We start from the raw sequence: 72,089 nt of genomic DNA, 5'->3' as shown, positions 1-72,089 counted from the left end.
TTCATTCTTGAATATTTTTTAAATACCATTACAGCTAACTAATAAAATTTTCATTATTTATTTTAATACATGAAAATTATTTTATAGTTTAATGTGTTTTTCCAGAAGAAAGGAAATAATTTTTTTTATTGAAGTATAGGTGGTTTACAATGTTATATTGTTTCAAGCATACAGACAAATGATTCAATTACACATATATCTATATGTTCTCAGATGCTCAGTCATGCCTGATACTTTGTGACCCCATGGACTATAGCCCATCAGGTTCCTCCCTTCATAGGATTTCCCAGGAAAAGTTGGTTGCCATTTCCTCCTACAGGATATCTTCCCAAACCAGGGATTGATCCCATCTTTTATGCCTCCTGCATTGGCAGGCAGATAATTTACCACTAGTGCCACCTGGGAAGCCCTATCTATCTATCCATACACACACATGCACACACACACACATATGTATATATTCTTTTTCAAATTCTTTGACACTATAGGCTATTACAAGATACTGAATATAGTTCCCTATACTATATAGCAGATTTTCATTGGCTATATATTTAATACATGGTCCTGGTTTAGTCGCTAAGATGTGTCCTACTTTTGCAACTCCATGGACTGTAGTCTGCCAGGCTCCTCTGTCTATGGGATTCTCCAGACAGGAATGAATACTGGAGTGGGTTGCCATTTCCTTCTCCTGGGGATCTTCCCAACCCAGGAATTGAACCCAGGTCTCCTGCATTGCAAACAGATTCTTTACTGGCTGAGCTACGAGGGAAGCTCATATGTTAAATGCTATATATTTAATATATAGCAGTGTGTATATGTTAATCCCTAACTCCTAATTTATCCCTCCACTCTGCCTTAATACTTTGCTAACAATACAATTGTTTTCTATGTCTGTGAGTCTCTTGTTTTGTTTTTTTAGATTCCACATACAAGAGATATCTTTCTCTGAATGACTTATTTCACTTAGTGTGATAATCTCTAGGTCAATCTATGCTGCTGTAAATGACATTATTTTATATTTTTATTGTCATATAATATACACTACATCTTCTTTATCCATGCAGCTGTCAATTCATATTTAAGTTGCTTCCATGTCTTGGTTATTGTAAAGTGAAATTATGTAATCTAAAATAAAGATAACTGCCAAAAATGTAATATTTTAAGAATATATGCTAATATGTTTTTATTGAATTAATCTCATTTTTCTCTTTTCTTAAATTTTGGCCAATATAAACAGAACAGGGAAACAATAACCTATGTAAACATGTCATTATTATGTATTTACAGAAAAACAATACAAAAAATATATGATGCAAAATGTTTAGAGACATAATAATTTTGGAACAAACTAAATTTAAAAACCTATATTTCCCTACTGAATTGACCATAAACATACCATAGAAAACTTCTGCAGAAGTTATCAGAACTCTATCATCAACCTTGGCTTGTGGCCATCTTGGGTTCTTAGAGACTTAACCTACATTATCTAAGTCTCAATGGACATTTCAGATTCTAACTGAAAAAAAAAAAAACAACAAAAGGATTAAATTGAATCTCCAGTTAAAGAAGGTCTAGAATCAAATCGTTGTTACTCCTGAGTTTTAATGGAGATATTTTAAATGTCAATTGTATATTTGTTTAGAAATTTTTCACAGAAGCTTACTCAGAAAATGACTGTTTATATGAAGAAGTTTGTACTTCTTTCAGCTAATCAAGCCAGTAAGTTTTGAAAGCATTGATACCATAAAAGGTACTAAACTTAATTATTTTTGTTTCTACTCACCACAGAAGAGGCTTAAGAGAATCTATTCAGAATTAACTACTTCTCGTCATGCTAAACAAGGAAAATTCAGGTAACTGAATTAGCCAGGGAACTAAAAAAAAAAAAAAATCTTTTATTGACTGAAGTTAAATTAATATATATAAATAATTTATACTAAAATGTGTATCCTTAAAAATTAAGAGAAAAAATATATTGACTACTGAAATGCTTCTTCACTTTTCTTTAAAGGTGTGAAGTTTTTTTAAACCAGAAACTTTTTATTATACAGTTATAATGCAATTGATGTCATTTGAAAGATTGTGAAATATTAGTAAAATATAGCAAAATTGATAAAGATACCTGCTGATATTGCCTATGAACTACTGTTCTGGATTTATGGTGACTTAAATTGGATTTATGGGCTTACCCTCACCTAAACTATGTTGTGAAGTATAGTTGAAAATAACTATGATATTCTATATAATAAAATACACAATACATTTTATATTAATTAAAACTGCATTTCACATATGAGAAGGTATATTTGGCCATTACTGAAATAAGATATATATATATATATAAAACAAAGCGAGAAAGTTGATAAACAAAATTCATTAACGAAGTGAAGAAAGATTCATTGCATCTACTCTGTACAGGGGAAGTATTGGAACCAAGAAGAGAATGCTTTAAAACAGTATACTGTTTTGTGCAGTCACATCTGTTTGTTTGTGACCTCATGGACTGTAGCCTGCCGGGCTCTTCTGTCCATGGGGATTCTCCAGTCAAGACCACTGGAGTGGGTTGCCTAACCCTCCTCCAGGGGATCCTTCCAACCCAGGGATCGAACTAGGTCTCCTGCATTGCAGGCAGATTCTTTACCATCTGAGCCACCAGGATACCCCTTAAAATAATATAAGTAACATGAAATATAATCCCTAGGAGTAGAGATGCTTTCATGCAAGCACATTGTATAATCACATATAAACTGATTCTATTGTATTAATGCTTTATGGCAGCGTTGATTGCTGTTTGGATTGAAATCAGGTTTTCAGGTAATCAGTTTAGGAAATGAGTGATGTAAGAGTTGTTTAAGAAACAGAAAATTTAAATGGAGCTTAAAGTCAAGTGAGTGACTGCACTGTTTAAAATACTGTTCAGCAAATATTGTAGAGCATGAAATGCACAACAAAATAGTTTTGGACCTGAGTGGTAAATACACTTTCTGAAAGGGAAATGAGATGAGGGTTTTGGAAGAGATAGGGCCTAATCCTATTGCAACATGCTTTGAATGTGCTCAAGTGATACTTGAAGAACAAACTTAACACTTAAGGACTGAAATTCTAAATAAAGATTATAGAGGACAGTCTTTTTTATTTCTACTTATTATAACTGTATATATGTACATATATGAAGAGTGATTGCAAGACATTCATTAAAAAATGGAATACACAATGAAGGTTAAGAAATAATGCCTAATGTTACTCATCTATGAACATATATGGATCATTTATATCTATGCATTCTATACATATATATATACAATTTAAATGATAAACCCTAGAAATAATCCAGGTAACTAACACTATATTTAGTTATAATTGTCAAATTTTTTATTCTTAGACATAAACTACGTATTAAATGTCTTATGCTTTTAACTTTTGTGTTTTATTCATTTTCTATTTCTTGTACATATCATTAAAATCCTAGTGAAAAAATAGTAACATCTGAATAAGCAAATGCAGTGGTTTTGTGAGAACCAGATGCATTGTAGTATACAGAAATAACTTGAAAGTTATGTAATCATGCAATTGTAGCATATGACAAGTGAGGTGAATATAAATGATCATGGCAAAGATATTAAGAAGCATTCTAAAATTTACAGCCACAGTTCAGAGATATCTTTTATTTTAATTAACTGATGTTATACTTTTCTCAAGTATAGCCTGTAATATCCTATGTTTTATTGTATGTGTTCTACATAAAAGATATAGTTTCAGATAGTTAAATATTTTAAGCTTACATTTCTTATAAATAGATGAACTAAAACTTTACCTAGTTGTAAACCTAAATTCTCTGGTGTGCTTGCACAATAAAGCAGAATGAACACATTCTTACTGCAAAACAAAATTTGAAGAACATATTCTTTTAATTAGCTTTTGTCTTTGAAAATGTTTGTTAATTAGCTTATAACCTAATAATTTTGATTCAGCATTTTAAAGTTTCACTGAATAATAAGTAGAAACATGCAAACATATAAGGACAAAATTTTAGATCTCTTTATATGATAAAGAATATCATTTTCTAACTGTATGCTTTCAAAAGTTGAAAATACATTTTCTTGAATATTAAATACCACCGTTCAAATTCTTAAGTCAGTTAACTAATTTAAGTTGTGATGTTCTCTTTGTCTCTTTTGCTACTGAACAAACACTTGAAGGAAAGTCGAATCTCATGAAGGTCTCCATATAAGAAAACTGCGTATAAATATGCTTATCTAGACTCCAAAGGGCTTCTCTTGTAACTCAGTCAGTAAAGAATCTGCTTGTAATGCAGGAGAGAACCGGGTTCAACCCCTGGGTCAGGAAGATCCTCTGGAGAAGGAATGGCAACTTGGCCAGTATTCTTGCCTGGAGAATCCCATGGACAGAGGAGTCTTGCGGGCTACAGTCTATGAGGTAGCAAGAGTCAGACATAACTTAGTGACTAACTTAACTAGTACCAAACTCCAAAGGACACTCTTTCCAGTTATATGTTTCTGATCCTGTGAAAGCCATTTTACAATGGTACAGGTTCTCAATAACTGATGGTAATCAAAGTAATTCTTATTATAACCATTTAGATTGATGTATGATTCATCAGTTTTTAGGAACTACAGTTGTCTTCCACAGCTAATGCATACAAATACTCCCTATAAAATCAACCCGGTAATCTGGTTTACTGGTTTTCTAGCTCTAAACATGATAAGTAAGGAAAGTCAGTTTGGGGAAAGGCCAGCATCTTAGTTTATTTTATAAATCTTGAGAAGAGAGGGAGAAATCTAAATTTCTGTGAAACCTGGTAGAGAATGTCTTTGTGTTTTAAAGCAATGGTTCCCAACATTTTTGACACCAGGCACTGGTTTCGAGAAAGACATTTTTTCCACGGACCAGGGCCTGATGGTTTTGGAATGATTCAAGTGCATTACATGTATTGTGCACTCTCTTTCTAATCTAATGCTGCTGCTTATCTGACAGGAGATACTGATCCACAGCCCAGAGGCTGGGGACCCTAGCTTTCAAGAGTTTTGAAAGTCTAATCTGAAATGTCTTATAACATATCCAATAAAAGTAATTAAATAGGCTTGTTAGATAAGTCCACACTCTTGATGCACCTCTGTAAAAAAGCACATCAGCTTTATGTTGTAATCAAGAATGATATTTCATTGAGAAGTTTTGATCAAGAGCAAGGAGATTGTAAGATATAAAAATTGGTGCTTTGGTGGAAAATTCTGTGTTATATAGACTCTAGAGGACTCTCTTCCATGTTTTCCAATTTGATCACTATTTCACTGTACAGTCTTGGATAACTCACTTTATATTTTTGTGATTGAGACTTCTCATTTTTTTAAAAAAATAAAAGTATAGTTTTAAAAACTGTATGCTTAATAAAGTGCATGAATCACTAAAAGGACACTTTTTTTCAGTATTTCATTTCCAATTATAAATATAAACATAGGGGGAAAATGGTTTGTGACAGAGTTGATGTACAATAACTTTAAGAAATGGTCATATCTAATTCACTTTGAAACTTGTGCATCATTTGAATGGTTTTACTTGTCACACAGAATATGTATATCTATTATCTGAATTACAGTGAAAATAATAGGAATATCCATTTGCAAATGAAATCTCTAGGCTTCTAGGTAAAGAGTATTTTATATTGGAAGAAAAATATGAATTGGATTTTATTTAGAAGTTTTAATGTGTCAAGTTGTTGTGGGATCACGTGAAAATAACTTAAAGCTGATATGTATGAGAAAATAAAATATATATGAACATGAGTAAACTAAAACTTTGTGTTTCAAGACAGTTATCACATATACTCTTGATCTTCTAACATGTATATAGAATTTCTATTTCAATGACAGCAATTTTTTTTCTTTCCTTTAATTTTTTGTGTTTGTAAATAAAAAGCAGTCAGGCCTTATTTCATACTTATTATCTCAAAATATATAAAATTTGAGGGATAAAATAGATAGGGATGTACTTCAGTTCAGTCCTTCATTTGTCTGACTCTGTGACCCAATGGACTGGATGTTCTTAGTTTGGTAGATAGATAAATGAATAGATATATAGATAGATGATAGATAGATAGATTGGAGTAAGAAATGGCAAACCATTCCAGTATTCTTGTCTGGAAAATTTAATGGACTGAGAAGTCTGGCAGGCTATAGTACATGGTGCCACAAAGAGTCAAACATGACTGAGCGACAGATAGATAGATGACAGATGTATCTGAGAATCCAGCCTTACCAAATATGCATTTAAGGTAAAATCACCTCAGATCTCTGAATCTCAATTTTGTCATTTATATAATGTCAGTGATAGTGTGTCAAGGTAAAGAGATAGTGGTCAAGATTAAATACAATTTAATTCTAGAACATATCGTGAGACATTTCAGGTGCCAACGGGCGCAGATGGTCAATAAAAATTAAAATGTTTATCTTATTTTCCATGTAGGATGTGACCCAGATTCAAGGGTCACATGTACCTTTACCATGAAACCATAGCCATTTGTTTTTCCTTCTTGGCTCTTTTCTCTTAAGTATGATGTCATTAATGCTGATGCCTAGGTTGCAATTTTTTAGGGAATTGTTTTAAATCAAAGATATTCAAACTACTTTTTAGGTAGAAATAAGTTTTTTATTGTTCTTTCAGTGCATGCAAACAAAAATAAAAGGCAAAAAAAATGAGATATATGTATTTCAGTTCAGTCGCTCAGTCATGTCCGACACTTTGCAACCCAGTGGACAGAAGCACACCAGATTTCCTTGTCTATCACCAAGTCCTGGTTCTTGGCTCAGACTCATCTCCATCGAGTCGGTGATTCCATTCAACCATCTCATCCTCTGTCATACCCTTCTCCTCCTGCCCTCAATCTTTCCCAGCGTCAGGGTCTTTTCCAATGAATTAGTTCTTCACATCAGGTGGCCAAAGTATTGGAATTTCAACTTCAGCATCATTGGAAGGACTGATATTGAAGTTGAAACTCCAATACCGTCCACCTGATGAGAGGAAGTGACCCATTGGAAAAGACCCTCATGCTCAGAAAGATTGATATATGATAAAGATTGATATTGGCATATGATATATGGATTTATTTTTACCTAAAAATCATTGCTTTCTTTGTTTTAGACCTTCTAGTATTCAAGGGTAATATTCAACAATTGACATTGTTTTCTTGGCAGATGCAGGTTATTTTAAGTAATATCACATGACAGAATAGTAGAACAGTACAATATTAATTAGAAAAAAAAAGGTCCATTAGCAGTCATGATAAATGGAATTATATATCAGATACAATGTGCTATTCCATGCTTCTTTTTTTGCTTATATTTTCACATTTAAGAAGTGATGATATTAACTCCCTCACAGAACTTTGTTATGGACAGCCCTATATAAAATTCATAATAGGAATTATCATAATTTCATTGCTAATGTCAAATATTATATTTTAACTTGTCAATATTACCAATATAAATTGTATACCATGAAATCAGTCTAATATGCTGTGTCATTCTGAACAAAAATGACTTTTGTAAAAAAAAAATTCTCCCTTTTAAAATAATTTTTTGCAAAGTTGTCAGAAGTCAGAAGCCACAAATTTGACATCAATTTCTATACATATGTTCAGGACCTTACCATAAATTGTGCACAATATATTTAGAGTTTCAAATTTGAAATAATTCAGTTATATTTAAATTCTATTTCTAGAATTTTTACGATGGTGAATATACATAGTATAAAAGTCACTAATCCATTTTTAAGTGTTTAGGTCAATGGTATCAAGTACATTGACATTATTGTGCAACCATTACCCACAACAACACAGAACATTTTTATCTTACCCAATCAAAACTCTGTGTCCATTAAATACTCACTGCATTCCTCCCACATCCCAGTCCCTTGCAACCAGCATTCCACTTTCATCTGTATGACTTTGCTGACTTTGGATAATTCATATATGTGGAACCATGTGTATAGCTTGTCATGACTGGCTTATTTTACTTTGTTTAATATCTGTCAGCTTCACTTTGTTGTGGCGTAGAGCAGAATTCCCTTCTTTTAAAAACTATATATATATATATATACACACACACACACACACACACATACATATATGTATATGTATATACATATATATTAAATATATTCAGAATGATATTTATATATATAATCCATATTCTATATATTCATTAAATGTGTCAGTGGACATTTGGGTTGCTTCTACCTGTTAGCTATTGTGAATAAAGCTGCTTGGAGCATGGGTGTACAGATATCTATTCTAGATTTTGCTTTCATTCATTTTGGACGTATACTTAGAATTTGAATTATTGGATCATATGGTGATTACATGGTTATATTTTTTGATACACTGCAACAACATTTTCTACATGGCTGCAAACTTGCTATTTTTAGTATTTTTTAATACTAGCCATCACCTAAAGGTGAGAAATGGTATCTTACTGGTTTTTATTTGAATTACTCAATAATTATTAATGTTGAGTTTATTTTCCTGTAGTTATTTATCTACTTTTCCCCAGTAGCATATTGGATAACTGTCAAGACCACCTCGACAAGCAGGGTTTCCAAAAACGCGATATGGTGAGAGAATGAGAAATGAGACACAAAAATTCAGAGAAAAACGAGGATCAGGGGACCAACACCACTCCAAAGTGAAGGTGCCGAAACTGAATCCAAGCCAGCTTTATTTTACTTTCAGCCTTGAATGAAAGAATATGTGGGGAGTTCAACTCATGTGGCCTTCAGGGCCAAAGAACAAAATGATCATTAACCATTGAGTAATTAGGAAACAGTAATCAATAACAAATCAGTAACTAAGACTAATATTCTTATCTATAGATTTTCAACCAGATACATAAAACATGTGACTTTGAGATGCCAGTTGAGAAACAGTCTGGGGTCAGTTTTCCAACCCCAGGATCATATCTTGTTTTCAAGACTATGAACTGTTCCCTTTGGACTTGTTCCAAGAGTCTGATGCTTTATAGCATCCAGTTTATCAATAATTATAAATTTCTTTTGTGGCCCTTGTCAGGGCCTGTTTTTCTTTTATTCTTCCTGTCTCCTACAGAGAACTACCAACCTGGGGGATTCATCTTTCAATGTTATATCTTTTTGCCTTTTCTTACTGCTTATGGGGTTCTCAAGACATAAGTTCTGAAGTGGGTTCCCATTCCCTTCACCTGCTCAACATAGCTGATGATATGCCTCGTGCCTTGGTAGTCCACTGCTAGTCCATGTTGAGCATTAAAACTTTCACCGGTCATGGGGTGTCAGTCAATGTGCAGCCAGGGGTTGAGAAGAAGGCCCTGTTGGAGTGTCTGAGAAGTGGATCTGGTGATGGAATTCCATCTGAGCTATTTCAAATTATAACAAATAATGCTGGTAAAGTGCTATACTCATTATGCCAGCAAATTTGGAAAAGTCAGCAGTGGCCATAGGACTAGAAAGTCAGTTTTCATTCCCATCCCAAAGAAAGGCAATGGTAAAGAATGTTCACATTATCATACAATTGCATTCATTTCACATGCCAGCAAGATTATGCTCAGAATCCTTCAAGCTAGGCTTCAGCGATACATGAACTGACAAATTCCAGATGTACAAGCTGGATTTAGAAAAGGCAGAGGAACCAGAGATCAAAGTGCCAACATCTCCTGGATCATAGAAAAAGCAAGGAAATTTCAAAAAGACATCTACTTCTGCTTCATTGACTGTGCTAAAGCCTTTGACTTTATAGATCACAAAAAAACTGTGAAATATTCTTAATGAGATGGGAATACCAGGACACATTACTTTCCCCCTGAGAAAACTGTATTCAGGACAAGAAGCAACAGTTAGAATTGAACATGGAAAAGTGTGTGCTAAGTCTCTTCAGTTGTGTCTGACTCTTTGCAACCCTATGGACTGTGGCCCACCAGGCCCCTCTCTCCAAGGAATTCTCCAAGCAAGAATACTGGAGTGGGTTGCCATTTTCTTCTCCAGGACATGGAAAAATAGACTAGTTCAAAATTGGGAAAGGAGTACATCAGGCTGTATATTGTCACCCTGCTTATTTAACTTACATGCAGAGTATATCATGCAAAATGTCAGGCTGGCTGAAACACAAGCTGGAATCAAGATTTCTGGGAGAAATGTCAATAACCTCAGATACACAGATGACACCATCCTAATGGCAGAAAACAAAGAGGAACTAAAGAGCCTCTTGAGGAAAGTGAAAGAAGAAAGTGAAAAAGCTGGCTAAAACTCAGTATTCAAAAAACAAAGATCATGGCAATCAGTCCCAGCCCTTCATGGCAAATAGATGGGGAAAATATGGAAACAGTATTAGATTTCATTTTCTTCGGCTCCAAAATCAGTAAGGATGGTGACTGAAGCCATAAAATTAAAAGACTCTTGCTCCTTAGAAAACTAGTTATGACAAACCTAGACAGTGTATTAAAAAGCAGAGACATTACTTTGCCAACAAAGGTCCATATAGTCAAGGCTGTGGTTTGTCCAGCAGTCATGTATGGATGTGAGAGTCAGACTATAAAGAAAACTGAGAGTCAAAGAATTGATGTCTTTGAATTGTGGTACTGAGGAAGACCCTTGTGAGTCCCTTGGACTGCAAGAAGATCAAACCTGCCAATCCTAAAAGAAATCAGTCCTGAATATTCATTTTAAGGACTGGTGCTGAAGCTGAAACTCCAATACCTGGTGCGAAGAACAGACTCAGTGGAAAAGATCCTGATGCTGGGAAAGATTGAGGGCAAGAGGAGAAGGGGGCTACAGAGAGAAGGGGGCAAATGGTTAGATAATATCACCGACTCAGTGGACATTAGTTTGAACAAGTTCTGGGAGATAGTGAAGGACAGGAAATCCTGGCATGCTGTAGTTCTGGGGTCGCAAATAGTTGGATATGACTCAGTGATTGAACAACAATAACAAATATTTTCCTGTGTATGCTGGCCATTTGTATATCTTCTTTGAAGATATATTTATTCAAATGTGTTCAACATTCTAAAATTAGTTCCTCTGTTGCTCTTTTTGAGTTGTAGTTCTTTAAAAATTCCTTATATCATTCTATTACATGATATACATTTTGCAAATATTTTCCATTTTCTGGGTTGCTTATTCACTCTACTGATAAAAGTTCTTCCCTGCACTGAAGTTTTCAATTCTGACAAATTTCAAGATACATTTCCATTTCTGTTGCACACGCTTTTGGTGTTATATCCAAGAATGAACAGATAAATCCAATATCATAAAATTTTTCCCTTATGTTTTCTTCTGGATATTTATAGTTTTAGCTCTATATTTAGATCTGTTACTCATTTAGGTTAATTTTTTTAAATACTGTAATCTATTTTATATGCATATATATGCATATGCAATTTCATTATATGAATATGGATATCAAGTTTACTTAGCAATATTTACAGAAAAGACACCTAACTGAAGGTTTAAGACTCTTGTCAAAAATCATTTCATCACATACTTGAAGGGTTTCCCTTTTTTTTTTTTTCTGGAGTCTGTTTAATTTTGTTGGGTTCTGTTTGCCTTTATGACAACACTACACAGTTTTGATATTGTAGCATTCTACTAAATTTTGAATCACAAAGCATGAGTCCTCCAATTCTTTTTTTTAACTTTTTATTTTATATTTGAATATAGTTGATTAACAATGTTATTTTCAGGTGTACAAAGCAATTCAGTTATGCATATACATGTATCGCAAAGAGTCGGACATGACTAAGTGACTGAACTGACTGACTGATACATGTATCTATTCTCCTTCAAGGTATTTTCCCAGTTAGGTTGCTTAGAATATTGAGCAGAGTTACCTGTGCTATACAGTGAAAAAGCAAAAGTGTTGTCACTCGGTCATGTCTGACTGTTTGCAATCCCATGGACCGTAACCTATCAGGCTCCCCTGTCCATGAAATTTCCCAGGCAAGAATCCTGGAAATTCCTACTGGAATTTCCTGGAATTCTGGAGTTTCCTACTCCAAGGGATCTTTCCAAGCCAGGGATTGAACTCATGTCTTTTGCATCTCCTATTGTCAGGCAGACTTTTTACTACTAACGCTACCTCGGAGAGATTGTCAGTTCTTATCCGTACTTCTCCTTATACCTTAAGCTTCTCTCAACTGAAGACTTTCCTTCCCTTCCCAAGAAACATCCCAGTTCCTGTTGACTTTTTTCTGCCAATGAGCTCTATGTATTCACCTTCAACAGCAGTGGTGAAGAGTCTTGCATTTGCTATGCCTTCCATGCCCGGCTGGACAGAAGTAAGCAGGACTGACCCTGCCTCTCTATTGCTTATAAGATTGAACTGACTTAGATCTTCAGCTCCCCTCAGTGGCTCCTGGCTGGATATATGCCTCTTCCTACAGAGGGGAAGGCTTTGCCCTTGATAAAGTCTTTTGTTTTTTACTTTTTAAAAAAGTATTTTTAATTGGAGGACAATTGCTTTATTTTTTAGTTTCTGATGCATGCTGCTTTCTGCCATACAATGATCTGAATCAGTATACATATGTATACTGATTATACATCAGTATACATATTATTTATTCCCTCTATCTTGAGCCTCTCTCCCACCCTCCCCCCATCCCACCTCTGTAGGTTGTCACAGAGGACAGGACTGAACTCCCTGCATTATAAAGCAGCTTCCCACTAGCTATCTACTTTACAAGGGTAGTGTATATATGGGCTTCTCAAGCGGTGCTAGTTTGAAGGAATCTGCCTGCCAGTGCAAGAGACATAAAAGACACAGGTTTGATCCCTGTATTGGCAAGATTCTCTGGAGGAGGGCACGGCAACCCATTTCAGTATCCTTGCCCAGAGAATCCCATGGACAGAGAACCCAGGGTCTCATAGAGTCAGACATGACTGAAGTGACTTAACATGCATGCATATAGTGTATATATGTCAATGCTACTCTCTCAACTCATTTCACTGTCTCCTTCCGCCTTTAATGTCTGGAAAAATTTGGTTCTAGATTAATATTTACAGCTAAGGATTAGAGACTCTGTAGAATTTGTTGACTTAAAATACCTCTGGAGATTTCCTCCTCCCACCTCCATGAGAAGACTCTCAATTTATTCTTTCTGTTTAAGTAACTGACCATTCCTCTTCCCAAATTCTTCTTTCAAAAGGATCTAAAGAAAAAAAAAAAAAAAAGGATCTAAAGGATCTGTCGTGGGTGTTCATTGGAAGGACTGATGCTGAAGCTGAAACTCCAATACTTTGGCCACCTAATGCGAAGAGTTGACTCATTGGAAAAGACCCTGATGCTGGGAGGAATTGGGGGCAGGAGGAGAAGGGAGCAACAGAGGATGAGATGGCTGGATGGCATCACTGACTCGATGAACATGAATTTGTGTAAACTCAGGGAGTTGGTGATGGACAGGGAGGCCTGGTGATGGACCCCATTCATGGGGTCGCAAAGAGTCCGACACGACTGAGCGATTGAACTGAACTGAACTGAACTGATGCACATGCATACATACCTACATCTTCTGCCCGCCCCAACCCTCCCACTGCTTTTGCCTTCAGTGTTTCTCAGTGTCAAGGTGGTTGTAGTAAATCAGTTCTCATCAGGTGACTATAGTATTGGATTTTCAGCTTCAGCAACAATCATTCTAATGAATATTCAGAATTGATTTCCTTTAGGATTGACTGGACTTTACTCAGAATTAATTTTGAATCATGGAAACTAATAATCATCCACAAATCTAACCAATGATTCAGATATACATGTTTTTTGGTTACGTGGAAACAATCAAAGATGACCAATGAGCCAATACACATTGAGCTTGAGCTGATTTAAGTCACTGTATCACAGACAGATTTTGCTGCATTTCTAGATTCTGTATGATTAAGAAAACCCTTAATTGAACATTGTGCTTTTCACTTTAGGCCTCTCTAACTGCAGGTTTGTTTGTTTGCTTGTTATTTTCTCAAAGAGTTGGTGATCAAGGACTGACAAACCCATTCACCAATGTTGGGATATTTTATTTTTGAACATTTAGTTTAGAATAAATGCCCCCCCTCCCCAAAATCCCTACCAGGCTTTGAATATCAGCTATGATCAGTTTAGACTAGCCAATGGCCTCTAATTTTAATAATCTGTTTATAAACACTTCTGATTATTCTCCTTGGATTTAATAAATTTTCCAATTATAGCCTTCATTTTGGCCTTTGATTTGGATTTTTGCCTATAGCCTCATGTGGTTCCATTTCTAAAGGTAACCAGGAAAGTTTTAGTGAAAATTTTAGTTCATTCCATTTCTAACCCATGGGCATCCTAAAAACAATTTCATCATAAGCACACAGAGTGGAGGCATTCATGCTATTAGTAGATTTTGAATCTGTGCACTCAAAAAGAAAGTGATTTTGTAAGTCAGGGTGCAGTGAAATGCAAGAGAAACTGTCTCTTATGTCTAGCACTGTGAACCAATTTGCATTCTCCAGGACTTTGGTCAATATGGGGCATGGATTAGAGGCTGTTTGGTAAACTGTGACCACTGCTCATTAACTACCTCAGGTCTTAGATAAGCTTATTATCTCAATTTTATTTTTTATAGTCAGAATGGAGATTTTACACAAAGTTTGGCAAGGTTGAAACAGCTCATATTTTAAGAACTTGATAATTAAAGATCAGATGCATTCTTAGGGAGAGGATAGTGAAAAAGTTGGCTTAACAGAAAGTTAAAACTCAACATTCAGAAAACTAAGATCATGGCATCTGGTCCCATCACTTCATGGCAAACATATGGGGAAACAATGAGAGACTTTATTTTGGGGGGCTCCAAAATCACTTCAGATGGTGACTACAGCCATGAAATTAAAAGGCACTTGCTCCTTGGAAGAAAAGCTATGACCAACCTAGACAGCATATTAAAAAGCAGAGACATTACTTTGCCAAGAGAGATTTTTCAAGTAGTCATGTATGGATGTGAGAGTTGGACTGTAAGGAAAGATAAGTGCCGAAGAATTGATGCTTCTGAACGGTGTTTTTGGAGAAGTCTCTTGAGACTCCCTTGGACTACATGGAGATCTGACCAGTCAATCCTAAAGGAAATCAGTCCTGAATATCCATCGGAAGGATTGATGCTGAAGTCGAAACTCCAATACTTTGGCCATCTGATTCAAAGAACTGACTCATTTGAAAAGACCCTGATCCTGGGAAAGATTGAAGGCAGGAGGAGAAGGGGACAAAAGAGGATGAGAAGGTTGGATGACATCCCGACTCGAGTTTGAGCAAGCTCTGGGAGTTGGTGATGGACAGGGAAGCCTGGTGTGCTGCAGTCCATGGGGTCACAAAGAGTCAGACACGACTGATTGACTGAACTGAACTGACCGAATCCTTGGACCTCGGGTCTCAAACAGTCATTTTTCCCCCATGAGTAATCAGCATTAGTCTTGGGGGACTGTGCTGGGCCTTTGTTGCTGAGCAGGCTTTCTCTAGTTGCAAAGACCAGGGACTACTCTCTAGTTGTGGCATGTGGGCTTCTCATTGTAGTGGCTTCTCTTGTTACATGGAGCTTGGGCTGTAAGGTGTTCGGGCTTCAATATTCGTGACATGTGGCCTCAGTAGTTGTGGTGCACAGGCTTGGTTGCCCCTCAGCATGTGGGATAGTCCCAGACCAATGATCGAACCCAGGTCTCCCTCAACAGCAGGTGGATTCTTAACCACTGAGTCACCAGGGAAGCCCCAGCAATCAGGTTTTAATGAGATCTGAACCAGTGGCACATTAGTAGCTCTGCCAGGGATCTCAGTTTTCCAGAGAATAGGACTCATTTGAGAAACAATATGGGTTATAATGGAAACCTCCCCTGGCTTAAGACTGAGAAAGGCCCCCGTGGTCCAGAATGATGTTTTTCTTGGCGGATGCCTTCTTTATGAAGATATCCAAATCAGGGTATTGGCTGAAGTTTAGTAAGCAAATCCCTTCTGAAACAAGGCTGTGGGACATTCCAGTGTGAGCAGGAACTGAAATGCATAGATAAAATTCTCCAGCAAGCAGCTGAGAGTGTAAATGAACAGCTTGGTTTTTGGCCATCCATTAATCCCTATTATCATACATGATTGGGAGAACATGATCCAGGGAAATCAGTCAGTACACAATAGGTAACCCATGTATCTAATGAGAAAAAATTTTACTATCTGCTACATCAAGGATTACCCAAGTCTCCTCTAGGGAAATGACATTTGTTTTGGGGGAGCCATGGATGGTGCCAGGTCCCATCAGTCTTCAATCTTCATCAGTCTGGGAGCCCTGAATCCTCTTTGGGACCAAGAGCAGTCTGATTCCAATGTTCCTTGTGGTGCCCTGAGGACAAAAGAACAAGATGAGCATGAAGGGTCTCAGAATATAGAAAGAGAGAAAAGCAGACTCTCATTGCCCTGCCTGCCATGCTATAACCATTGTGGAATTTTTGAGCACTCCTCAGAAGCATAGTCTGTCCCCCTCCAACCCCATATAAGGAAAGGTATTTGTCCCACTCTTCTCCTACTTCATATAGGGAATGTGTATGTGTTTCATATAGGGAATGAATATGGAACTCATCCAATCAGCAAATGACTCACAAGACCCCTTACCCCATTCCTTTGTCCCCTGATTATAAAAGCAGATCAATGACCCACGTTCAGGGTTGGCTCTCCCTGATTGTCAGGAAGCTGACCTACTTTACTGGCAGTGCTTTCACCTCTACCCCTTGCACAAATCCTGCTCCATTAAACTTTATTCTCCTTTCATTTTGGCTCACATCTGGAAATTCTTTTCCAATCGATGCAGGGGCCGTGACAGCCCTCTAATTTGCATATCAAGGGGGACAGAGTCCTAGTGGACTTTTCTCATACAGAGGGCATTCAGTAGCCCTCCCAGTTGCATTTAAAACAAATCCCCAACAGTGTAAGAGGGTTCCCTTTTCTCCACACCCTCTCCAGCATTTATTGCTTGTAGACTTTTGGATAGCAGCCATCCTGACTGGCGTGTAGTGGTACCTCATTGTGGTTTTGATTTGCATTTCTCTGATAATGAGTGATGTTGAGCATCTTTTCATGTGTTTTTTAGCCATCCGTATGTCTTCCTTGGAGAAATGTCTGTTTAGTTCTTTGGCCCATTTTTTGATTGGGTCATTTATTTTTCTGGAGTTGAGCTGGAGGAGTTGCTTGTATATTTTTGAAATTAATCCTTTGTCTGTTACTTCATTTGCTATTATTTTCTCCCAATCTGAGGGCTGTCTTTTCACCTTGCTTATAGTTTCCTTTGTTGTACAAAAGCTTTTAAGTTTCATTAGGTCCCATTTGTTTATTTTTGCTTTTGTTTCTAAAATTCTGGGATGTGGGTCATAGAGGATCCTGCTGTGATTTATGTCGGAGAGTGTTTTGCCTATGTTCTCCTCTAGGAGTTTTATAGTTTCTGGTCTTACATTTAGATCTTTAATCCACTGTTGGTGGGAATGCAAACTAGTACAGCCGCTATGGAAAACAGTGTGGAGATTTCTTAAAAAACTGGAAATAGAACTGCCATATGACCCAGCAATACCACTTCTAGGCATATACACCAAGGAAACCAGATCTGAAAGAGACATGTGCACCCCAATGTTCATCGCAGTACTGTTTATAATTGCCAGGACATGGAAGCAACCTAGATGCCCATCAGCAGATGAATGGATGAGGAAGCTGTGGTACATATACACCATGGAATATTACTCAGCCGTTAAAAAGAATTCATTTGAATCAGTTCTAATGAGATGGGTGAAACTGGAGCCCATTATACAGAGCGAAGTAAGCCAGAAAGATAAAGACCATTACAGTATACTAACACATATATATGGAATTTAGAAAGATGGTAACGATAACCCTATATGCAAAAAAAGAAAAAGAGACTCAGATGTATAGAACAGACTTGTGGACTCTATGGGAGAACCCGGGGGTGGGATGTTTCAAGAGAACAGCATCGAAACATGTATATCTAGGGTGAAACAGATCACCAGCCCAGGTTGGATGCATGAGCCAAGTGCTCAGGCCTGGTGCACTGGGAGGACCCAGAGGGATCGGGTGGAGAGGGAGGTGGGAGGGGGGACCGGGATGGGGAATACATGTAAATCCATGGCTAATTCAATGTATGACAAAAACCACTGCAATGCTGTAAAGTAATTAGCCTCCAACTAATAAAAATAAATGGAAAAAAAAATAAAACAAATCCCCTCTCGATTGGGTGATGCCTCTGATCCATATTTTCTAGATCTGCCCCTGCATAAGCTTTTGCAAGGGAAACTAACACTGAGGTGGTACTGGGGCTAGGGCTACCATAACTGTGTTTCTAGTTGTTGTTCTTGAATCTTAAAAATATAAGAAGAGAATGTGCTTCCAGAAAGTTAAGTGAGTAGACCTCCTAAAGGACTTTCACAGAAATAAGTCCTGACAGCAATTTTACAGGTAGTTTAATTGACTGGATCCATGATAGCCCCTGATTCTGGGGTAGGAAATTTGGCCAAAAAAAAAAAAAAAGTATTCAATTAAGCAGAAAAAAATAAAAAAGGGGGATTGCAGCCAACCAGCCATAAGAAAAGGTCTGCTCAACTAAGACAATGGTGAGGTCTCCATCTCTGTGTGGTGAGCCTGGGAAACCACTTGGATTAGTCAAGGAGAAGAACAAAAGCCAGTGGGAATGAAAGTGATCTGAGTCTTAAGCCTCCATCCTTAAGAGAAAGGGAGGAGGAGAAGGAGACCTAGACCCTGAGTTAACTAAGCAGATTATCTTTTAGTGTTCTCTGAGAAAGAAAAAAGAGAAACAAATAGAGTTGAAGGATAAAACTGGAACACAAGGCAACACAGTAATGATAATACAATGCAAAGTGACCTTCAGGATTGGCCCTTGTGATTTTTAGCTTAGTATTGTTGAATCAGGCATCCAACAGGGTTAAAGTCACCTACTTGTGCTGTATTAGTCACTCAGTCACGTCCGACTCGTTATGACCCCATGGACTTATGACCCACCAGGCTCAGGTTAATAGCAGTTTGACCTGAAGGGAGCCAAATGAGGCTTACCTTTTCACAGAAGTAAAATCAAGGCACCATTCGACCTGCTTGCAAAGCTGGCAAGGAGGCTCAAGGATGAATGCAGTCTAAGAAGTCAGAAGGGAACTAGAAAAGGAGGACATAAGAGAAGTTCAGCATGAAGATCTCCAGGAAAAGACAAGAAATTATACAGCCATGATGCTTCCAAGACTAGAGATTTGAAAGCTCTTAAGAAAGGTGCCCTCTGTGGGAGAAGGTGAGGGTGGGATGATCTGAGAGAATAGCATTGAAACATGTATATTATTAGTTGTGAAACAGATCTCCAGTCCAGGTTTGATGCATGAGACAAGTGCTTAGGGCAGGTGCACTAGGATGACCCAGAGGGATGGGATGGGGAGGGAGGTGGGAGGGGGGTTCAGGATGGGGAACACATGTAAATCCATGGCTGATTCATATCAATGTATGGCAAAAACCACTACAATATTGCAAAGTAATTAACCTCCAACTAATATAAATAAATGAAAAAAAAAAGAAAGAAAGGTGCTTGATCATGACTTCTGCACAGGGGTTAAATAAAGCATATGACCCTCTCAAGGGAAGTGCTCATCTGTGACTTCTGTTCAGAACTGCAATGAGGTTGTGAACCCCAAGAGGCACCAGGAGAGGGCCAGGTCACTAATCTTATTGGGTACTCCTATAGTCCCCTCTTTGGGGCTTCCTGATGTGGTTCCAGTATCCTAGAACAAGGCTGAGACTAAGATAAAGTAGGGTTTGGAAATCAGGCTTGAGGAGCCATGGACAGAAAACTCATACAATCAGGTTGACAGTTACCTGCTTCACAGTCTAAATTTGGTGGTCCTGAGTGGTCATCTCAGTAGATCTTCCAGAGTCAAAAGAGATAGAGCAGTAGAGGATAATAAGAAAGATCGAGGCAAGAAAGGCCTGGGGCTTGGCATGTTCTTTCATAACCAGAGAGCTGGATTCTGCCAAATTCCCTCAGGGGCTACATGAATCTACACTGTTCAGGATGAATGTGTCCCAGCCCAATAGGCAGATCCAAATTATGCTCTTTGAGGTCCCTCTGTGTTAGCCAGAAAGTGTTGCAGGAGAAGGGCGAGCAAGATAATGATCCTTTCCCAGGTCTTGGGCAAGTTCCTGGAATGGGCCACCAAGTGAAAATCCTTGGCTTTGCAGAGGAAAGAAATCAAGAGTGAGCCAAAGTAAAGTGGGATAATTTGTATTTAGAGAGATATACCTAGGCAGAATGTAGACAATTTCAGAAAGTGAGAGCTGCCCTAGGATTAGGGCAGTTTTTAATGGGTTGGGGAACTTCATACACTAACAAGTGAGAGGATTGTTCCAACTATTTGGGGAAAGGGGTAGGGATGTCTAGTTTTGTCACAGTTTGACCTTTTATGGTCAGCCTTAGAACTGTCATGATGCCCTGTGGATGGTCAGTTAGCATGCTAATGTATGACAGTGTTCATATACTGAAGGTCAGGGTCTACTAGATGTCAAATTTCCTGCCATCTTAAACCTATTAAAAAAAAGTCCTACCAGTTTTTGTCATTTACTGTTTTGATCAATGGCTGTCATTTTTCTAAAGGTTGTGCCCAGCTGCTTGCCCTCCTGTCTCAAAGACTTGGGCTCTTTCAGAGAGTTTTCAGTTTTGCTGGGTCTCTTGTCATGTATACAGAGAGTATAGATGTTAGTAAACTTCTTTTTTTTTTTTTTCCTGTTAACCTTTTATTATAGAGGATAGCTGAGCCAAAAACTAGATGGGAAGAGAAAAAAAATGTTTTTTCTTTACTGCAATTTACCAATAATTCAGGGTATGCTGCTTCTATCTTTCAGTTCAGTTCAGTTCAGTCACTCTGTTATGTCCTACTCTTTGTGACCCTATGGACTGCAGCACGCCAGGGTTCCCTGTCCATCGCCAACTCCCGGTGCTGCTCAAACTCATGTCCATCGAATCGTGATGCCATCCAACTGTCTCATCCTCGGTCGTCCCCTTCTCCTCCTGCCTTCAATCTTTTCCAGCTTCTATCTTGCTTCTCAGCAAAGTCCAGGGATATGATGTGATTCCCCTAGGCCATAGAGCATCAGGTCCAACAATAGATACATATCTCTTGATTCTATTGTTTACCACCTGACATGTGGAAGTGTCTGGAATAGACATTCGTGCTCAGTTCCAAACTTCCTTAGAGTATTTTCAATAATAACAACTGACAAAACAGCAGATATTACCATCATTTTCTGGTTTTCATGATGCCATTCATTTTCTATTAACTCATTCTGCATTTATTAGAGCATGTAGTACATGTGCTTGCTTAGGTTTCTATAAATAAGCTTTCTTTGTTTAATGCTCTGTTTTGCCATTAATGCTCTGTTGTTGCCATGTGAAATTCTATCTGAACATGTGTGTGAGCAGACGTACTATACTGGGTAGCAGCCACAGCAAAGAGTTCTGGTTCAGTAGCAGGACTGGTTTATGCCAGCTTAGGCAGCAGTACATGTGTGTGTGCTTGGAACTCAGTGATGCCCAACTTTTTGTGACCCCATGAACTATAGCCTGCCAGGCTCCTCTGCCCATATTATTTTCAGGCAAGAATAATGGATTGGGTTGCCAGTGCTTCCTCCAGAGAATTGAACCCACATCTCCTGCCTTGCAGGCAGATTCTTTACACGCTTAATCATCCACAGTAGCAGGATCTGTTTATGTCAGTTCAGGTGGTAGTATGTGAAGCAAATGGCCTGGCCTACCATAATGTGTGCACATACATCTGTGTTCATATCTTCACAGGACACCAAGGGATGGGCTACCTTGAAATCTGGGTACAGATTGCTGGTGGTGATAAGGGCAGCTGCAGATGCAACTACAATGTTACATGCGGTCACTGACTAGAAGAGAAAAGAAGGAGCTTTGCCTGGAAGAAACAACGACCAATGGTGGAGGTAGGGACCAAATTAAACTTCCATCCTAAAGCCCAACAGTTTGTATGTACAAAATTATTCACTACATCACTTCATCACTAGAGTGCCAGGACAAATGTTAAGAGCTCAGGCAGTCAACTTTTTCAGTAAATAAACAAAATAATAGTGTAAAAATTGTCATTGAAATAAAACACATCAAGAAATTGTAAGCATTCATGAAACTGTACAGAAAGTAAGTTGTTTTTCTTTAAACTGTTTCAACATTACAAATCAAATATCCACAGTTCTAGAAATAGAAATGACATTTTAAGATTTTAAAATTAATATGAAAGATCATTCATGGAAAACAATAATTTCTTTATGTAAAATTATAGGAAACAATCATTAGCAAATTTTAACTCAATTTACCTTCTAATTGGATATATGGTGGTAAAATTAAAGAAAAGGCATTTGAAACCTCATGATACTTCTGGTTTCCTATACACAGTCTACAAATTATGAGAAATTTGACAGAAATAATTGATGACACAGACTGAATCTATATTTAAAATTAAATTCAGATTTACATGAAACTGATTTGTGTGAATTGATGAAGTAAACTTGACTTATAAGAGAACTTTTTAGGAAAAGAAACTCTCCTTTTGAATTATTAGTTCCACATGTGCTAAAAGTTACACTTTGGCATAATTTATCAATAATTCAATCCAAGGTTTTCATAACTTACAAATGCTCCTAATAGCTTCAGTAATATTAGCAGAAAGATTCATTTCAAAATTAAAAGTAATCAGTAATTAACTGCAAAATTTGTACTTGTTATCTCTGACTAAAAAAATTTCACCTACATTAAAAAAATAAATTTTCTAAAAGTATAAATTTTTATAAATTCATAGAAATGTGAGTTTGGGCATGGCCAATAATAACATATGAAAATAGTGATTACTTTTTATTATGCATAAAATTGTGACACAATATATTGTTTGCAATTTGTATTATATTTCATATTTAGCAAAATAATGTTGAAGAAAAAACTTTATTTGAGAAAGGATAATGGCAACTTTTTCCTCTTTTTAATAAGACACTTCAAATTTTTTATCCTTTCAGTTAAGCATAAAGTAATGTTTTTATCACTGTACAGTGGTGAATGGATTTATGCTCAAGTCTTGGTATGCATGGAAAAAGGCTTTGTCTACATTTTCACAGAGCAGAGTCTCTGAGCTACTCTTCTCAATGCCTCCATTACTTCCTTGTTTCTCAGGCTGTAGATAAGAGGGTTGAGCATTGGGGTCAAGACTGTGTAGAAAACAGCCAGAGCCTTGTCCTCTGTTGGAGATCGAAGAGATCTTGGACGTAGATATGTATAAACAAAGGGTGCATAGTAGAAAGTCACCACAGTGAGGTGGGTGCTGCATGTTGAATAGGCCTTCTTCTTCCCTTCTGCTGAGTTCATGCGATAGACAGTAAAGAGAACACGGCCATAGGAACAAGCAATAACAATAAAAGGCAACACAAGAAATAGGGTGGTACTCACAAACACTGTGTACTCATAGACCCAGGTGTCAATGCAGGCCAGAGTCAACATGGCTGGGACATCACAGAAGAAATGATTGATGGCCCTGGATCTGCAATAAGGGATATGGAGGGCATATGTGGTGTGGGCACAGGAGTTGATAGAGCCCATTATCCAAGATCCTATTATCATCAGCACACACACTCTTCTGCTGATTCTTATGGGATAGTGAAGAGGAAAGCATATGGCCACATAGCGATCATAAGCCATAGATGTCAAAAGCAATGCTTCTGCAACTGCTAAAGTCAAAAAGAAGAAGCTCTGAATCCCACATCCAATGAAGGAGATAGACTTGTTTCCAAACAGAAAATTGGAGGCCATTTTGGGGACAATGGTGGAGATGTAATTTAGGTCAATGAAGGAGAGCTGACTAAGAAGGAAATACATTGGTGTGTGGAGATGGGTGTCCAGAAAGATGAGAAGGATCATTGACAGGTTGCCAAATAATGCCATTAAGAAAATAAGAACAATGAAAATAAAAAGAAACAGGCCAATTATTGAAGGGGAGAACAATCCAATTAAGATGAAATCATTTGATGTCCAATTATAGGTTTCCATGAATCATTGATATGTTTTTTTTCCCTAAAGACAGACATAACAGTAAGTTATTCTTAAATGACTAATTTAGTTCAGTCATAAAAATTCAAGACTGAATTTTTATCTATTTTGCAAAAGATAAATTTAAATTTTAAGCCAGAGATTGAAAGTTTAAGATGCAAACATTTTTTGCCAAAGTTTTCCCAGAAATCTTTGAATTTACTTCTAAAAAATTATTAAGAAATCATTAAGATAAGTATTTTTACTGCCTACATGAACTCAAGTATCATCAAAATCAGATATCATAATTGAAATATATTCATAGGACATTAATGCAAATGCATACATTATATAAATTCTGTAAATAAATATTTATTACCCTTAATGAATTATTTATCTTTCATAGTCAAACCCAAAAGCTTACCTCTAAAACTATATCAGTGTATCAGCTGATGATAGGAAGCTATTTTATTTGAAGCCAATTAATATCATTTGGCTCATTCATTGTGAAATCTAGGATGAATCCTTATTGTTAAGTACTGTTTACACAATCATTCTCTTCTTCCTCCTCAACATTCTGAATACTATAGATAACGTAGACCCTTTACCTGAATATCTATAAAATGTGCCCCTTGTAGCTTTTGTGAATTTACTCAATGTCTCCCATTAGCATAAATTTTATTTTTTAATCATTATTTGATAAATATTGCTTACATTGCTTTGCTGTATTCTTTTCATTTTTTACCATTTTTTGTACTTAAAATTATTTTCAATTCTAGATGAGTGTGTTCAGTTAAGTACATATATTTATAATCTCCTCCTTCTTAAAAACCTATCATGATGATTAAGAAATAGACATGTGCTAAACTAAAAGGGAACAGGGAAACATATGGCACAATGAGAGATGAAATATTCTAAGTTCTTTTGAAAGAAGAACTTTGAATAGAGAAGTGGTCAATCATTTAATGGAAAACAGAAAATAACATTCTGAAAGTATTCTCATAAATGAATATTGGAAAAAGCATTCTCAGTGATATTATAATTCTACACTGCATGTTGTGTTTTACTCGTAAATATTATTCTAGAGCCAATTTTTTCCAGACTTTTAAAGGAACTGCTAAACATGAAAGAGAAAGTTGAATATAGGCACATACACATACACATACTGAAACACACACAATCATATACAAATATAAAGTGAGTTAAATAGTTGAAAAAATGAAAAAGAGAACACTTTAAAAAATGACTTATCTCTTCAAAGAAGTATAAGATATTATTAAATCACATATCATTAGATATGTGAAAGAGACAGGTAAGAGAGTCCTTTGCAAATTAAGAAAAAAAGATAATCAATAAAAATATTAAAGGGAAGTTTCAAACACAAAATGGAAAAAATCCTATAGAATTAATATTTAAAATAGCAAACAGAATCCAACAACATATTAAAAAAATCATTCATCATGACCAAGTGGGCTTTATCCCAGGAATGCAAGGATTCTTTAATATCCGCAAATCAATCAATGTAATACACCACATTAACAAATTGAAAGATAAAAACCATATGATTATCTCAATAGATGCAGAAAAAGCCTTTGACAAAATTCAACATCCATTTATGATTAAAACTCTCCAGAAAGCAGGAATAGAAGGAACATACCTCAACATAATAAAAGCTATATATGACAAACCCACAGCAAGCATCACCCTCAATGGTGAAAAATTGAAAGCATTTCCCCTGAAATCAGGAACAAGACAAGGGTGCCCACTCTCACCACTACTATTCAACATAGTTTTGGAAGTGTTGGCCACAGTAATCAGGGCAGAAAAAGAAGTAAAAGGAATCCAGATAGGAAAAGAAGAAGTGAAACTCTCGCTGTTTGCAGATGACATGATCCTCTACATAGAAAACCCTAAAGACTCTACCAGAAAATTACTAGAGCTAATCAAAGAATACAGTCAAATTGCAGGATATAAAATTAACACACAGAAATCTCTTGCATTCCTATACACTAACAATGAGAAAACAGAAAGAGAAATTAAGGAAACAATACCATTCACCATTGCAACAAAAAGAATAAAATACTTAGGAGTATATCTACCTAAAGAAACAAAAGACCTATACATAGAAAACTATAAAACACTGATGAAAGAAATCAAAGAGGACACAAGCAGATGGAGAAATATACCGTGTTCATGGATTGGAAGAATCAATATTGTCAAAATGGCTATACTACCCAAAGTAATCTATAGATTCAATGCAATCCCTATCAAACTACCAACAGTATTTTTCACAGAACTAGAACAAATAATTTCACAATTTGTATGGAAATACAAAAAACCTCGAATAGCCAAAGTAATCCTGAGAAAGAAGAACGGAACTGGAGGAATCAATCTGCCTGACTTCAGACTCTACTACAAAGCCACAGTCATCAAGACAGTATGGTACTGGCACAAAGACAGAAATATAGATCAATGGAACAGAATAGAAAGCCCAGAGATAAATCCACGAACCTATGGTCACCTTATCTTCGACAAAGGAGGCAAGGATATACAATGGAAAAAAGATAACCTCTTTAACAAGTGGTGCTGGGAAAACTGGTCAACCACCTGTAAAAGAATGAAACTAGAACACTTTCTAACACCATACACAAAAATAAACTCAAAATGGATTAAAGATCTAAATGTAAGACCAGAAACTATCAAACTCCTAGAGGAGAACATAGGCAAAACACTCTCCGACATAAATCACAGCAGGATCCTCTATGACCCACATCCCAGAATTTCAGAAATAAAAGCAAAAATAAACAAATGGGACCTAATGAAACTTAAAAGCTTTTGCACAACAAAGGAAACTATAAGCAAGGTGAAAAGACAGCCCTCAGATTGGGAGAAAATAATAGCAAACGAAGCAACAGACAAAGGATTAATCTCAAAAATATACAAGCAACTCCTCCAGCTCAACTCCAGAAAAATAAATGACCCAATCAAAAAATGGGCCAAAGAACTCAACAGACATTTCTCCAAGGAAGACATACAGATGGCTAACAAACACATGAAAAGATGCTCAACATCACTCATTATCAGAGAAATGCAAATCAAAACCACAATGAGGTACCATTATACGCCAGTCAGGATGGCTGCTATCCAAAAGTCTACAAGCAACAAATGCTGGAGAGGGTGTGGAGAAAAGGGAACCCTCTTACACTGTTGGTGGGAATGCAAATTAGTACAGCCACTATGGAAAACAGTGTGGAGATTTCTTAAAAAGCTGGAAATAGAACTGCCGTATGACCCAGCAATCCCACTTCTGGGCATACACACCAAGGAAACCAGATCTGAAAGAGACACATGCACCCCAATGTTCATCACAGCACTGTTTATAATAGCCAGGACATGGAAGCAACCCAGATGCCCATCAGCAGACGAATGGATGAGGAAGCTGTGGTACATATACACCATGGAATATTACTCAGCCATTAAAAAGAATTCATTTGAATCAGTTCTAATGAGATGGATGAAACTGGAGCCCATTATACAGAGCCAAGTAAGCCAGAAAGATAAAGACCATTACAGTATACTAACACATATATATGGACTTTAGAAAGATGGTAACGATAACCCTATATGCAAAACAGAAAAAGAGACTCAGATGTATGGAACAGACTTGTGGACTCTGGGAGAAGGCGAGGGTGGGATGTTTCAGGAGAACAGCATTGAAACATGTATATTATCTAGGGTGAAACAGATCACCAGCCTTGGTTGGGTGCATGAGACAAGTGCTCGGGCCTGGTGCACTGGGAAGACCCAGAGGGATCGGGTGGAGAGGGAGGTGGGAGGGGGGACTGGGATGGGGAGTACATGTAAATCCATGGCTAATTCATATCAATGTATAACAAAAACTACTGTAATGATGTAAAGTAATTAGCCTCCAACTAATAAAAATTAAAAAAATAAAAAAATAAAATAAAATAAAATAAAATAAAATAGAACAGCAACAAACATCTAATTATGTTGCCATATTGAAGGGACAGGAGAATTAGAGAAGCAATATAAGGAAACCAACATATATGTATAGTCATTCCTAGAAATGCATATAAAAAATAATAAAGAGTTAATATCATCAAAGAAAAATACTTTCAGTATTGATATACATGAGTCACTATATTGAAATATCATGAATAGAAAACAGAAAAATAAATGAGAAATACTATATTGCAAAATAACTTTTTTAGGACTTTAAATGTCTTCTTGAATATGTTTTCTGAATATTCTCAACATTGCCTATAAATACATAGCTCTAAAAATGTCTTGATAGTAAAAATACCAATAAAGAGAAGAATTGTATACAGAGAAATATACACTAAAATATGATTTTAAAAGAATTTATATTCTTCTATTATAGCAATCTATAGTGGAAGCTTAAATAATGTTGTCAACCTAGTCACTGCAGATGCAAAGTCAGATATAACTATGTTGAAATGATGGTAACACACACAAAAGAGGTGGAGATGGTGGTATATAGAGAGAAATGTCTTTGTTCACAGTAGCCAGGGAGAAGAGTTGAGGTGGTATTGGTATTTAGTAAGTATTAAATATAAGCATATTGGTGAAAAATGTATTGCTAAATAGAGGGAAATGTGCTAAAATATTTTAAAATATATGCCTTAGTAATCAGGAGGAGTGGGTGATGAAACCATTGGCTCATTCTGTTGGCCACTAAGATCATGTTCTTCTTTACTTAAATAAAATACTAAAGTGGTATAAACTAATGTCACAATTAAAAATTTAACTCACAACTAACTCTATAATCAATGATGGAAGACTAAAATCTTTCTTTCAGATCAAGAACAAGACAAGAAAGTCCTTTTTTGTCATTTCTGATTAATATAATACTGAAAGTACTTAAAAGAACCTCTAAGCAAGTAAAACAAACAAATCAAAATCCAAGCTATAAAGACAATAGTGAAATCATCATGGTTGAAAATATACATTATCTCATGTGTAGAAAATGAAGATCCATTAGGACTAATAACTCAGCAATGTTGCAGGATACTAAATCAGTGCATCTCTGTACACTAATAATGTATATTATGTATATACCAAAAAGAATTTAAGAAAACAATTACATTAACAGTATGATACAATTGAATAAAATTATTAGAAATAAACTTAACAAGGAAGGCAGAAAACTTGCTCACTGAAAATCACAAAACACTGCTTAAAGAAACTGAAGCAAAGACAAATAAATGGAAAAGTGCTCTGTGCCTTTGGGTTGGAAAACTGAATATTGTTAAAATGCTGATACTACTATAAGCAAAGAACAGATGCAATAAAATATCTATCATAATCCCAAAAGGAAGTTGAAGAAATAGAAGAAATACATTCTAAAATTCATTAAAAAATTCAAATACATGGGCTAGCCCAAGCAATCTTATAAAATTTGGAAAATTCACTCTTTCTGAACAAAACTTACCACAAAGCTATAAAAACAAAGACTATAGTATTGATATAAAGAAAAACAAAACCAAAATTTTAGAGATATCAGGAAAAAGACTTCACATATGTGATCGAATGACTTTTTTGACACTTCTCATTCATACCTACAATTGGGATGTTCTTTCAATAATATTGCTAGGAAAACTTCAGATCCATATGTATATATTAAAATTGGTCCATTATCTTAACAGCATACACAGCAATTAGTTTAAATGAATGAAATAGCTAACTATAGAGCTAAAACTGTAAATTCTTAGAAGGAAACATGAAAGTTTCATAACATTGGATTTAGCTATTTATTCTTAGTCGTAACACTGAAAGCATGTGTAACAATAAAAATATAGATGTATTCCATAAAAAGCTTCTGTGAATCAAAGAACTTTGTCAGAAGGGTGAATAAGCAACACATAAAATGGAAAATATCTGCAAAATGTATACCAGATAATGAATTGATACAAAGAGTATGTAAAGAACTACAACTCAACAACAACAGAAAAATGTTTAAATGGTGGACACATTTGAATAAACATTTCTTCAAAGATATACAAATGGCCAATAAACAGAGGAAAAGATACTCAATACCAAAAATTTTAGGGAAATTAAAGTCAAAGTTACAATAAGATACCAACCTACTGCATGGGGAATAGTAGGAAAAAAAAAAAACAGAAAATAACAAATTTTGGCAAAGATGTGAAGAAATTAGAACACATGCAGTGTTGGAGGAAACACAAAATGGTGTAACCACTGAGGAAAATGCTATTGCAATTTCTAAAAAAAAAAAAAAAAATAGAATCACCATATGACAAGATAATTCCACCTCCAAGTATATTTCCAAAATAAATGAAAGTGAAATCTAGAACAGATATCCATATACCCATGCTTTTTGTCACTTTATTCACAATAGCTAAATGGTGGAAGCAACATAAATGTCCATTTACAGATTAATTACTAAACTTAATATATACATATCTATATGTGTGTGTATATATATATATATATATGTATACATATATTTTGTGTTAAAATGGATGGAAATGCTGCTACATGTGACCATGTGGCTGAAGCTAGCAGATATTAAGTCAAGTAAAGTAAGACAGTCATGACAACCCATACACATGATTCCACATATATGAGTTTCCCAGGGTAGTCAAACATATAGAGATGAAAGTGGAATGGTTGTTGCTAAAGACTGGCACACGAGAGGAGTGAAGAGTTAGTCTTTAATGAGTACAGAGTTTCAGTTGAGTAAGATAACAATGTCCTGTGTGATGTGGGTAATGTTTGTGCAATAATGTTAATATACTTATCATTGACCTGTACTCTTAAATATGGATAAAATGGTAAAAAATTATGGTAAGCATATTTACCACACAAAAAAATCAAAAATATAATTCAAATATAGTTGAAATTATGTAATATTTTAAGTTCCAAATACAGTGTTCAAACCTATGGCAGGTTTATGGACATATACAGAAGAATCAACCTTTGAATACTGTTTGGTCTCTGACAGCTTTGCAAAAGAAAAAGTGGGAGAAATGTTTCTTCATAAATGCCACTTATGTTCAGAAACATATAGGATATGAACTTGATCCCATAGTATATTTTAAATAAGTAACTTAATTAAGAGTAAGTTAAAATATAATATTTGAAATTAACAATGGAGGTGTGATCATTCCCATCACATGTATTTTGAACTTCCCTGATGGGTTAGATGATAAAAAATCTGCCAGCAATGCAAGAAACCTGTGTTCAATCCCTGGGTCAGGAAGATTCCCTGGAGAAGGAAATGGCAACTCACTCCAGTATTCTTGCCTAGAGAATTCCATGGATAGAGGAGTCTTGCAGACCACAGTTCATGGTGTTGCAAAGAGCTGGACATGCTGAGCTGCTAACACATACATTGCATGCATTTTCTATCGAGTAGTTAATATTATTACATTCTGAAGGTGAAAAAATAAACAAGGGAAGCGATGAATGACACATCATATCTGATGTTTTATCCCATGTGTTGTGACTGACCCTGGAGCAATGTTTTAGTTACTCATGTGTGAGTATTCTAACATTCTGTCATGCAGTGTTACGTAAAAGACCTCTGCATTCATCAGGGAAGCAATTTAACTGCTGAATATTATCCTTGAGTATTTCTACCTCTAAAGTTAATAGGACATTTTCCTAGGTTAAAATAAAGTCAACTAGCTTTTTAAAACATAACTTTTGGGGTTTTATCCACTGAAAAAACAATAAATAACATTTCCATTTACAAAACATTTTTGATCTCTTTGATTTTTAAAATCTTTCTGAAATATTGCAATCGAGGCATCAGCATTAATGACATTAAACATAAGAGGAAAATGCTAGAAGAAAAAAAATATTGGGGCCATGTCATATATGGAAGAGAAGATAAAAATTTAAACTTGTATTGATCATCTCTGTAGGTTGGCACCTGCTACATATCAGGATATGTTCCAGAATTAAACTGTATTTAATCTTTACTACCCTCTCCTGACCTTGACACCACCACCGATATTTTATCAATGACAAAATTAAGATTCAGATATTTGAAGTGACTTTACTTTAAAATATATTGTTAGAGAACTAAATTTCCAGTTAGTTCTTACCAATCTATCTATCTATGTGAACACATCCCATTCCTATCTGATTTATTACATATTAAATATTTGTGAAAATAAACCTGAAGTAAGGGTGGGTTACTTTTTATTGACAAACAATAAAGAACTGAAAACGGCAAAAGAAAAAAATAAATTGAAGTCATTAAAATATAATTCTATATAGGTGGTAGAAAGTCAAGAATGTATATGAAATACGTCTTAAAACACAAAGCTATTTCAGTGTTCATAATTAACTCACTTCGACATATTTCTCTACTTTCTCATACATACCAGTTTTAAAGTGTTTTCACAAATTGGTCTCTCAAAACTTTTAAATGAAATACAGTTAATATTTTGCTCCCAAAACAAAATTCTCTCTTCCTAGATTTCACTTGAAAGAAACAATTATATCATTGTCTGAGTAATTCAGATTATAGATATACACATTCTGTATGATAATTAAAACCATCCAAAATGCTACTCAAATTTCAAAATAAATTATGTATAAGTAAGTAAAGTCGCTGAGTCGTCTCTGACTCTTTGCGACCCCATGGACGGTAGCCTATGAGACTCCACCATCCATGGGATTTTCCAGGCAAGAATATTGGAGTGGGTTGCCATTTCCTTCTCCAGGGGATCTTTCTGACCCAGGGATCGAACCCAGGTCTCCGGCATTGCAGGCAGACGCTTTACCATCTGAGCCACCAGGGAAGCCCGAATTATGTATAGCCATTTCTTAAAGTCAATATGCATCAAATTCAATGTAGAACATTTTTTCCCCTATACTTCCCCCTATATTTATATTTAGAGTTGGAAGTGAAATACTTTAAAAATCCACCTTTCAGTGATTCATATGTTATGAAACAAAGTTTTAAAAATCATAATTTTATTATTAAAAAAAAGGTAAAGCATAGAATCATGAATATGTTAAGTGAGCTCTTTACAACTATATAGTGACCTAGTGAATGAATTGGAAAACACAGAAGAGCATCCTCTAGAGCCTAGACAAGGCAGAGTTTTCCACTAAAGCACAGATTTTTGTACCCTACACTCTCCTTGCTTTAGATCAAAACTCTTCTCAATGAAATAGTCTTGATTAGAAAAGAAAACTGGCGCGACTATTTACAGAGATACAGTAAGACTATGGGTTTATCTGACAATGTTTCTTAAACTTGCTTTGTTGGAAGTGTTATAAGAAATCTCAGATCAGACTTTCACAAGTTCTTAAATCACAAAGACAATTTCCACCAGGTTTTAGAGAAATTTGGATAACCTCTCGTCTCAAGATGTCTGAAGTAAACTAAATTGCTAGACCTTTCCCCAAATGACCTTCCTTACTCAACATGTTTAGGGCTGGGAAACCAGTAAACCAGGTTACTAGATCAATTATACTATATACATTAGCTACAAGAAGTCAATTATAGTTCCTAAAAATTGACTGGTCATAAATGTCTACAATAAAATTATTTTGTATTTCCATCATTTATCTAGAATTGACAACACTGTAAAATGACTTTCATAGGATCAGAATCATATTACCCAAAAGAGAGTCCTCTGGACTATAGATAAGCATAACTCTATACAATATCCTTTTATAGAGACTTACATTAGATTTATATTCCTTCAAGTGTTTCCACAGGAAGTTTTGCCAAAGAGCCAAGGGTGAATAAATACTTATATTAATTAACTGATTTAGAGATTTTACTAATAGTACTTAGTATTCAAATAATGTGTATTTCTAAGTTTTAAAGTATGTAATTAGAGAACTATATTTTTACATATAATGAGATCTAAATACACAGAGAATATTTGTGTTTATATGCTTGTGTGTCCTAATTCATATTATTCAGTGAAATTTTACAGTGGTGAATAAGCATTATTGGGTAAACTAGTAATTAACAAATATTTTGAAAGACAGAAACTGATTATAATAATATGTTTTTCAATTTTGTCTTGCAATAAGAATGTATTTATTCTGTTTTAATACACAGGTACATGAAAGAGAGTTTAAGTTTAAAACTAGATACAATTTTATCTTATCTACTTACAAGAATTGTAAGCATAAAGAGTATAAATATCTGAGTCTGTATTTTTTAAGTAGAACAGGTACAGAGAAACATGGAATATTACAGGCCATCTAGGAGATAAAACATAAAAATCAGTGTATGCCAGGGTGTAAAATATCACTGAGAATAGCTCTACATGTTAGCGTCTTTATAAATATCATTTTCATAACCAACATTCATTCACCTCACTTGTCATTAACTACAATTGCATGTTTTCAAATTATTTCTGTATGCTACAACCCATTTTATATTCACAAAATTATGCAAGGTTGTTTGTTCAGATATTTTTGCTCAATATTTATTTATAAGAAGTGAAAATAAATAAAATGTACAAGTTAAAAGCATAAGACACCTCAATTATACAGTTTATGTTTAAAAGTATAAAAAAGGATAATTATAACTAAACATATGGTTAATAGCTAGCTTATTTCTAGAAGCTATCTTTCAAATTATAGAATTTATGGATACGGATGATCAAAATAGATCCACAGACAGGTAACAATAGCCATTATTGTTTACCTTCACTATTTATTCCATCTTATACTTCGATATGAAATTTAGACAAGTAATTTTTAGGTTTTACTTAGAAATTGTGAGTTCATTTAGGGTGAAAGAATGAGTAGGAAGCAATATTAAGGTTGCAACATTACCATGTAATGAATCTTCATTCATAAATCAAAAATTAAAATTAATAATAAATAAGAAAGGCTACCCTCTATAAACTTTATTGAGGATTGGATTCCCTAAGTATTATATTATTCTTCAAATATAACCTGAGCACATCCAGAGCATGCTGAATATGATTTGGCTCTGTCTCTTCCAAAAACTTCATCTCACTTCCCTTTCAGAAATCACATTTATGAATAAGATAGAAAACTACTTTTTGTTGTTCATTTTATGCTGTACAATTTTTGCTGAACAGTATTTTAAAAAGTGCAATCACACACTTAATGTCAAATTTCATTTAAAACCTCTATTTCTTAGCTTAACCAACTCTTATGTATATTGTATCACTCATTTCCTAAACTGATTACCTTAAGTCCTGAATGATTTCAATCCAAACAGTAATCAACACTGCCAAAGGAGTTAATACAATAAAATCAGCTTCCATGTTATTATATAGTGTGCTTGCATGAAAACATCTCTACTCCTAGAGATTATGATTTGTGTTACCTATGCTCTTTTAAAACATTCCCTTCTTGGCTACAATATTTCCCATGTGCAAAGGATATATCATAGCCTATGGATACAATGAATTCTCATTTCTTTAATGAATATTGTTTATTAGTTGAATTTCTTTTTTTTTTCTATGCATATCTTATTTCAATTACAACCACATAAATCTCATATTTGAAGTACTATTTGAATTTATATGATTTTATTGTATGTTTTATAAAATATCATTATTATTTTCCATCATATTTCAGTATATGGTATAGGTGAATGTAGACCCATGCATTATTCCCCATAAATTTAGAAGAGTAGTTTATAAACAATATCAACAACTGTCTTTATCAGTTTTGCTATATTTTACCATCCTTTCACAGTCATTCACACTCAGATTAATAGTCAGAATTATATGATAACAAATGTTAGATTTAAACAGAGCTTTATGTCTTTAAAAAATGTTCGCAAGTGTTTGAACAGCCCATATAGTTTTTTACTTTTAAGGATATACAATCTAGTATAAAATATTTGTATACCTTGTGAAACTAACTTCAGTCAAATGAAGTTTTCTTTTTGAATTCTCTGGCTAACAGCAGGCCTGGCTGTATTGCTTAGTATAAGCAGAAGTACTTACTTCTGAATAAACTTCTGTTAAGCAGTTGCTGAAGTGTCCCTTCTCTTCGGTGGCAAATAGAAATAAAAATACAATTAGTACCTTTTATTATATCTGCACTTTCACACACTCACTGGCTTGATTAGATGAAATCAGTCCAAACTTCATGGGAGCAAAGTCATTTCCTGAGTATAATTCTTTGAAAAATTTCTAAACAAATATATTAATATTCATATCTCTACAGCTGACATTTTAAATGCCTTTATTGAAACTCAGGGGTCACAGTGGTTTGATTCTAGGCCTCCTTTACCTGAAACTCAATTTAATTCTTTTTTCTTTTTTTTTCCATCCACTTAGGCACTTAGGAATATCCACCGAGACTTACATAATATCAGTTAAATCAGTAGAAGCCGAGGATGGCCACAAGCCAAGGTCTGGGTAGGAGTTCGCATAACTTCTATAGACATTTTCCCTGGTGTATTTAGTATTAGTCGGTGCGGAAAGACACCACTTATTTATTCAGATTCTTTCAATACTATTATGACTCTAAATTTTTAGATCATATATTTTATATATTGTTACTCAGTAAGTGCACAGTATTGATATGTCTGCATATACTGATTTATTTCCTATTATGATTATATTGGCCAAAAATTTAATAAATCAAATAGAATGTGTTTAATTTAACAAAACATGTGAGCAGAGATTCTTAAAACATCACACTATGTAAGAATAGTTTTTAATTTTTTTAAGTTTACATAATTTATTTGAAATTGTCATTCTTTTGGTAAAACCCATTAAATTATAAAAAATGTCATGTAATAATTATAATTAGATTGATAATTTTTTCATGTAATAAACTATCTAATGAAAATAATATTATTTACTTTGGTCCAATGATATTGAGAAAATATTCAACAATAAATTTTATTGCAGACTATAACTTGTGTTCTTATATTTCTGATAGTTTTCAGTAAGTTAATTAATTGTATGTTTTACTTGACAAGGAGTAATATTGATTCAGCTTAGATTTTTTAAATATTTCATTTGTGAATTACAGTGTGTCTAGGGGAAGATTTCCTTATGTTTAATTTATTTTGAGTTCATTGAGTTTCATGGATCTGGATGTTCACTTCCCTCCCCAGATTTACAGTTTCTATATTGTTTTCATTTACTACATTAAATAAACTTTTGCCTCCCTTTCTCTTTCTTTCTTCCTTTAGGGATTTCTATAATGCATACATTAGTGACTTATACTATCCTATAAGTGCTATATGTTTTTTTCCATTCTTTTTTACAGTTTTTGTCATTGCTATTATTGTTCCTGTTGGTAATCTCTGATCTCATAGATAGTTCTTTTGCTAGATCTAGTCTGCTGTTTAGTCTCTATTGCTTTTCTTCATTTCAATAACTGTGTTCTTCAGTTCTAGGGTTAGATTTGTTTGGTTCTCTTTTACAGTTTCAAATTTTGCTGAACTTTTCATTTTGTTCCTATATTGATTTTCTAATTCTGTATAGTTGTTTATGTTCTCTGTTACCTCACTAAGCTTTTTAAGATAAATATTCTGATTTATTAGTCAAACATTTTTCAAATGGAGTTTGTGAAGTCTTTTCAGATTTCGAAAGTTTCCAGAAGAGGGCCAAGTGACAGATACATTTGTACTGATTTGTCGCTTTATATAATTCTAACTTTTTGTTTCCCCCAGGTTCAGTTCAGTTCAGTCATTCAGCCATGTCCAACTCTTTGCATCTCCATGGGCTGAAGCATGCCAGGCCTCCCTGTCCATCACCAACTCCCAGAGTTTGCCCAAACTCATGTCCATTGAGTCAGTGATGCCATCCAATCATCTCATCCTCTGTCGTCCCCTTCTCCCCCAGCCTTCAATCTTTCCCAGCATCAGGGTCTTATCACATGAGTCAGTTCTTCTTATCAGGTGGACCAAGTATTGGAGTTTCAGCTTCAACATCAGTCCTTCCAATGCACACTCAGGACTGATCTCCTTTAGGATGGACTGGTTGGATCTCCTTGCAGTCCAAGGGACTCTCAAGAGTCTTCTCCAACACCATAGTTCAAAAGCATCAATTCTTCTGTGCTCAGCTTTCTTTATAGTCCAACTCACATCCATACATGAGCACTGGAAAAACCATAACCTTGACGAGATAGACCTCTGTTGGCAAAGTAATGTCTCTGCTTTTTAATATGTTGTCTAGGTTGGTCATAACTTTCCTTCCAAGGAGTAAGTGTTTTTTAATCTCATGGCTGCAGTCACCATCTGCAGTGATTTTGGAGCCCCCCAAAATAAAGTCAGCCACTGTTTCCACTGTTTCCCCATCTATTTGCCATGAAGTGATGGGACTGGATGCCACAATCTTAGTTTTCTGAATGTTGAGTTTTAAGCCAACTTTTTCACTCTCCTCTTTCACTTTCATCAAGAGGCTCTTTAGTTCTTCACTTTCTGCCATGAGGGTGGTGTCAGCTGTATATCTGAGGTTATTGATATGTCTCCCAGCAATCTTGATTCCAGCTTGGGCTTCTTCCAGCCCAGCGTTTCTCATGATGTACTCTGCATATAAATTAAATAAGCTGGGTGACAATATACAGCCTTGATGTAATCCTTTCCCTATTTGGAACCAGTCTGTTGTTCCATGTCCAGTTCTAACTGTTGTTTCCTGACCTACATACAGATTTCTCAAGAGGCAGGTCAGTGGTCTGGTATTCCCATGTCTTTCAGAATTTTCCACAATTTATCGTGATCCACAAAGTCAAAGGCTTTGGCATAGCCAAGGAAGCAGAAATAGATGATTTCTGGGAACTCTCTGACTTTTTTGATGATCTAGCAGATGTTGGTAATTTGATCTCTGGTTCCTCTGCCTTTTCTAAAACCAGCTTGAACATCTGGAAGTTCACGGTTCATGTATTGCTGAAGTCTGGCTTGGAGTATTTTGAGCATTACTTTACTAGCCTGTGAGATGAGGGCAATTGTGTGGCAGTTTGAGCATTCTTTGGCATTGCCTTTCTTTGGGATTGGAATGAAAACTAACCTTTTCCAGTCCTGTGGCCACTAAATTCCTCCTCAATTGAGGTGAGGAGAGAGTAGGCAAGAACAATGGAATAGGTTGCCATTTCCTTCTCTGGGGGATCTTCCCAACCCAAAAATTGAACCTACCTCTCCTGCACTGGCAGGCAGATTCTTTACTGCTGAGCCACCAGGGAGGCCCACTTAATGAATATCATATATTAACATTATTTTAATATTATAAGCAGTATGCCCAGAATAGAATATATTTTAATGATAATAATATATTTCATTATCTTTGTGTTACAGGAATATAATTGACATACAACATTATGTTACATTTAGGCATAGAACATGATGTTCTGATATACATGTGTGTGTGTGTGTGTGTGTGTGTGTGTATTGCAAAACTTCATGCATGTATTCATTTATGCATATATTGCAATAAGATTACCACAATAAGCTTAGTTAAAATCCATCACACACAATTATAATTGTTTCCTAGTGATGAGAAGTTTTTTAATCTACTATTTTAACAACTTTTAAATATAAAATGTATCTTTTTTTTCATATAATTACAATGCTCTTTGGTATATCCCTAGTACCTATCTCCAGACTGGTAATTTGTACCTTTGATGAACATTACCTTAAACTTTTAATAACATTGTAGTGTTTGTAATATAATTTAAAAATTTATGTGGCTTTCTTTCTCTCTTTTTATGTATGTGTATATATATATATATATATATTCATTCCAAATCTACTGGAATATATGCATGGTATATATTTATATGGAATATATAAGTATATTCTGTATATGAAATATACAAATATATCTACATAAATATATAGAGAGAATCACATAACTTTTTATAAAATTATTTTCCCTGGTAGCTCAAACAGTAAAGAATCTGCCTGAGAAGTAGGAGACCTAAGTTCGATCCCGGGGTTGGGAAGATCCCCTGGAGAAGAGAATGGCAACCTACTCCAGTACTCTTGCCTGGAGAATTCCACAGAAGGAGGAGCCTGGTGGGCTACAATCCCTGGGGTCACAAGAATCAGACACAACTGATCGACTAACACACATATGTATATTCAATAAAATGTGATTTTATTATAAAATATTTTTACACATTCTTATAATTTTAGTGGGACAAAATTGAAAACATTGAGTCATATTTGACTTTCTATTAGAGACTGACAATTATAATTAGTACCATAGAGAGGAAGGTATATTTTTTAGATAAATGTATTTGTAAGGCAAATACCTGTGATAAACTTTATCATTATCAGGATTTTGGAACACATCCGCTTCTTTCTACAGTTGAAGAGATAAGAATTTTTTTATTATCTTTTCAGAGATATGAATAACAGATATCATCTAAATATAACTGTGGAAATAGAGAACAGGTATTTCAAGCATTTTTTCTATTGTTTTTTCTGGACAAAGTTACTTTTAAGCATATTTTTCAGTGCTTCTAGAACATCTTTATTCCTAAAGCTGTAGATAATTGGGTTGAAAGATGGTGTGAGGATGGTATAGAATATTGCCAGGAACTTGTCCTGGCCTGGTGTGTGATACTTTTTAGGTCTCATGTATGTGAAAATAAAAGGCCCATAGTACATTATGACTACAATCATGTGGAAGAAACAAGTAGAAAATGACTTTTTCCAAGCCTCTGATGATTTCATTTGGAGGACAGTAAGGAGAATTTGGACATAAGATGCAAAGATTAGAGAGGAAGGGATAAGCAGGAAAATGATGCCACTTACATAAACTCCTCGTTCATAGCGTGTTGTGTCCACACAGGACAACACCAACATGGCGGGGACTTCACAGAAAAAGTGGTCAATGACTCTCGAGCCACAAAAGGGAAAGTGAAGTGTGTAAGCTGTGTGAACTATGGAGTTGATTATCCCAATAAACCAGGCCCCTCCAGCCATGAGAACGCTGACATAGTCATTCATAAGCATGGGGTAGCGCAGTGGGTGACAGATGGCTACATAGCGATCGTAAGACATTGCTGCCAGGAGAAGGCACTCACCACCCAAGAGGGTGAGGGATACAAATATCTGGATGCCACAAGCTGCAAATGAAATAGTTTTGCTGCCTGACAGGAAATCAGTAATCATTTTGGGAACAATGTTGGAAATATGCAAGATATCCATAAAAGAGAGATGGCTAAGCAGGAAGTACATTGGAGTATGAAGTCGTAATTCCCTGTGGATGATGAGAATCATGACTGTATTTTCTGTTACAGTCAAAACAAAAATGGTGAATATAAAAGAGAAGAATACCAGACTTGCTTGAGAAGAAGTAAAGAGTCCCAAAAGAATGAAGTCATTGCTAAAAGTGTTGTTCTCATGCCCCATCATGAATTCCTTTTTTTACCTATAAATAAATAATCAAATTAGAGCTAAACAGAAAAGGGGGGAAAAGTAGTGTGAATCTCAAACTTGTTTACACTTAGCTGTATGTGAAAATGAGAGCTACTGATGTGTATTTTGCAATTAAAACCAAAGGAATTTCAGGCAACTTTTGAAGTGGATATTTTTTGTAATATGATGTTTATCCATTAAATTAGCTGCTTTTAAAAAATTTATCTATTTTTTAATTGAGGGATAATAGCTTTACAGAATTTTGTTGTCTTCTGCCAAATATCAATATGAATCAGCCATAGACAACTTTTTTTTTCATTATGAAATAAACAAATTCTGATTTTACATTGAATTCCTTGAAATTTTAGAATCAATTTACTACAATTTTACAAGTTTTAAATGATCAGCATATGAATGAGGTTTGCAGGATATATGCATGTAAATGTGGTCCTGACTGTTTTTACTGGTTTGACTTACTAACTCAGTAAAAATTCCATATAGATGTAGATTCAGATTTCAGGCAGTGGTGCCTGCCAAGAACTAGTTGATCATAAGTCTAGAACATTAGTGGTTACTGACAACTGAAATTCAATATGTCTGTATACAAAGTTGTTGATGTTTTCTCATACCTGGAATAATTTTGTCCTCCTGATTTTCCTTTTTCCTATAATCATCCTGATTCAAAACTTAATACTTCATCTTAGTACTGAGTATGGGTAATGTCTAGTCTACTCACACTGAGTCCCTGTACCATCATAAGTTCTCAAATGCTTATTTTAAAAAATTATTGATTTATGTTTGTCTGGTCCCTGTTATCAAAGGTTTCTGATGATGTATCAATTATATTTACATTTTTAGAGAGTTTGCGTTGTCTCCACAAGATTGTTTATTATTTTGTCTTCAGGTACTAGAAACACTCCATAATACATTCACTAACTCCTTTATCATCCTACTTCTATTGTCCTGCCAATATCTATGAGGCACCTAAAGCTTTGACAGCTCTCTTTTATAACTTATTGCATAAACAATCAATCAAGGATCTGGAAACATACTCCCAAGATGCTAGAATGATGAAAAAATGTCTTGTATGACAGCCAGGATCTTGAATGAAATTTTATTCTTGAATCAAAAGAGGAATGCTCTAGTGATGAGTTTCCTTGCTTTATGTTCAAAGTGGAGACATATGCATTACATGTCTTAGCCCCTTCCACATTTGTGCAACTTTTACCCAACATAAAGTTTCTTTCCATCTAGCATCAACATTTCCTTGTTTAATAATGCTAAATTTCAGAAAAGAGATGTGCAATGCAGTTTATATCCCTGTATTTTCTAGAAGAATCTTGAAGATGAATCGTAGAAAATGCTATCACTTTTAGGTTTTATTTTAGCTAAAAACACAGCCATATTTCAATCCTCCCTCAAAGGAAATAAAAAGACCTTTGTATTCTTTACTCAATGAATGTACTACATTCTAATCATTATCATTTTGCATTTATCAGGATTTTCAAAATACACTATAAATAAAATCAAATTATTTGCCATTCTTTACTAGATTTATCATAAAATTAAGCACACACAATATTGTTTTATATTTCCATTTAACTAGAGGTCAGTTATTCATTAATCTTGGTAAGACTGCACATTTATATGTGAAAGAAATATTTGTATGTTCAAACATCTTGTATTTACATTAAAGTTATCATTGTAATGTAAACAAATGCAAAAACACCAAGTCATTTCTTTCTGAAAAATACTTACTTTGAAAAGTGTTTAATTTGGAAATCCTGGGAAATACTAAATCTGAAGATTTATATTTTACACTGTATGACACTGCCATTTTTACTTTTTAAATTTTCTATAACATAATATCAGTGACTTGCTTGATGAAATAATTATAAGTTCTCTCAGAAAACTTCAAATATCAGACTTAGTTGGTGTGCAACTGACTTGAAATAACTGGTTGTTATAAACAATTTGATAAACTAAATAGATTTTCATTGAACATACAGGAGTTATAAATTGAATTGCCCTAAAAATGAATGAAATAAAAGTTTTCATTTTTAAGAAGTTGATATGGAATATGGGTAGAAAATTGTATGATAGATATTACCTAGCCTGAGGGCAGGTGTGCTTTTGACTCAGATAAAGATATTAATCATAAATATAAAAAATAGAAATATAACCTAAATTTTTTCTAATGCTTTGAAGAGACAAGAAATTACAATGTAAACACATATCTTTTATGTCTTTTCATGATATAAAACACCAATTAATGATGAAGTTTGAGTTGAAATGAATTTCTATAAAGTCAGGATAATAGTGGTACATTTTTCACATTAATCTTTTGAAGATTAAGTGAAACACATTAGACAATACACTAAATAATACACACCTGCATTATTACATAATAATACATACATACATGTAGTCTATACATACATGCACATACACACCAAATACTGACACATTGCAAAAACTCAAACTAAAGGTTATTCTTTCTTATTATTATTATTTTTGTTTCTATGATTAGTGTGTTAGAATTTCTATCATTCATATATTGCTATTTGTTATATTTAAAATATACATTTAAGCCATTATATACTAGAGAGACAGAGAGAGATAGAGAAATAAACAGGACCTTAGAGAATATAATCAGGTAATTGGATGTAAATTTCAATGAAGTGAACCAGAAACTCAGTTTTGCTCAGTATCTGTTAAAATTAGAGGCTTTCTGGGAGAGAAACCAACTCTGCATGTTGAATGAAGATGTTTAGATTGGCTTCCTCACACTTACACACGTATAGATCTGTGTGACAGGGTAAAGTAATGTTCTTTGTTGCTTCTTATTCTGAAATCAATCAGGAGAGCTGTTCACAATTTCATTTGAAATAGCCAATGATACTGCCATTACACATTTCTTGCCCTGCAGACTTTTCAGGATACCACATCATGCCCCAAGGAATTATTGTAGGATGATCTTACTTCTGCCTCTTCTTGCTGCCTCTCCAATTTAAGAGAATCTTGTGATTAGCATCTCACATTGATATCAAATTCATCATGTACAATGCTGAACTGCCCAAGTTCCCTTAAACAATGAATGATCCCATTGCATATAACTGCCCCATCCAGAAATCAGAAAATCATTCTAACTTGTCTTTCTGTCTCTTCTCTTCCATTTGCAAATCACAATCTCCTACCGATTCTATGCAAATGCTTTTCTCACTGGTTATTCTTTCTCATGGTTGTATGCTATATGCGTCCATGGAGGCTCTAAGGCACTGATTCTACTCTTTAAATTTAGTAGACCTGTATGAGCTCTGCAACACCTGAATAATATCACGGGCTTCTCAAATCTACTTGAAGCCAGTGGAGTGTGCTCAATTAAATAAATTTAGACAACAGAAGTGTGTTGGGACTGTGTGCAGAGGCACACACCATTCTTGTTCCTTCATCCTACTAGTTTGAATCTGTATGTGATGATACTTGGTTGTGCATCCTTCCTGGAAGAGTTATACAGGAAACAAAGCTCGAGGGTTCAGGAACAGAAAATTGTAAGACACCATAAAATATCCTATTGATCTTGACAACTAAGTATATTAGAATGAAATAACTCACTAAAATGTTCAAAAATTTATTTGAGAAGGAAAAAGGGAGTAGGTTGTTCTGTGGTAATCATTTTCTATCTTCAACATTCCTACTAGATCATCAATTTTTATAGGTAACAGACTAGTATAATTCTAGTATGTTTTATCCAAAATGCCTAATACTTTGCTTTATGGGATAGAATCTGAAAGTGTTATAATATTGTATCGATAATTTGAGTAGTCTTGTGCCTCCCACTACTCCCCACATAAATGCACTTTTTGCCCTAGTTCATTAGTTTTCCCAGCACACAGATTTAAGAATGTGAATTTCTACTGGGTACATTAAACTAAATAAATAAATAAACATAAAATAAGATCTCCTTACCTTTAGTTCCAATTTTATGAAACTGAAGTATTTGCACTTATTTAATATTGTGTTTCTTGGGTTGTTATTTTTTTTATATCTTTGCCTATATCCTCCTCTCTCTTCCACATTAACAGTCTTCTCCATCATTGCCAGGGGCTTTATGGTCTTCCACTAAGATTTTATGTTTGGTCTTTCATGTGCACAGACTTCCTTGATATTTTTTGAACTGTCTTCTCTCCTTCTCTTTCTTGCTCGGTCCTCTACAACTATGTCAGGATGTCATATCTGTTCTAGAGTGTCTCCATTTATGCTTAATTATACTCTCTGCATGTTGAACATGACCTATCCACTCCTTTTTAACCTGGGCTCTGAAGTCTTCCCAAGGCCCATATCTCACTCCATTTCATTTTACTCATTTCTCACTACCCAGAAAAGGACCTTTTTGTTGAGTTTTTTTCCTATCTAACACACTAGCCCAACTGGTGCCTCACAGGCTACAAGCAACACTCTCTTCAATAGGCCTTTGCTTATACCATTCAGGTGTCTACTTCAATATTACTTCTTACTTCTTACAGACTGTTTGAAAGACATGGGTGATGCCTCAATCCAGGCACTTCCTTTGATGTAGCTGAGGGTTAACAGGGACATGGGGAATAAATGTCTTGAGAGGAGCAATAAGAAACTGAGAGGGCACCTACCTCTTGAAGTCCTGCTGTCTGGCTTCTGGGAAAGAAAACAACCACCCTTTGATAAAGTGACATGGGAAAACGTCCCCATGGAACAGTCAAAGAAAGAAGTTTAAAAATAAAAAAAAAGCATGATGAAATATTTTGTGTGGAGAAAGGTATGGACACTGAGATATACCAGGTTTTCCTCTTGGTGCTGCAGAAGAGTTTATGTGAAAGGGTTGAAGGGATAGTCTATTTCAGTGTTAATTGCACAAAGTGATATAAACCTTTGATGAAGGAGGGGGAAATTGCCTTCTCTGGAATCCTTTCCCATCATTCCATCATTTCTTTGTATATTGTATTTCTACTCTTTAAGGTTTGTAACTACTCTGCCTGTTAAGGTTTCTGTGTATGACCTGTTCCTTACACTAGATAGAAGCTCCAGGGCAGGCAACTTGGTGGAATTCACTTGCTGTTACATTGAGGCTCCTGGGTGTTTGGGCATCAGTAGATGAACTTGATTATTCTACAGACTGCCAATTACAAACGGGGTGGGGGGGGTACATTAAAAAGATCGACTTACTTCACCAAAGTGATTCTGCTTATTTTAAAATTCAATAGATTCATGACTCAGTTAAATGATCACCAAATAAACGGAATATGTAAGTGAACATAGCAAAAATATTTAGCTAATGTACTTATTTTACATATAATTATTTTGGCTGCCAACTCTAACTGAGCATTTATAAATGTCAGATAGCATTTTAAGTATCTTATATTTGTTAGCATTTTACAGTTAATTATTATTTAATCAACAAAAATCTGCATGGATTCTACAGATGTTAAGCAACATTCTGAAGGTCATACAGATGATCCAGAGTATCAAGTCCTGAAATTTTTGTCTTAGCACTCACATTCTAAAGTAGTGTATCTCTGCAAACTTTAACTACTTTACCACAAACTTTAACCACAAACTTTAATAGCACCCACAAACTTAGCACAGACTCCATTTGACAATATCTTGTTTTTAATGAAGGGCAAGGATGGCTATTTCACATGTGTTCATATGTGAAACATATGAGGGGCAGAAAGTGTGTTTTCAGTCTTATTTTTTAAAACTGATCCTTCTTGAGCATATATATATATATATATATATATATATATATATGTCTCAATAAATATGTCTCCATTTTTTAAAAATAGAGGTAATGTTAAACCTTTCTCATAATTATGATAATAATTAAGAAACAAAGTGAAATGTTAAGCAAAATGCAGTCACAAGGTTATTCATGAATTAAGGACCTTATATGTTTATTATTATTATTGCTATTTTTCATGTAAACTTTTTATTTTCTATTGGGGTAGGTGATGCAGTGGTAAAGTAATTGCATACTGATGCAGGAGACACAAGAGATGTGGGTTCTATCCCTGGGTTGGGAAGATCCCCTGGAGTAGGAAATGGCAACCCACTCCAGTATTCTTGCCTTTAAAATTCCATAGACAGAGGAGACTACAGCCCATGGGATTGCAAAGAGTCGAACCTGACTGACTGACTAAGCACACACACAGCCCACTAACAATATTGTGATAATTTCAAGTGAAGAGTGAAGGGACTCAGCCGTACATGTATGTGGATCCATTCTCCTCCAGAATCCCCTGCCATCCAGGCTGCCATATAGCATTGAGCAGAGTTCCATGTGCTATACAGTAGGTCAATGTTGAAAATCCATTTTAAATATAGCAGTATTTACATCCCTAACTCCCTATCCCTGCTCCCCATGCTTCCCCTGACAATAAGTTCATTCTTTAAGTCTGTGAATATCTTTCTATTTTATAATTAAGTTCATTTGTATCATTTCTCTTTAGATTCAACATATAAGGGATGTCATATGATATTTCTCCTTCTCTGTCTGACTTACTTCATTCAGTATGGCATTCTGATTTAAATTGCTAACTCTATCACAGTGAAGCTGTGATTAATCAACTTAATGTACCTTAAGTGGACTATTGAAATAAAATACTTAGTGAAATTATCCTTTGATCAGAGTATGGCCCTGTTTAGGAGAACAGTTTAAAATATTTGAATAATGGTTGAATTTTATTAAAGACTTTGAAACATGGTATTCAGTTTTAAGCTAAATGCAGGTTTAGTATTTCTTCTAAATCTCTCGATGTCACTTCCAAAATACTCCAGGAACCTGAACAGCTGTTTATGTCCCATGCTCCTTGATATAGTCTTCTTTAAATGATATTTCTGTTTAATTCACATGACATAAAGGAAACAATTTGAACAAAAATACTTTGTAACAAAAGAAAAAGTTGTGAAAGCTGGGACCCATATCAAGCAAAAATGGCAAAATAAAACATTTACATTTCTAAATTGGATTCTAAACAAGTTATTTAAAATTATTGTCTTACAGTTAACTTTATATTAATATTTAATTTCTTTATCTTTGGAGAGTTATGTGTGCATACATGCTAAGTTCCTTCAAAAATGTCTGACTCTTTGTGACCCTATAGACTGTAGCTGACAGGCTTCTCTGTTCATGGGCATTCTCCAGACAAGAATACTTGAGTGGGTTGGCATGCCCTCCTCCAGGTGATCTTCCCAACACAGGGATTGAATCAGCATCGCTTATGTCTCCTGCATTGGCAGGTGGTTTCTTCACCACTAGCACCACCTGGTAAGCCTGAGTTATGTGTACATATTTGTAAATACATAACTGTATAAACAAATGTATGTTTGTAACTATTTTCTTTGAAAATTCAATGGCCTCTAATGTTTCCAAATTTCATCAGTTTAGTTCAATTCAGGCGCTCAGTCGTGTCCGACTCTGCTTCCCATGAACTGCAGCATGCTAGGCCTCACTGTGCATCACCAATTCCTGGAGTCTACCCAAACTCATGTCCATTGAGTCGGTGATGCCATCCAACCATCTCATCCTTCATTGTCCCCTTCTCCTCCTGTCCTCAATCTTGGCCTCTAATTTTTCCAAATTTCTTTGCTAAAACTAATTGTGGGTATGTACTCAGCAGGAGAAATAAGGAATATACTGATAAAATAAGTATCCTACTTTAAGGCAAGACAAAAATTTGAACATGAACATTTTGTCTGCTCATTGGATCTCCTTCTATCCTGTTGCAGTCCTTTAAAAGACTGAAACCTGGTGGACCAGAGTTGATGATAAGAAAGTGAAGGAGAGAAAGAAGCTAATACTCCCTGGTTTATGCAGAGAACCAATAAAACCCTAGAACAGGACTTGTACCGCTCACTAAGGCACAGGGTGCCTTCTCCAGGGGGTCTTAAAAGCCCAAGCAGGAGAATGAGTTCAGTGGGTTTCCACACTCCAGGTAATTAGCCAGAGGGAGGTGGGGGGAGAGAGAGAGAGAGAGGAAACAAAGTTACAGCTTCAAGCCCAATGGAGGTGGAATAGACTCATTCTATGCATACCCAGTTCTATGAAAATAGAAAATCATCATGAATTAAGTGGAAATAGTGATGTCAGAAAGTGTATACTTATATAACAAGTAACAAGTAATTTATTTAAAAATTCCAAATATTCCTATAAACATCATTTGTTATCTCTCAGTAAACCACCAGTTTGTGTTTGATTTAGAAGCACTTTTTTTTTTTTCTTTTTTTCAAAGACTGGATGAATCTTTCAAAAAGAAAGACATACAAATAGTAAATAAGCTAATTCAAAAGTCTGCAGCATCATTACACATTAGGAAAATACTAATTAGACCAAATGAATACATTAAATAAGACAGACAAAATAAAAAGAAACAGTAATATCAACAACTTGGAGCAACTGCTACTTGTGTGTTCTGCTAGCAGGAGTTTAAAATCCAATATCCACACTGAAAACAGATTATTAAAAATTTATTCATACTTCTACCAAAAAAGTAAAACATATGATCACAGACCAAAAAAAAAAAAAAAGAGATAGAGAGATTAATAGGAGCTTAATCATAACAGCTCCAGACTGAAAATAGCACTGATGTCTATGAAGAAAATAATGCATAAATAAATGGTGATTCATACCAATAACAAAGTACTACTTAGCAATGATAGAAACAAACTACAGATAGTGTAAATTTGTGTAGGAATCTTTAAAAACTTTTAATTTGAAATAAAGATATTAAAGACAAGAAAAATACATACTGTGCAGTTTTGTTGATATAAAATTCAAGTACATGCTAAAATAACAGATAGAGATACAAATCAGAAGAGTATTTGTCACTGGGTTGAGTGATTTCACTGAAAAAGGACATGAGGGACATTTTTGATTTTGTAAAAGTTTTGTCTCTTGGTACTCTATGTACAAACCTTGATATCTGTGTTGCAAGTGGATTCTTTACCATCTGAGCCACCAGGGAAACCCAAAGATTTTGTCTCTTGATACTGGATGTAAGTTTTAAGTTCATGTACTATGGAAATTGGCTTAAGGGAAGCCAATATCTGTGAGTACTCTAGTGTTATAAGTTATATCAATTTTTTTTAAAAAAGCAACAAATTTCAACATTGCTTGAAAACTTTGTTCATTCTTTGAACAAATATTTATTGTGAAATGGGGTGTAGAAGCATTTTAATAAGTATTTGTGATTAACAGGGTTTTAATAATTAATAGTCTGATTTATTGACCATAGCTTAGCAAATGATCCCAAAGTATATAAGTCCATATGACTTCTAAAGTAAAACAGAAATGACACACGGAAATTGTAAGGTAAGGGAGTTAGAGAAGGCAAGGTTCAGAAAAAGGATGATACTGACACTTTACAGGAACAGATCACCTTTAATGAGGTGAGAAGGGGCAGCAGTCAGATTAGCAAGCTGCTGCACTTTTCTAAGAAAAGAGTAAGTGTTTATACTCATGTATGTGAAAAGTTACTGTCTTAAGGAGGCCTGTTCTTCTCCAAGGTTGTTCAGAGTAGTTATCTCTTAAATGGCTGGGGCAAGGAATTTGGGAGATTGACCAGAGGCTTGACCAGCTTGGAGCTGGGCGTAATTAACCTTAAAGTCCGTTTTTTCCTTCCCTTGAAAGAGTTCTTTGTTTTGCATAGAATGGTGATCAGGACCTGGAGGGGAGTTTTAACTCCAGGCTATTTTGAGCCCTGTAACTTTCCTTCAGAGATATAATGAGTATATACTCTCTCAAGGAAATTTTACAAACACACTGTACAATCTTGAACTTTAGGGCAAATAAATCTAATGTTAATCAAGACTTAAGGCAGTACACAGGTCCATACACTTTCTCAGAGCTCCCTTGACCTCACTGTTCCTCAGACTATAGATGAGGGGGTTTAGCACAGGGGTGAAGATAGTATAAAATGCTGACACAAACTTATCATGGTTAGCTGACCTGTAGGATTTGGGTCTTATGTAGGTAAAAATAGCAGCTCCGAAAAAGAGTCCTACCACAGAGATATGTGAGGAGCAAGTAGCAAAAGCCTTCTTTCGAGCTTCATTAGAACACATCTGGAGGATGGCAGCAAGGATAAGACTATAGGAAACCAAGATGAGGGAAATGGGGATCAGGAGCATTAACACACAGCAGATGTACATGACATACTCAAAGACAGAAGTGTCAGCACAAGATAAACGCACAAGAGTGGGAGTCTCACAAAAGAAATGATCAATCTCTCGGGCACTGCAAAATGAGAAGTTCAGGGTAGCAGCAGCCTGCATGAGCCCATCAGCTGCGCCAAGGAACCAAGACCCCAAAATCATACTAAGGCATAATTTCCAACTCATGAGGACTGGGTATCTCAGCGGATGACAGACAGCAACATAGCGGTCATAGGACATAGCTGCCAAGAGGAAGCACTCACCCCCTCCAAAAGTGAGGAAGAAGAAGATCTGGAACCCACAGCCAGTGGGGGAGATGAACTTCCTGCCAGTCAAATAGTCAACAGCCATTTTGGGTGCAACAGTGAAAATCAGCATCAGGTCCATGAGGGAGAGTTGGCTCAGTAGGAAGTACATGGGCCTGTGGAGTCGGGAGTCCAGGAGAATCAGGAGAAGCATGAGGGCATTGCCCACTAGAGACGTGAAAGCAACTATCAGAACCAACACAAAGAGAAATTGGTGGGCTCCAGTGTGGTTAAAGAGACCTAGGAGAATGAAATCTGCAGTGATATTCCAGTTTTCCATGATTTCAAACAAGAGTGATACTGTAAATGGAGAAATGCATAAGGATTACACATGCATGACATAACAACCTTTATTGAAAGACACTAAAATCCAATAATTTTTCTTGACATCAATTAATCTTGGAAGTTATTTTTACTCTCAAAATAAGATGACATACTCTTATGCACAGGAAGTAGAAAAATTGAGTCTGTAGATGGAAACAACTTAATTTGGAATCGTTAGTGCATTTACTTTAACTTTGTCAAGCTATAAATTGAAAACAATAATTATCTTCTTAGTAGTACCCCCTCCCCACAATGTAATCCCATAAATCTGCTTAAACCTTCATAACTGGAAAGGACATTTTGTGTAAAGAGAAGTTTTCCCTGAAAATTCACAGAAACACAACTTTTATTGGATAAAGAAAAAAAAATCTTCTTACTTCTTCACTCAAACACAGAGATGAATTAATTTCTCCTTCAGTTTTATGAGGATCTAACTCCTCAAAAGCATTTTCATCTCTAATATCCTGCAGCCAAAGCTGTTGTAGCTAGTTAAATAAATATAACCTTACTGCAGAAGTAAGGAGGCTAATTCAGTTTCAATGATATGTTGTGATTTGATGAAGTGACCTGACAGAAGGAGTCCTCTTCTTCCATGGTCATTCTCTTTACCCACACTTTTTTACATCCATCTCATACTAGTCAACCAAGAAGGAAAAAAGCATTGCAAAAGGCTCACTCAATTTTTAATTCCATTGCTTGATCATCATCTTACCATTATCACTTACCAGATTCTACTGGAAGGTTTAGTTGGTTGATTTAAAGTAAGATATCATGGAAACCCCCATTGTCAAATGCATTTCATATTTTCTAAAACTTCATGATCTGCACACTATCTTTGTGTTGAATAATCAGTCTGAACCACTAATAGCTATATGCATTTCCAACTATAGCCCTCAGTGTCACTCTTCTGAAATACCTCAAACCTTCTTAATGTATTTCTTTGACTCAAATCCTTCTTATTTTCCATTATTTTCATTACAATTTTGTTGGAAGGTTGACCCTGTTTAAACCTTCAGAAGTTTAACCTTGTTTAAGAGTCAATAGGTAACTCAGTAACTATAGGATGTTTGGCGAGTTTCTTAATTTAAGTTTACTATCAATACAGTGGAATTAAGTATTTTCATACAGTTGTGACTGCATCGTGAATATTAATCTCCAGACTCTTCATCATCTCCAACTGAAACTATTACCAATTAAGTAATAATACTCCATACCCCTTCTGCTCAGCCCTTGGAAATCACTATTCTACTTTCTATCACTATAAAAGTGACTACTCTAGGAACATTAGACAAATGAAATCATGCAGCATTTACTTTTATGTTGTTTTTGATTAGTTTACTTCATTTATTATAATGCCCTCAAAGTTGATCCATACTGTAATGAGTCAGAATTTCCTTCTATTTTAAGGTAAACAATATTTCTTCATATGTACATACTACATTCTACTTATTAATTCATTTCACTTATGGACATTTGTATGGCTTTCACTCCAGGTTTAATTATTGACTTAATGTGACTTTTTATTAATTCATAGTAATTATTTTTAATTTTTATAGATACATGTATAAGCACAAAATATTAATTTTTAACTAAACTTTTTGCTTATACCATACATTTTCTTATTATGATGTTTCCACTTGTATTAAGTATTTTATCTATTATGATATAACTAACTCAATTTTTCAATGGACATAAATGCTATGACTAAGTTTTAATTTTGAGTGAGATAAGTATATACAAACAACAGCCATCACAAATATAAATGACTAGTCAGCATGATAACTGTGTTTAGATTATCTAATGGAAAGGTCTACTATATGTGACAATTAAATGAGTAGTAGGGAATTATATTTCCTAAAATGTGATAGTGTTTTATTATTTGGTTCATTGAAATTTCTATCTTTTCATATTACAAATATGTGATAATTTCAAATAGTGAATTTCAGTTCAAATAGTGAATCTATTTGCCACTATTTAAAATGTTTGCAAACCTATGAAAAGATAATTTTGAGGGATACTTTCTAAAATTGGCTATGGATACAAAGTGTGGTGAAATTTTTAAATGAGTAATAATTCATCTTGCAAATAAAATATTTACAAAGACATTATGTAGACAATAAAAGCTTACCTCTAAACCAGTGTAGGAATAGGAAAATGTAATACTGTAAAAATAAATATTTTTTCTTTGGAACTACGGTTTCAGAAAGCTAAAGATGTTCTGCCTTTCATTCTGACTATATAGTCTTTCATTTGTAGTGCTGTAAAGTTGTGATATTTTTACTGTAAATCACAAACTCATCTCTTTTGCAAAGCTACCAGAAGGCACAAATAGAGCCTCTCTTGTTTTCTCATAGAGCTATCATAGAATATTTAAAACTGTCTATAATTTTTATTTGTGTATTTTTATAATCCTTGTTTTCTTCACTCAGCATTAAAATTACAAATTTCCCCCAAGAAAACAGAGACTTAATCAATCTAATGTGTAAAAACTAAAATGATAACAGCCAAATCATTTATTTGATGAACTTCCAGGTTATTACAAGTACTTTAACCTAATGATTATGCCAGCTAACATATGTTTTAGTTCTTCAGATCGTAGAGTACATAATCAAATGGATTTTATTTGTAAAACTATATAGAGAAAGTAAGTTAACTGTGGACTTTCTGGAGTTCAAATTTAATAAGCAAACCTAAGAAATATTTAGAGATTAGTATTACTTACTCACACAAGATAAAAATAACAAACTCCAAAAGTCTGCATCTGCATCCTCTCTGACTGGCATCCTCCTATTGTTCCTCTTTGAGTGGAGGAAGGCTTTTCTAGTCTTGCAACATCAAACATGCTCATCACAGTGTCTGCAGTGGCCTAATAATGGGTGTGGTCTATTGCTATCTTATTCTAAATTTGTGTGCTAAGTTGCATCAGTCATATCCGACTCTTCGTGACATTATGCACTGTAGCTCGCCAGGTTCCTCTGTCCATGGTATTCTCCAGGCAAGAATACTGGAGTGGGTTGTCATTCTCTTCTCCAAGGGATCTTCCTGACCCAGGGATCAAACCCTCCTCTCTCACTTCTCCTGCATTGGCAAGTGGGTTCTTTACCACTAGCGCCATCTAGGAAGCCCAGTTCTAAATTTACTATCCTATTAATATGTCAGAGCTGCAAAAGTATGACTCTTGGATATCAAAGATATTTAATTTTCAAGGATTTTAGAAGTCCCCAGTACTTTTCTTACATGCTTTCATAATGTTATGGTTCATTAAAACAAGGAAGAATTATTTACCCAAAGAAAGCTAAAATGCAAATAAACCTGGAAAGAGATGTCTATTTAAAAATACATTGAAGGGACTAATCTGATTCTAGCATTACTTGTTTAAACTTTAATAAGGAGGAAAATTTAAAGAGTGTGTTATTGAAAGACAAGATTTCGTCAAACTCAGTAGTTAAATTGATAAAGCCTATGGTAGAATTCAGCTACTTTTCTTTTTGAACTTAATTTGATAAAATAATGGCATATTGTAAGTTTTGTTTAATTTGTATCTATGTAACATAACTATCGGAGAAGGCCATGGCACCCCACTCCAGTACTCTTGCCTGGAAAATCCCGTGGACGGAGGGGCCTGGTGTGCTGCAGTCCATGGGGTTGCAGAGAGTCGGAGATGACTGAGCGACTTCACTTTCACTTTTCACTTTCATGCATTGGAGAAGGAAATGGCAACCCACTCCAGTGTTCTTGCCTGGAGAATCCCAGGCAAGGAGGAGCCTGGTGGGCTGCCGTCTATGGGGCCGTACAGGGTCGGACACGACTGGAGCGACTTAGCAGCAACATAACTATATATAATTTTGTATTTGTATGCTTGTGTCTATGCAATACATGCATTGTAATAGCAAAAACAATTATAGAAGATTACATTTTTGTGTCAAGCAATTTGCAATTTGATTCTATCTGGGATAATTTTTATAATTTTATTATTGGTTTACTTTCCATTTTAAAAGCCCAGGGAAAGTATACTTTTCTTCATTTTTACCACCCCTGTAACTTTGTGTTGTCTAAGAGTAAATATAAGGATCACCTTCCACAAATGAAAATATACATATATATATATGTGTGTGTGTGTGTGTGTGTATCTTTCTCATGGAATAGTTAGTGGGAAAAGCTGCCTCTGTAAAATATATATATATATATATATATATATATATAAGATATTGCAAATTGATTAATCCAGGTGAGCAGTAATAATTGTTGTTTTGCTTCTTTTAGGAAGGCAGCATGACCTAGATTTTCATTCTAACTCTACCTTTGGATGTTGAATCTTATCAGTGTCCAATCTTGCACTGATTTAGAACATAACTGACCTCCTGAATAAAACCTTACCTTTAAGGTCAAGCTATACTATTTCTTTGTGCTTCCCTGGTAGCTCAACTGGTAAAGAATTCGCCTTCAATGCAGGAGATCCTGGTTCGATTCCTGGGTCTGGAAGATCCCCTGGAGAACAAATAGGCTATCCAGTGTTCTTGGACTCTCCTGGTGACTCAGACCTGGGTTCCATCCCTGGGTTAGGAAGATCACCTGGAGGAGGGCATGGCAACCCACTCCAGTATTCTTGCCTGGAGAATTCCAAGGACAGAGAAATCTGGCAGACTACAGTCCATAGAGTCACAAAGAGTTGGACATGACTGAACAGTGTTCACTTTCATATTATTTCCTTTGCAAAACTATATTATTTCCTTTGTTAAACCTCAGATTCCTAGCTAAGTAACAGTAGTACAACCCGGACAGGTAGTATATCAGGTTTCAAGTAAGACATTTGGCAAGAGAGTAATAATCATTTTCAATAAAATACATATTTTCTGTTTTGAATATTGTTTCATATTGGTCATGGATTTGTCAGAGCAATGCTCTAGAAGCACAGTTGTTGACAGTGCTGCCACTATCAGATGGGAAATAGACATTGGGCAATATATATCAAATATTCTGTTGGTTCCCAGGGGCATGAATATGAAGATCAGGTATGCTTATATAAGAGGGAAAAATGGACATACCTCTCAGAATTTCATCATGAAACTGAGATGACTGTGAATCTTGGGGTCAAAATTTAGAGTAATTTAAGATTATAAATATTTGAATATAATTTAGAGAAATTAGAAAGTTTGTAACAGACCCTCATTTTAGTAAGAAAAAGATGTTTTGCTCAACTGTTCTCCAGGAGGTATGTAGAAATTAAATACTTTCCAGACTTCACAATGACAGACTTCTTTGAAAAGGGCACCTAATAGGTGCTGATATATGGCTACAGTGCAGAGTCAAGAAGTTACACCTGAGCAGATAGGAAGTAAGGGAAATAAATTCTACTCTTCTGTTTCCCTCTCCTCTCCTAGGGTTAAAGAGACACACTTGGCAATTCATGGGATATAGACAAAGTACAATATGACCTGTATCCCAGAAGTGGGAAACAAGATTACTAATAAACATCACTAATCAATCATTTCTCCTTTCTTATTAACAAATGTCTTGTTCCATTAATTTCCTCACAAAACCAGTTCATTCACTTTCCAAAGGAAACAAGTAAAAATCTCATTCAGTCATGGATATTGAGCAGTTACCCACAGGTCCAGAAATGTTCTTATATCTGATGACCTGTGAAATACATGTCACCCAAATACCCAACATATTTGGTGAATCAAGGTCCTGAATATAGTAGTAAGCATTCCCCAAAGGGAAAAGACAGTGAGAGGAATAGAGGAATATGTTCTCAGACATTCTCAATTTTTACTGGGCAGCTATATAATTTTTAACTCTAATATGGATGAAGAAAATTAATAAATAAAGTCATTTTTGTAGTTTTCTCATTTTTATTGTCACTGGAACATTCCCCTTAAATATTCTTCTTTTTTCAAAATCCTGGTTGCTTTCTCTGACTTGATATTTGTAGAAAATAATCTTATTGTGACAAATTGGTTTTCTCAGCCAACAGTCTTTAGATACATGTTTGAAGTCTGTGTGTGGTTTATTATTGCTTTATATATATTCTCGGCATTCTGCCGATTTCCATGTGAAGAGTCAACTTCACTGTCATATGTATACACATTGTGTATATGTATACACACACACACATACTCGTGTGTGTGTATCTGTATGTATATTGGCTTGGCTAAGCTATATTTTGTTTGGCCTAATGCCTTGTGTTCGAACATCTCTATCTATCAATTCCACACCAAGATCTTTATAGGTATCATTTTTTCCCCTTTTCTCTTGCTTCTTTTATTGCCATGAGAAGAAGATGCTTGAGCATATTGGCTATTTTAACACCTTAAGTTGTCTGTGCCTGGTTTCTTAATTTATAAAGCCAAAGGTTCCTGTGACTATACTGTTATAAAAATGGAAGCCACTATCTCTTTTCAAACAAAGCAGAGTAATTCAGATAATTAACTTAATAGAAGGTAAGAATGTCAAGGAGCCAAATGGGGGAAAACTAAATCAACCTAGCAACATGCAAGCATGATAAGTTTCCATCATTCCTGTAAATCAAGGCACACCTGAATGAGTGGCATCCTGAAATTGAAGAATAGGGTCCACTTGAAGAATCTGAGTAAAGAGGTGGGTTAGACTGTATGATTTGAAACTATATATAGAAAGAATAGCTCTCTCAAGGAACCTGGAAACATGCAAAGACTCAACTACTGCCAAGGATATTAAAGAAAACAGAGAGACAGCCAATGAAAGAGAAAAGTATTTTTGATTATGTCCTATAGAACTTCCAAGTTTTCACTGGAGCTTGTACTGAGATTTTCTGTAGAAAACCAACTGGCACATAATCAAAACTTTTTATCTTCAGCTATAGATCTTTGCAGAATAAAAAGATCTGAAATTATCTGAAAACAAGCAAATGAAGACTTGCATGCTGATTAACAATAATATCTGTTTTATATTTTACTCGTGAGTATTTTTAGATATAGTAATGTTTTTCCATCAAATTTATTTTATTTTACTAAGGCTAAATCTGTTTACTGTTGGGTTAATACCTGCCTAATAAACCTAGTCTCATTCTTTAATTTTCTAGCATGCTACATTTTTTCAAGTTTAGATATGTATGCTTTAAACCCTAATTTTTCTTCAGTATAGCTTCTTTCCTTTTCACTTGTAACATTAAGTATATTTACATTTTCCAAAAGAACTGACATACAAAAGCTAAAAATATATATAATTTAACTCAAATTATTATCATACATACATAATGCTGTATAAGAAGCTGCCACAAAACCTACTGGTTTAAAACTATAACTTTAAAGCTATACCTTTCCAGTACTATAGGATTGCTAGGTCTAGTGGAGCTGTTCTCTTTTGATCTACTTTCTTTTGAGGTGGTGGTTAGAAAGCTTGATGGAGTTGTCTGAAACCTCTCTGGGCTGGGTGTCCAAAAAGCCTCTTTAGGCACATGTTGCTGGCTCACTGTTGATCCACCAGGCTGCACTCTCCAGGGAAGTCTGATCTTTTATTTATTTATTTATTTTTCCATTTATTTTTATTAGTTGGAGGCTAATTACTTTACATAATTGCAGTGGTTTTTGTCATACAATGAATTAGCCATGGATTTACATGTATTCCCCATCCCAGTCCCCCCTCCCATCTCCCTCTCCATCCGATCCCTCTGGGTCTTCCCAGTGCACCAGGCCCGAGCACTTGTCTCATTCACCCAACCTGGGCTGGTGGGTGGTGATCTGGTGATCTGTTTCACCCTAGATAATATACATGTTTCGATGCTGTTCTCTTGAAATATCCCACCCTCGCCTTCTCCCAGAGTCCACAAGACTGTTCTGTACATCTGAGTCTCTTTTTCTGTTTTGCATATAGGGTTATCGTTACCATCTTTCTAAATTCCATATATATGTGTTAGTATACTGTAATGGTCTTTATCTTTCTGGCTTACTTCGCTCTGTATAATGGGCTCCAGTTTCATCCATCTCATTAGAACTGATTCAAATGAATTCTTTTTAATGGCTGAGTAATATTCCATGGTGTATATGTACCACAGCTTCCTCATCCATTCGTCTGTTGATGGGCATCTAGGTTGCTTCCATGTCCTGGCTATGATAAACAGTGCTGCGATGAACATTGGAGTGCACGTGTCTCTTTCAGATCTGGTTTCCTCGGTGTGTATGCCCAGAAGTGGGATTGCTGGGTCATATGGCAGTTCTATTTCCAGCTTTTTAAGAAATCTCCACACTGTTTTCCATAGTGGCTGTACTAATTTGCATTCCCACCAACAGTGTAAGAGGGTTCCCTTTTCTCCACACCCTCTCCAGCATTTATTGCTTGTAGACTTTAAAATGACCTACAGATTCCATTTGGGCTTCCCAGGTGGCACTAATGGTAAAGAACCTACTGCTAATGCAGATAGACTTAAGAGATGGGATTTGATCTCTGGGTCAGGAAGATCTCCTGGAGGAGGGCATGGCAACCTACTCCAGTATTCTTGCCTGGAGAATCCCATGGACAGAAGATCCTGGCAGGCTGCAGTCCCTAGGGTCTCATAAAGTTGGACACAACTGAACTGACTTAATACATTCACACGCACACACAGATTCCAACTGAGTACATAACCACTCAACTCACTTGAGTCAAACAATTTTTTTTCAGAGTTCAGGGTCTTAGAGGTGAAAAGTAGAGGTTTATTTCTAATCAAACCTAATGCTGAAAGTGTACTTTTTATATCCCTGCTTTATTCACATGCCTTCTCTCTGATCTTTACCTTCGGTTTGACTTGTAGTCTTTCAATTTTTCCCATGAAGCATGAGGTCATGAAAACAAATAATATTTGTTGATTTTACATGATTGATGTTCTTGGTAAAGAGAAGACATCCTGGCATTTGATTTTTCAGATTCCTGCTTTCACTTCAATTTTCAATTCTGATAGCTATAATTACAGGTATTCTTATATAGATGTCTCAGTATACAGACTTATATATAAATAAATATGCAAATATATAAGCATAATATATAGATTTCCATATCTATTTCCAAATCTGCCTATCTATAGATTATCTAACTCTTTGGATTTGTCATGTAGTTATTCTGTCACACACTCAAATAATAAAGTCTATATCATTTAATTTTCAATTTAAATTTTAACTATTTTTAAACTACAGAAATGCTATATTTGTAAACTTGCATAGCTGCATTTCAGAGGGTTTAATATACAAGAGTGTGTGTTCCTAGGTGACTGACCTCAGAGTGTACCTCCTGATCATTTCATATCAAATTCTGAATGTTTTTCCTAAATTACATTTTGAAATGTTTTGTTTGCAAAACATCAATGGATCATATATGAAGGCTGAAGTAGTGAAATATTCCTATTAATATGAAATATTCTCAGATAGTATAATAAAAATTATCTATCAAACAATGGTTCCAGATTTTGTGAAGTAAGTTTAAAATGATGACATTATATTTGTCATGGATGCCAAAAAGAAAAAGCATGCATTAATTGGAGTACTATTATACTGTTGCTGTTTTTGTTTTAGTTGCTAAGTTGTGTCCAACTCTTTGTGACTCCATGAACTGTAGCTACTAGACTCTTATGTCCATGGGAATTACCCATTACTGGAGAGGGTTGACATTTCCTTCCTCAGGAAATCTTCCTGACACAGGGATCCAACACATATCTCCTATACTGGCAGGGAAATTCTTTGCCACTGAACCAGAAAGACAGCCCATTACAACTATCATTTCAGTATTGGAAATAGAAGCTTTAAAAAACAATAACATATTTCAAAACAATCTACAATTTTGGCCATTTCCAGCAGTGGCAGCTTATCTGTGTTTCAAGGAGAATCAGCAGAAAAGGGTGTTGGAGGATCCACTTTCTCAAGGGCTTAACAATATGTCCTGGCTGTCAAAGGAAAGCTTATCCTGGTATATGTGCTGGGAGCCTCAGTTTCTCTCGATAGGCTGCAGACATTGTCATAGCATGGGATTTATGTAAGTATATAAATAGGAGTACAGTTTACACACATCCATTTAAAATAAGAAGAGGGAAGACAGGTAACCACTGGTTCATAACAATTCTGAAAATTTTCTGGGCCCTTAATAACATCTTTTTTGATAAATGCTTCTCTCAGAGATACTTTTTCACATTTCTTCTGAGTCCTTGTTGCTCTACAAAAAGAAAACTCTGCTTCTGATTGAGTGGCCATCTTATCCTGTATACTTCTACATCCAAGGTAGATACTTCTACCAGAAAAATAACACTAACATACATTGTGGGCTTTCTGCAAATCTTATTTGGATTCACTCCATGAGGCAAATTCCATAGCTATATACCTTCATGAAATATATTCTTTCTCTCCTGGGATTCCTATGAAGCTGCTATACTACAATGCCCTAAACATTCATTAAAAGTGATATTTTTGCTGAAAATTATCTACAAGTCATAACCTTAAAATTTCAACAGAGTTTAATGTCTGCCTGCAAATATTTATAGACAAGGACAAGAAAGTATCTATGTGACCTAATCATGGATTGAACATGGACATAGTCACTTCTGCCATGCATTAGGGTAAAAGGAATCAAAGGGATCTTCCCAGATTTAAAGAACAGGGACACAGATTTCAGTTCTTAATACACTATTGGTAGTGTCCTACTGGAGTTTATAGATTGGCACATTTTGCAGAGTTTTTTGGAATGTGCAATTTATCATTGGTACTTATATAACATTATGCATACATATAATAGGAGTTCTGTCATATTTTTCTTTTAAGTCCCAACAGATCTCACTTAGAACATGAAATATATGTTGTGACTCTAAGCAATACTAGCCATCAACAGCAACTAAAGTGTATGAAAATTTTATGTATTAAATCTGATTTGTAATTAGTATAGCTTTATACATGGTAATTTGGAGTTTGCAATTTTATGAGGTAATTTATGTTTATTAATATTTTACATATTATGTATCTATATAAATATATTATTTGTATATGGAAAAAGATATATTTATATATGAAATTATAAATAAGCATAGATTACATTGATATATTGTTATGTATTGGGCTTCCCAGGTGGCGTTTGTGGTAAAGAATCCACCTGTCAATACAGGAGATGCTAGAGATGCGGGTTTTATCTCTTGGCCCGGGAAAATCCCCTGGAGTAGGAAATGGCAATTTGCTCCATTATTTTTGCCTGGAAATATTCCACAGACAGAAGAGCCTCCTGGTGGGCTACAATCCAAGGGGTCGCAGAGTGGGACAGAACTGAGTGCACATACACACACGCACACGCACATTGTTACATATATACAATTTACATATATAAATTATGAATAAATATACATAAGTATGGCTTCCCCGGTGGCTCAGCAGATAAAGAATCTTCTTGCAATGCAGGAAGACACAGGAAACGTGAATTCTATCTTTGGGTTGGGAAGATCCGCTGGAGGAGGAAATGGCAACTCACTGCAGTACTCTTAAAGGGAAAATTCCACGGACGGAAGATCTTGGTGGGCTACAGCCCATAGGGTCACAAAGGATCAGAAACGACTGAACAACCAAGCACACATGCATACATGAGCATGGAGTAGAAAATGGCAGGATTCTTGCCTGGAAAATTTAATGAACAGAGGAGTCTGAAGGGTTAGAGTCCACGGAGTTGCGAAGAATTGGACATGACCAAACATGCACATTCAAAAGCATTTATCAGTGTTTATTACTTCATTAATCCATAATCTACAATCTGTGCATCACTCAAGTACACTTTCATAAATAATTTTCAAATGATTGATTTTCAATTTCTTATGACTTGAAATATGGTATAAATTCTTAGGTTATATTTATTTAGAATGAATCAGGTTGGATATTGATGTGTGAATTCGTATACTGACATATTATTCTCTAGTTTTATTCTTATTTAATTCATTAAGTGTAATGGGAAAAAAGATTTAATATATAATTTTATTCTGGCATTTCAGCTTCAAGTATCTGAAAGCTTATTAGGAGGAAAGTCTTATAATTATTGAAGCTATGGAAGAATTTTTTTTCTTACTTCTTGACCATCTACAAATGCAGTGTTTTATTTGAGTTGATGTGAGCTAATTAAATGAAAGATATTAGGTAGACCATTCAGAAGTTATTAAAATTTAAGAAAAGATAGTCTCTTTAATAATGGGTGCTGGGAAAACTGGATGGCTAATGTGAAGCAACGTGACTAAAACATTTCCTCACACATCATACTTAAATTAATTCAAAATGAGTTAAAGACCTAAATGTAAGAACTAATACCATAAAACTCATAAAAGAAAACATAAGCTTAACTGTCAAGAAGCATTTAACAAGAGACTTCCTGTGTACTGTTTTGGATCTGTCAGGAACCCTCTGGCCCTTATTAATTCCTGAATATTCAGGAATTAAGAGGAGAGGCATGCCTTTCCCAGGGCTGAGGAATCCAAGCATTTCCTTTGTTAGTTTCTCATTATGGTGATAAGTACCCTCTTCTCTCTTTAATAGGGATCACCTTGTGTTTTGTAAGTCTGGAATTTTAATCTTTATCTTTGCTGAGAATAACTACCTTGTAGGACAGTATATATGCCCACGCCATGTGGATTAAAACACCTTTGCTCCATCAGAGCTTTGGTCCCCATCTTTCTTTCTTTCTTTGGTCTTTCTTTCTTTCTTTCTCTTCATCTCTTTCTCTCTATCTATTTCTGGCTGATTCCCTGGAATGTGAAAGCCAGCTGCGTAACCCAGGGAATATTAGCCTCTTTCCTTCTTTCACTTTCTCATCGTTAACTCCGGACCACTATGTTCTGGTCCATTAAAGGGCCAACACTGAACAATCTTTGATTTATAGGAGGAGTGATTTTTTTTTTATCTATCTCTTAAAGCAAAAGATGTAAAAGCAAAAAGAAATCTACAAAATGAAGACAACCCACAGGACTGCAGAAAATATTTGCAAATGATATGATCAATGAGGAGGTAATATCCAAAATATAAAAACAGCACATGCAACTAAATATAAAAAAAAAAACCCAATAAAAAATGCACAAATAATCTGAATAGATATTTCTCCAGAGATGACATATAGAATGCTAAAATGCAAAACAAAATTACTCAGCAAGGTTAATTGTTGGAGAAAGACAAGTCACCTCCAAATAATGAGCTATAATCTCCTGCCTGTCAGAGTAACTATTGTTAAAAAATTTAGGAATAACCAATGTTGTATGGATTTGAAGAAAAAAGAATCTTCAGATATTAGAGGTGGAAATTTAAACTGGTGCAGCTGCTATGGAAAACAGTATGAAGATTCTAAAAACTAAAAATAGAACTACTATCAGTGTCAGTTCAGTGTCAGTTCAGTCACTTAGTTGTGTCCAACTCTTTGTGACCTCATGAACCGCAGCACGCCAGGCCTCCCTGTCCATCACCCAAACCCATGTCCACTGTGTTGGTGATGCCATCCAAACATCTCATCCTCTGTCATCCCCTTCTCTTCCAGCCCTCAATCTTTCCCAGTATCAGGATCTTTCAAATGAGTCAGCTCTCACATCAGGTGGCCAAAGTATTGGAATTTCAGCTTCAACATCATTCCTTTCAATGAACACCCAGGACTGATCTCCTTTAGGATGGACTGATTGGATCTCCTTGCAGTCCAAGAGACTCTCAAGAGTCTTCTCCAACATCACAATTTAAAAGCATCAGTGCTTCAGCACTCAGCTTTCTTTATTGTCCAGCTCTTACATCCATACATGACCACTGGAAAAACCATCGCCTTGACTAAACGGACCTTTGTTGACAAAGTAATGTCTCTGCTTTCTAAAATGCTGTCTAGGTTGGTCATAACGTTCCTTCCAAGGAGTAAGTGTCTTTTAATTTCATGGCTGCAGTAACCACCTGCAGTGATCTTGGAGCCCAGAAAAATAAAGTCAGCCACTGTTCCCTCTGTTTCTCCATCTACTTGCCATGAAATGATAGAACCGGATGCCATGATCTTAGTTTTCTGAATGTTGAGCTTTAAGCCAACTTTTTCACTGTCCTCCTTCACTTTCATCAAGATGCTCTTTAGTTCTTCTTCACTTTCTGCCATAAGGGTGGTGTCATCTGCATATCTGAGGTTATTGATATTTCTCCCGGCAATCTTGATTCCAGTTTGTGCTTCATCCAGCCCAGCGTTTCTCACTATGTACTCTGCTTATAAGTTAAATAAGCAGGGTGACAATACACAGCCTTGACATACTCCTTTCCCTATTTGGACCAGTCTATTGTTCCATGTCCAGTTCTAACTATTGCTTCCTGACCTGTACACATGTTTCTCAAGAGGCAGGTCAGGTGGTCTAGTAGTCCCATCTCTTTCAGAATTTTCCACAGTTCATTGTGATCCACAAAGTCAAAGGCTTTGGAATAATCGATGAAGCAGAAATAGATGTTTTTCTGGAACTCTCTTGCTTTATCGATGATTCAGTGGATGTTTTCAATTTGATCTCTGGCTCCTCCGCCTTTTCTAAAACCAGCTTGAACATCTGGAAGTTCACAGTTCACGTATTGCTGAAGCCTGACTTGGAGAATTTCGAGCATTACTTTACTAGCATGTGAGATGAGTGCAATTGTGCAGTAGTTTGAGCATTCTTTGGCATTGCCTTTCTTTGGGACTGGAATGAAAACTGACCTTTTCCAGTCCTGTGGCCACTGCTGAGTATTCCAAATTCACTGGCATATTGAGTGCAGCACTTTCACAGTGTCATCTTTCAGGATTTGAAACAGCTCAACTGGAATTCCATCACCTCCACTAGCTTTGTTCGTAGTGATGCTTCCTAAGGCCCACTTGACTTCACATTCTAGGATGTCTGGCTGTAGGTGAGTGATCACACTATTATGATTATCTGGGTTGTGAAGATCTTTTTTGTACAGTTCTTCTGTGTATACTTGCCACCTCTTCTGAATGTCTTCTGCTTCTGTTAGGTCCTTACCATTTCTGTCCTTTATTGTGCTCATCTTTGCATGAAATATTCCCTTGGTATCTCTAATTGTCTTGAAGAGATCTCTAGTCTTTCACTATTCTATTGTTTTCCTCTATTTCTTTGCATTGATTGCTGAGGAAGGCTTTCTAATCTCTCCTTGCTATTCTTTGGAACTCTGCATACAAATGGGTAATATGGTTCCTTTTCTCCTTTGCTTTTCACTTCTCTTCTTTTCACAGCTATTTGTAAGGCCTCCTCAGACAGCCATTTTGCTTTTTTGCATTTCTTTTTCTTGGGGATGGTCTTGATTCCTGTCTCCTGTACAATGTCACAAACCTCCAACCATATTCATCAGGCACTCTGTCTATCAGATCTAGTCTCTGAAATCTATTTATCACTTCCACTGTATAGTCATAAGGGGTTTGATATACTGCTGTATCATCCAGTAATTGCACTCTTGGATATATATCCTGAAAAATGGAAAAATTAATTCGAAAAAATACATGCACCCCCATGTTCATTGCAGCACTCATAACAAAGCCAAGATTCTAAAGCAACTGTGACCATCAACAGATAAACTGATAAAAATTGTTTATATATGTATACATATATCTATCTCAATAAAATGGTACTCAATCATTAAAAGAAAGAAATTCTACCATTTGAAGCAACAAGGATAAACCTAGAGAATGTATTATGCTTAGTGAAATGTCAGACAGAAAAAGATAATCTAAAAATTGCTACAGATGAATGTATATAGCAAAGCAGGAAAAGACTCACAGATACAGAAGAAAAAAAACTAATTCTGAAATATGGGCTGGGTGACTCACAAGCTGAAAGCAAGATTGCTGAGAAAAATACCAACAACCTCAGATATGCAGATGATACCAATTGAAAGGCAGGAAGCAAGAGGAACTAAGGAGCCTCCTGATAAAGGTGAAAGAGGAGCGTGAAAAAGCTGACTTAAAATTCAGCATTAAAAAAACCAAGATCATGGCATCCAGTCCCATCACTTCATGGCAAATAGACACAGAAATAGTGGAAACAGTGACAGATTTTATTTTCTTGGGCTTCAAAATAACTGTAGATGCTGACTGCAGCCATGAAATTAAAAGACACTTGTTCCTTGGAAGAAAAGTATGACAAACCTAGACAGCATATTAAAGCAGAGATATCACTTTGCTGACAAAGGTCTGTATAATCAAAGTTATGCTTTTTCCAATAGTCATGAACATGGATGTTAGAGTTGGACCATAAAGAAGGCTAAGCCCTGAAGAAGTGATGCTTTTGAATTGTGATGCTGGACAAGACTCTTGAGAGTCCCTTGGGCAGCAAAGATATCAAATCAGTTAATTCTTAAGGTAATCAACCCTAAATATTCACTGGAAGGACAGTTGCTGAAGTTGAAACTCAAATATTTTGACCACCTGATGGGAAGAGCCAACTCACTGAAGAAGACCCTGATACTGGGAAAGACTGAGGGCAAAAGGCCAAGAGAGTGACAGAGGACAAGATGGTTGGATGGCATTACTGGTTCAATGGACATGAGTTTGAGCAAACTCTAGAAGATAATGAAAGACAAGGAGGCCTGGCATGCTCTCATTCATGGGGTCACAAAAAGTCAGACATGACTTAGGGAGTGAACAACAACAACCAATGAAGACAGGGAAGGTGGCAGGGCCATTAGTTGTGTGGAATTAAGATGTACAAGCCAGGGTGTTTAAAATAGACTAGGAACAGTGGCACATTGTATAGCAAAAGAAATTAGAGCCATTATTTTATAATATGTTTTAATGGAGAAAAAACTGTAAAAATGCAGTCACTATGCTGTACACCTGAAACTAGTATGATATTGTAAATCAACTATGATTCAATAAAAGAGAAGCTACTAAAATTCAGATTTTTAAGAATTTTTGACAAGAAACTATCTAATTTGACTCATGTGGAAAATTCTTAAAGAGATGGGAATACAGAACAACCTTAACTGCCTCCTGAGAAATCTGTATGCAGGTCAAGAAGCAACAGTTAGGACTGGACATGGAACAACAGACTGGTTCCAAAATGGGAAAAGAGTACAACAACGCTGTATATTGCCATCCTACTTATTTAACTTATATGCAGAGTACACCATGAGAAATGCCAGGCTGGATGAAGCACAAGCTGGGATCAAGATTGCTGGGAGAAATATCAATAGCCTCAGAAATGCAAATATTCAATCATTTGAAAAGTATTTATGAAAGTATGCTTGACTAATACACAGGTTGTAGATTATGCATTAATGAGGTAATGAAATGAAATGAAATGTTAACTTATCAGTCATGTTCAACTCTTCGTGATCCCATGGACTGTAGCCCACATGTCTCCTCTGTCCATGGGATTCTCCAGGCAAGAATACTGGAATGGGTTGCCATTCCCTTCTCCAGGCGATCTTCCCAAACCAGGAATCAAACCTGGACCTCTTGAATTGCAGGCAGATTCTTTATAGTCTGAACCATCAGGGAAGCCCATTTATCAATGTGTATTACTATCCACATCCTGGAATATGAAGTCAAGTGGGCCTTAGGAAGCATCACTATGAACAAAGTATCACTACAAACAAAGTTAATGGAGATGATGGGATTCCAGTTGACCTAAAAGATGATGTTGTTAAAGTTCTACACTCAATATGCCAGCAAATTTGGAAAACTTAGCAGTGGTCACAGGACTGAAAAAGTCAGTTTTCAATCCCAAAGGCAATGTCAAAGAATGTTAAAACTACCACACAATTGCACTCATCTCACATGCTAGAAAAGTAATTCTCAAAATTCTTTAAGCCAGGCATCAACAGTACATGAACTATGAACTTCCAGATGTTCAAGATGGATTTAGAAAAGGCAGAGGAACCAGAGATCAAATTGCCAACATGCATTGGATCATTGAAAAAGCAAGAGATTACCAGAAAAATATCTACTTCTGGTTTACTGATTACTCCAAAGCCTTTGACTGTGTAGATCACAACAAACCTTGGAAAATTCTTCAAGAGATGGGAATACCAAGCCACCTTACCTGTCACCTGAGAAATCTGTATGCAGATCAAGAAGCAACAGATAAGAATTGGATATGGAACAACAGACTGGTTCAAAATGGGAAAGGAGTACGTCAAGGCTGTATATTGTCACCTTGCTTGTTTGATTATATGCAAAATGAGTACATCTTATGAAATATCAGAATCAAGATAGCAGGGAGAAATATCAATAACCTCAGATATACAAGTGACACAATCTTTATTGCAGAAAGCAAGGAGGAACTAAAGAGCATCTTGATGAAAGTGAAAGAGAAAGAGTGAAAAAGTTGGTTTAAAGCTCAACATTCCAAAGAATAAATCATGGCATCTGGTCACATCACTTCATGTCAAATAGATAGGGAAACAATGGAAACAGTGAGAGACTTTATTTTCTTGGGCTCCAAAATCTACAGATGGTGACTGCAGCCATAAAATTAAAACACACTTCCTCCTTGGAAGAAAAGCTCTGACGAAACTAGACAACATTTTGAGAACTAGAGACATTATTTTACCGACCAAGATCCATATAGTCAAAGCTATGGTTTTTCAGTAGTCATGTATGAATGTGAGAGTTGGACCATAAAGTAAGATGAGCACTGAAGAATTGATACCTTTGAACTGTGATATTGGAGAAGACTCTTGAGAGTCCCTTGGGCAGCAAGGACAGCAAACCAGTCAATTCTAAAGGAAATCAGTCCTGAATATTCATTGGAAGGACTGATGCTGGAGCTGAAGCTCAGATACTTTGCCCACCTGATACAAAGAACTGACTCATTGGAAAAGACCTTGATATTGGGAAATAGTGAAGGCCGGAGAAGGGGACAAAAGAGGATAAGATATTTGGAAGGCATCATTGTCTCAATGGACTTGAGTTTGAGCAAACTCCAGGAATTGATGACAGACAAGTAAGCCTGGCGTGCTGCAATCCATGGTGTCACATGAGTCAAACACGACTGAGCAACTGAACTGAACTGATTTCTAAATTGAAAATTCTTTTTTTTTTTTTTTAGTTTATTTACTTTTTATTGAAGGATAATTGCTTTACAAAATGTTGCTGTTTTCTGTCAAACTTCAACATGAATCAGCCATAGGTGTACATATATTTCCTCCCTTTTGAAACTCCCTCCCATCTCCCTCCCCATCCCACTCCTCCAGGTTGATACAGAACCCGTGTTTGAATTTCCTGAGCCATACAGCAAATTCCCATTGGCTATCTATTTTACATATGGTGATGTAAGTTTCTATGTTATTTTTTCTATACATCTCAACCTCTCCTCCCCTTTCCCCAAGTCCATAAGTTTGTTCTCTACATCTGTTTATCTATTATTGATCTGTAAATAAATTTTTCAGTACCATTTTTCTAGATTCCATATGCTGTTGCTGCTGCATCTACTGCTGCTAAATCACTTCACTTGTGTCCGACTCTGTGTGACCCCATAGACAGCAGCCCACCAGGCTTCCTCATCCCTGGGATTCTCCAGGCAAGAACACTGGAGTGGGTTGCCATTTCCTTCTCCAATGCATGAAAATGAAAAGTGAAAGTGAAGTCTCTAAGTCATGTCCAACTCTTCGCGACCACATGGACTGCAGCCTACCAGGCTCCTCCATCCATGGGATTTTTCCAGGCAAGAGTACTGGAGTGGGGTGAGATTCCATATATATGTGTTATAATATGGTGTTTCAAGCAAAGATGGGCTCAATAAAGGACAGAAAGGGTATGGACCTAACAGAAGTGGAAGATATTAAGAAGAGGTGGCAAGAATACACAGAAGAACTATACAAAAAAGATCTTCATGACCCAGATAATCACAAAGGTGTGATCACTCACCTAGAGCTAGAC

General features: G+C 35.6%; 3 protein-coding genes across 4 annotated transcripts; all 3 read right to left on the bottom strand.

Moving 5' to 3' along the window:
* Positions 1-20,554: 20,554 nt before the first annotated feature.
* Positions 20,555-24,116, bottom strand: LOC110148823 (olfactory receptor 2L8-like). 2 transcript variants are annotated; one of them, XM_070459081.1, is made up of 2 exons: positions 23,211-24,116; positions 20,555-20,587 (listed from the first exon to the last, which is right to left on the bottom strand). In XM_070459081.1, exons 1-2 carry the CDS (start codon positions 24,114-24,116, stop codon positions 20,555-20,557), a joined length of 939 nt encoding a protein of 312 aa, XP_070315182.1. The 2 variants fall into 2 exon arrangements, with proteins under 2 accessions (XP_070315182.1, XP_020766691.2); XM_020911032.2 differs by lacking the exon at positions 20,555-20,587 and having other exon boundaries at positions 23,178-24,116.
* A 16,375-nt stretch (positions 24,117-40,491) lies between these two features.
* Positions 40,492-41,439, bottom strand: LOC110148830 (olfactory receptor 2AJ1-like). The gene has a single exon (XM_020911037.2). The coding sequence runs from the start codon at positions 41,437-41,439 to the stop codon at positions 40,492-40,494; it is 948 nt and encodes a 315-aa protein (XP_020766696.2).
* Positions 41,440-51,276: 9,837 nt separating this feature from the next.
* Positions 51,277-52,215, bottom strand: LOC110148822 (olfactory receptor 2T8-like). The gene has a single exon (XM_020911031.2). The coding sequence runs from the start codon at positions 52,213-52,215 to the stop codon at positions 51,277-51,279; it is 939 nt and encodes a 312-aa protein (XP_020766690.2).
* Positions 52,216-72,089: the final 19,874 nt, after the last annotated feature.

Source organism: Odocoileus virginianus, chromosome 3, assembly GCF_023699985.2.
Source record: "Odocoileus virginianus isolate 20LAN1187 ecotype Illinois chromosome 3, Ovbor_1.2, whole genome shotgun sequence".
Taxonomy (NCBI): Eukaryota; Metazoa; Chordata; class Mammalia; order Artiodactyla; family Cervidae; genus Odocoileus; species Odocoileus virginianus.
Note: the sequence above shows the minus strand (reverse complement) of the source record. Positions and strands in the feature narration are given on the sequence as shown.

Bases quoted from the DNA above. Each gene is read 5' to 3' on its own strand.
- LOC110148822 (XM_020911031.2), bottom strand. From the start codon at position 52,215: ATGGAAAACTGGAATATCACTGCAGATTTCATTCTCCTAGGTCTCTTT.
- LOC110148830 (XM_020911037.2), bottom strand. From the start codon at position 41,439: ATGATGGGGCATGAGAACAACACTTTTAGCAATGACTTCATTCTTTTG.
- LOC110148823 (XM_070459081.1), bottom strand. From the start codon at position 24,116: ATGGAAACCTATAATTGGACATCAAATGATTTCATCTTAATTGGATTG. The intron at 20,588-23,210 runs GTAGCTCAGAGA...AATAGGTTTAAG, and splicing joins TAATGGAGGCATTGAGAAGA to ATGGCAGGAAATTTGACATC.